Raw genomic sequence first — 72,089 nt, 5'->3', positions numbered from 1 at the left:
TCCGAAGTCTTCATCAACGGGAGAGTGGTTCGCATTGCCGTCTTGATATTCTGCAAATGCACCGAGCTCTCTGGGAACGTCGTTCGGCATTTCATTGACGCATACTTCCACATTTCCTTCATGTCCCTGAGTCCTTCGAGATCTGACTTCCTAAATTTACGAAAAGTCAATATTATCCATATAATTAGGATCGTACATGTGGTCGAGTATATCATCATAAGTGGCTTGATTTAAAAACGGATAGGATAATTTTACCAAATTTCTATTACGATGTGTATTTTCCCTAAAGTGTTGATACAAACAAAATTGACATTTTTCCGGAGCAATCATTTTTCTAGTGCCATTGTATATTTTTAATTTTTCAGACATATTATAAATGAGTTGGTTTAAATGAATACTGAATGGTTTAGGTTCAAATGGTTCATAATAGTTTTTATGATTCCTAAACAATTTAGTTTTATTTTCGTAATTGCGTACACTGGGCAAATGTCTGTTATACAAAATGTCAACTTCTGTAGTTTGAAATTTATATTTTTTATAGTGAACGACGTTAAATTGATACGATGGCCCGTATTTTTTTCTCATGCTTGATATGAACACTTCTTTTAGATACGATTTACGAACATATTGCAAATAATTTTGTACTACATACTTGTATAAAATTGCGTCCATCACGTAATCCTCCATAGGAACCGACGCCGTCAATTTGTTGGGGTTCCCGGCCGTCTGTAGAAAAATATCGCACGATACTTTCCCAGTCCGACGACGTGAGGCGTATCGCCCAAACGCGTCTTCGAAGGCGTCGTCGTCCATGTTGGCGATAGAGGACGGATCGTTGCAACCATAAACACCGACAAGCCGAGTTTGACTGTCGGCAGACGTGGACGCAATGGACATGGTCGCCATGGGCTGTGACGATGACTGGGAGCTTTGATGGGTATTGTCGCAACATATTTTGTAACTCTTTAGTAACTTCATCAACTCCGTTAGGTCCACGGGGGACAATAACGTCGCTGATGTATCGATCATTTCCTCGAAAATCGATGTCACAAATTCTATCGACAATTCTTCTAAGCATGTGCTCATAAATTGGCGAGCCACGAGCAACAAGGCCTTGATTCTGTCTCTCATTGGAGTATCCTCCATATTGCATTCCTCCAGTAGCTCGTCGCGGGCTAGATTCGTAGTCGTCCATTTCTTTGGTTTCATCAGTGTGGAAAAATGTTCCGGGTGCCATATTGATATCAAAACTATCCAACTGAAATGTGAAATTGCGATCCCACCTTCAGTTTGAAATCCGTCAACAGCTGTGTGACGTGAACCAGATTGTCCACACTCAACTTCTCTATCTCCATAGCAGCCCGAATTTGTAGCAGCGGAATATTGGCAAACGCTGTCGACGTCGTCTTGGCCTTCTTCATCGGTGCCGCAGTTTTTTCCGCCTTCCTCTTCTTGCATGTAGATTCCATAGCCACTTCCGAACATACGGTGTTGTCTCCGTCAAACATACTTACAGTCAGCCTGGGTAGGTCTGTATAGTATGTCAACGTTGTACTGACAATGCACTGAACATTACGCTCTTTTATATGCTTATACACTAATAATATTGTATGCAACTAATAAAAAACTCTGTAATATTAAATAAAATTCTTAGAAAAAATGCATATAATATGCATAAGCTATATGCATTTTTATCACAATATCGTATTTTTAATTACTGGGAACGAAATCGCGTTTTTTTTATTTGACGGACAATATTGCAATTATCAATGGCATAATATTTATTTTAATTAATTGAACACACACAATAACGGCTCCACGTGGAGCAAAAACATTACATGGCCGCCCGTTTATGACGTCATCGCGCGAGGAAAAGAACTGGGTGCTTGCTCAAATATACTTGTATAAGATTGTCAAGGTTGTTGCTGATTGGTTGTAAGTTGTTGGTATAACGAGTCATCATCGCATCGTTGCCTGATAGTTGTCATAAGCTCGATGTGGTTTTTCCTCGTCGTAATGTTGAACTCTTATTGTGTAGAACCTACCGTTTGGAATTGCGTTTAACACTGTTGAGTGTGCTTTTTGGTTGTTAGTGGTCCTGAAAAGGACCGTTTTATGTCGTACTCCGTTACAAGATTTAAGATTAAGCTTTTATTGAAAACCCAAATCATATTATATTTATATTTTATACCTTAGTAAGTGTCGTATATTGTAGACAGTCGTCCAAATTATTACTTAATATGTATAAAGAAAAATAGTTTTAAATAAAATACGGGAGAGGCCGGTGAAGCAAAATGTACTGAGGCGACAAGAAAAATTTGGTATATAAGACCGCCGTACGCACGGGCAGGGGGAGTCCCGCTGTCGCTGAGTGAGTCGGCGAGAGTGTAGGTACGACGATCGCACGTGTGAAGCGGCGATTATAGTACGGGCTAAATTAATAGAATTTTTGATTGTTTATTTTATGTTTTTGAAGTTTAATAAAAAAGTGTCTCCGACCAGGACAGCCCGAGTTGGATATCATTTAAGTCTTCCTTGCGTTCCTACCTTTATATAGGAAACAGCGCCGAGATATACGTACCACGGGTATAGGTAATCTTCGAGTCGTTTCCACTATAAAGCCCCCCATACACGATCAGTTTTGAATGACAATCAATGTGATTGACATTCATGACTGACCATGAATGGGTATGACTGATAATGACTGACAGTCAAATTTTATGACTGATGAAATTCAAACATGTTTGAATTTTTTTCATCAGTCAAGATGATTGACATTCATGATTGGCCGTGTATGTCTATGAATGTAAAATTTATCAGTCGACCAAGTAAAATTGTGTGAGTCAGTCGTGTGTTCTTATTTGTGTTTCATATTGTCTTTTCGTAATTTTATATATTCGTCCATAAATGGCGAATAAGGTAAATAATGAAGAATTTTGGCGCGAATTTATACATTTATACCGCAGTTTACCTGCTACTTGGAAAATAAAAAGTGATTTGTACAAAAATAGAATTTTGAAACAAGAATGTTATGTACAGTTAACTAATAAATTAAAAGAAATCGATCCATTGGCTGATATAAATACTACAAAAAAAAAATCAACACATTGAGATCAAATTATCGTCGTGAGTTGAAAAAAGTTATGGCGAGTCAAAAGTCCGGTGCAGGTACTGACGATATATACTTGCCATCGGTTTGGTATTTTGACGAGTTGGAGTTTTTACGAGATCACGAAATGCAAATATCTGGAACATCGACAATGGATGAAGAAAGTAATGATCCTCAAGACGTAACATTGGAAAATTCGGTATGTAATGGAATATTATTATTATATTATCAAAAATAGATATTTATTGTTATAGAATATTTGTTAAATTAAGTTATTTTTAAACACGTTCGTGACTTATTAAAATACACATGCTAATCATATAAATAACAATACAAAAATAAATATTACCCATTCAAGTGTTATCGTGGCATATAAATAATTGTTACAAATGAAAATACAGTACGTAATAACTAATAATATTATAAGTATTTTATTCTTTATTTATTTTAAATTTAGTTTATATTTTACTTTATGATAATCATTCCAAACAATATAACATGATATTATAATATTATAAATACTGTTGAATTATTTATTGAATTGGTTACACTTAGTGATTTTTATATTTAGTTTTTATACGCAGTTTAAAATAATGATACTAATAAACAAAATAAAGAAAAATAATAAAAAAATAATTAAATATTAATATCTATTAAATCGTCTTGCCAATGGACTGCCCCGGCGTTGTTGAAATAATCACAAAATTTATCTCGTATTTCTTTGGCTGTTACTGATGAATTTCTACCTTGATAAGGCTGTAGCTGACCTAATTGCTCATCTTGATTTCTCCAACTTCCTGGTTCCACGTATCCAGTCAAAATATTTTCAAAATCAACACTATCATGTAAAAATGTTTCCATTTTATGTTGACGTAAAAAGTTGTGAAGATGGCAGCAGGCACGAACGATTATTGTGGTTTTTTCAGGACATAAATTTATTGTTTTTAAAAGTATTCGAAATCGTGATGCTAGAATTCCAAAAGTATTTTCAATAATTCTACGAGCCCTCGACAATCTGTAATTGAAAATACGTTTTTCTTTGCTTAAATTTCTATGTGGATAGGGTTTCATCAGATTATTTGAAAGCGGAAATGCATCATCCGCTACAAAAACATATGGAAATTTGTCACTTATTCCTGGTAGGTAATCTGGTTCCGGAATCTTTAATTTATTTTCCTTAAAATTTTTATAAAAAAAAGTATAATACACCTGCGTCTGAAACTCGTCCATTGGAACCAATATCCACCATAATGAATTCATAGTTGGCATTTGCAATTGCCATTAAAACAATACTGAACGTTTTTTTGTAATTGAAATAATACGAACCAGATTCTTGAGGTCTTATTATCTCTATGTGTTTGCCATCGATCGCCCCCAAACAATGATTAAAATTCCATTTTGATTCAAAGTTGTTAGAAATAATTTTCCATTCTTCTTCTGATGCAGGTATCTGAAATCGATAAAAAGTATCAATTAATTATTTATGTTATTTTATTTATAGGAATATAATATGTTCGAAACAAGCTCCCTTGAAACTCTTCAAACAACTTCACACGAACCACAAAAAAAGAAGAAAAAAATGGAAAATTCTGAAGAAAAGAGAAAAAATGATTTACTAGAATTAGCATGCAGCCGCCTACAACAATCTACATCCGATAACGACATTGTAGCAAAATCGTGGGCAATTGAACTAGGAAAACTTGAACCAGACCAACAACTTTTTGCTCAAAAAGCAATTAACGATATCCTGTTCGAAGGTCGCTTAAAAACTCTTCATAGAAACTCAGTAAAAATTAACCATTCTTGTGTATGCTCACGCTCTTCAACACCATCTACATTTATTCAACCTGCGCCTGTTTATATATCTTCAAATTCAAATTCATCACTGTCTGGTCATACATGGGAGACCCCACACGTTTCAAACACGACAGCTTACAACAGTTTCAGTGAACTTCTTAACGACACTCAATATACAAATTAAGATGTATTACTTTTATTATTTTTTAACTATTTAAACAAATTGTAAACATTTTTTTAATAAATTAAAAATAAATAAATTTACTTACCTTTATATTATTTTTTAGTACAGTTATTATAGCCTCACATGTTTCTATGATAATTTTTCCAATTGTTTGGGGAGCGATTGCGGTAATGAACTTAAGTTCTTCAAAATTAACGCCGGTAGCCAGGTATCGTAGCGTACATGATAAACGCTGGGCCGGAGAAATTGGTTCTCTCATACAAGTATACTGTTTTTCTATCATTGGTGTAATCATATTTAATAACTCCGAAAATGTCGTGTAGTCCATGCGAAGATAATTTCTATAGTCAGATGGAGAAGATAGTCGAAGTTCGTCTAGAAGATTATGATGGGAAAATGAGTTCCTTTTTTTGAGCCATTCTTTCATCCAAAATCTTTTTTTTCTTTTCGTTTTTTTCGTTTTATCACACGCTAGGTAAATAGCAATTCCAATAATACCTTCTTCATTCATTTTTTATTCATGCAAATTTTAATTTTCAATTTAAAATGAATTTTTTTCAAGGAAAACAACTACACGATACACCAGACTTTCAATACTGACAATTGTGTTGACTTATAAAATAAAATAACCGAATGACTGAAGACTGTCAGTTTTGATTGACCGTATATAGTTGTTATCAATCGTCAGTCAATGATCATACTTGACTGTCAATCACATTGATTGTCATTCAAAACTGACCGTGTATGGGGGGCTAAAAGGAGCGAAGAATCGACAAGCGCACACCATCGTACCTCGTTAGTTAACAGTGCCATTCTAATTTATTTTAGAGAGTGTCATTAACTAGTGAATACGAGGGTAAAACTTACCTAGTTGGTTATACCGCGTATACTGAAATACCGGTATACCACATAAGTTAGGTATAGGTTAGTAGGTATACCTTTATATTATACCTGTTTAGTGTGTGTTTGTGAGTCGTGTCGATTATATGCGTGGTTTTACTGTGATTTATTTATTATTAAATATTATTTAATAATTATCATTATGAGTTTGTTAACTATGAGTTATTTATGGAATACATATGGAGCGATCAGAAATACGTATACATAACTACACAGTATAAAAAAAATGACAAAGAAGAAATTCTGCATTATAAAGGTAATACAATTTACATTTAAATACGTGTTGATATCATACTTCACCAACATAAAATAACGGTAGATGGAATATTTACGGTAGATAGCATACTACACCATCAAACGTTCGGTAGATAGCATATTGGACGAGTACCTATATATTATATTACATACCTTATAACGATTTTACTAGGTATTATATTTAAACACTATAATTATTTATAATAAACCATTATCAACAGACACACTGTCTTCTGACTGTCATCATGGTAATAACTTATATATTATATTATATACAAACATAATAATATAATAGGTACAGACACACTGTATTCTGACTGTCATCATGGTAAGAACTTATATATTATAATATATACAAACATAATAATATAATAGGTAGGTACTAGGTATTGTAAGTAGCCAGGTAGGTATCTACTGTAGTTGTCCTTATTAATTATATATTGAACATATTATGTAATAAACTCAAACCCTGGTGGAACTGGCACTGGCACATTATTATAGTATTGAATCTTATATTATAAGTGATCAGTGTAGAATATTGCAACGTTGCCGTACTACAGGATCTCGCAAAAGGCGTTATTACCTATAATAGTGTGGGAACATTTAATTATTTTATTCTCATAAAGTTAATAGTGGCGCATTCTGCGTTGAACACGCCCGTACTAGATACACACTAATTTCTTATTTTTCTTACTTTCCGAGATCCAGGCAGTTTTTGATGGACTTCGCATTATATGAATTTTAGAGTCTATATTTAATGAAAACGTTACGATATCCGGCAAATTGGATATCATAACGAAAAATGATCTCGTAACGCTGCTCCATTTCCATGCGGTGGATCTTGCTCCGTACTAAATGTAAACGCACACACACACACCACACCACACCACACCACACATTCATTTTTAATATAAATATATATGAATGTATAGCAGCGAACAGAATCAATAGAGACGTACAAGGATGCCTTAGCTAGTGTAATTTCGAAAGGAAATATTGAAGATAACGTTTCAAACTCAATAACATTGACGGAAGGAAATTACACGTATATGATTCGGTGTCCAGTAGCGCCAAAATGCGATGACTACTACGTCATCCAACATTATAAAACAAGTGCTATTAAGGACATTCCGTCACTTGAAAGGTAAAAACCATAATAAAAAAAACCAATGATTAAATGATGAACTATAGTTAAACAACAGCGAGACAATCATTTATTGATCACCAGATTATTTTTTTAATTTGACCGTTACCTATTATTATACAACACAAATAAATTATTAAATTCTAATTAAAATAATGAGATCGAGGATTTTATCAATGATATTTAGCTATAACATGATTAAATAATAAAACATATTACGAATATTATTAAATAAAGTTTTTTTATAATAGATGGAAACATTCTGAAGCTAGCGTGAAGTTGTATACTTGCAATACCTATCCTGCTGATAATGAAATATCGAATAAAATAAACGAACTTATTTGTTCAATTTTGAATCGATGTTCATCAGACCAAAACGAAAGATTGTAAGAAACAGCAAAAAATAAAATGCAAATATATTATAATGTGAAAACTATTTATTGATAATATAAATTATAACATTTAATAAAATTATTAAAATTGATAAAATTAATTAATCTTATTTTTATACTATAATATTGAAATCAATTCTTAGAGTAATTATAACAATTATAATGGTATAAAGTTCAATACAAATTTTATTTTAAATCATATAGGTAATATCATATCTGGTAGTGAATTATTGTGGAATTGAAGTATTTCGGTATTCGGGGAAAAAAGCCCCGGAAAAAAAGCCCCAGAAAAAAAATACGGTAAAAAAAGCTATTATGAGCTATTTATAGACAACTGAAATTTTCAATTTTCTTAAAAAAAATATTTTTGAAGTGTCGATAAAATTTTTTTGGCCCTATCAAAATACTTGAAAATATAATACAAAGTTTCTCATAAGTTATTCTTATAGTGATTAAAAAATTATAAGAATACATAGGCACAATTTTTTTTTTTATTAGCATTTGATGTTCAAATATTGACAAAAATTCGTCAAAACCATGAATATTTGCAAATTATTTTGGAGTTGAAAATTCATTAAATTGTTTGTTATTATATGTAAGATTAAAAAATTAAATACTAAGTTTTCCTTCAAATAGCTATAGAGAAAACTTGAAGCGTCATTAGAGAAAAAAGGTTATTAGCGTTTGAGTTTTAAATTTTTACGAAATCGTGTAACGCTAACGATATTTTATCCTCAAACGAGTCAAAGGAATTTAAATATTTGTTATAATTCAAAAAGCATAAGTCGTAGATACTTGAAAATTTCACCAGTTATTTAGATTGGTAATTGAAAATTTTAAAATTTGTACAATGATTGTACCACAGATGACAGATTATAATACATACATATATAATAATCTTACAGTAAAATAATAAAATGTATATACCCATATTATACGAGATGAATATTGTGGTTACGAAATGTTTTCATAGATATTAGAGAATATCTATGAATGTTTTACAACAGACGGAATTTGAGGGGATATTTTCATTTTTGTATTACTAGCGCTGTTATAGTGGATACTTATGAAACTAGATGACATTATTATTAGTTCCAAAAGTATCCCGCCGCACTCCACCTGTTGTATTACATTTCGACCCCCCACACCCTCCAACCATACCATGACCAGTCCTACATAATAGCTAAGATAATGTTATCAGCTTAGTTCATAAGGCCGTGGTCTGAACATTATAATCTATACAGTGGTACCCATATGTAATTTAAAATTTTCGAAAATCACGTTATATTATACATTTATACGTGATATTTCACTGACAGTCGCTATGCTCAAATTATTATTTTCATAAATATTTTAAATAAGTAATAACCTTTATGGCTTATGGTTATATAAGTATATTACAGTGTATACTGTATTATAGGTGTATAATGTATATAGTATAATGACGTGTAATGTGTATAGTGTACCTATATTGTGATTATCAAAACATTTAATTAATTCATAATTGTAAATTGTAATGGTATATTCATAGACTTATAATATTATATTATAAGTCTATGGGTATATTTAAACTTATAGACATTACTACATTAGACATCGATGAATGGAATAAATATAATTATTCAATATATCTGTGCTTCTAGATTTACTTAATTTTGTGCTTACAGCTTGAATCTTTTTATGCTATCTTGGTTTTTTGGTATTGAATGTTGGATAAAAATGTGCGGCTTACATATTATATTGCCATGTAAATTATTACGATGCGCTGTGAATAATAGTTAAAATAATTGGTGCATAAGCATAACTAGGGGGGGGCTGGAGGGGCTTAGCCCCCCCCCCCCAAAATAAATTATTTAATTGATTCCTAAAATATTAATAAACCTTTAAAAATTCAGCTGTATTTCCCCCTTTTTTTTTTGGAAAGTTTTTGTAGTTAATAGTTATTTTATATTGCCTACCTTTCTATAAATTGTGGCTAATATATCAGAGTCCTATAATACTCTTATTTTATCTTTTCTCTTTGATACACGTTTTTATCGTTTGTATTATGTACGCACTAGTTAATTGGCGATTAAATGTGATAGTCTGTTACGGGTACACACAGATTTCTATATATAGAACTATTTATTAGTATTATAGATATCTGTGCGGGTACTGCGGGTACGCTGTGTTATTTTTCCAGTTCCCCGTTACAGATCCATTCCCCGCCGGTCTAAAAATCGATAAATCGATAATTCGCCAATAGCATAAGTATTAAGTACTCAGTTGTAGGTAATACACTAATACGTTCATCATCATTTCCACGTGTTTATTGTCTAGTGTTTTATTGCTAATTTAATTTTAACTTTTTAATTGTTTACACTGGTTTGTCGTGAATTTTAATTTCGATTTTATCATGGAAAGCTCAAATAAAAAGTGTTTTGACATATTCAATGTTCATAAAAAAGGCAATCAAATACAAATGAAGTTGTTCAACCCAGCATTGAACGAAATATTGAAATCACTCAGAATATCTCAAAAGACTCGCACAACGTACACGATATTCACATTTCAGATGTTGGAGTGAGATCGTCTCGTATAAGTGTCACCATATCTAATAATTTTCTAGGAGAATCCAATAACGATCTTTCTGATCTTGGAACTTTGGAAACAGGCCCTATTAGACCAATATTGGCAGTATGTTTATTTATTACTTAATAATTTATTAATCTGTTAAGCTTTGCTGACTGCTAATCATATTGATTTTTAATTTAGGTTATTTTGCTTAGCTTGCCGTACCTTTGCTATAGATTCTGGCCATACTGAAGATACGTTTAAAACTGTTGGTAACTGCATGGCACATAAACTTAATTTGGTCATTGTTGATATGTGTAGTCATTTAAAAGTAAGAATTAAATAAATTGTTTATAATTAATAGTTTATAACTTAATAGTATTGGTGTTTTAAGTATTAAAAACTCATTATTTTAGGATGCCAGAAACTTGTTTAATGGTTTGGAGGCTTTATATGTGCATTTCTCACATCCATCAAAAGACTTCAAACTAACCGAAATGCAACAGAAACTTGGTTTAAAAATCAACAAACTAACACAGCTTAGTGAAACCAGCTACATGACATGGGTATGTCGATATAAAAGTTGCAAAGCTCTTATTCAAAATTATCAAGCTATTCTAAAATCTTTGGATGAGGAAATAAATGAACAAAAATCTAAAGACGTTGCTCATGCAATTGGTAGGTTATAAAATTAAATAAAGAATACCTCAATATTTTTCATTTCAGTTTTTAAAATGTTTACATTAATTTTTAGGTGTACGTGCAACAATTTTAGATGTTAAGTTTATTATTTATTTGTTCATCTTACATGAAGTCTTACTATCAATAAATATTTTAAGTGTTCAACTACAGGCAAAGGGGACAACTCTAGGCAAATCTGGTAATTTGGTAAAAGGAGTAATTCGTACCCTCGAAAATAATCGGTCAGATGAACATTTTTCTGAACTATGGTCTGAAATTAAAATATTCTGTTTAGAAAATGATATTTCAATTGATAACTCACATCAAGGTAATACTAATCTTGCCATTCATACTACTTATATATTATATATATACTTAATATACTTCCATTAGGCTCATAGGTCCAAAGAGGCGTAAAAAAGAACCAATTCGTTTAAAAGAGTATGCTGTTACAGTAACGACTGCATCAGACTCTGAGGATTGTTCCAACAAAAATGATTCTGAGGCAGAAAATTATTGGAAATTAAACGCATTTTTTTGTTATTATGGACACAATCATTTCAAACATGAAACGTAGATTTTCTACAGGAAGTCTACAAATTGCTACATCAGCTGATTGTTTGATGCAATTTGATTTTAATGGTAGTTTGCATCTGATTGATCATTATAAAGTAATTAAATATATAATTTTTTTTAATAAAAATATTTCTAGACTTAAGAAATTAATTAAGTGTTGCATAGTCCTAACTAATTATTTCTTTATATTGTTATTTAGTAACTGATACAATTAATATACTATTTTAAATTTTAATGCGTTTTTCAGGATTTATTTGAAATAATAAAAGTGACTTCAAAAATGAAATGGCTGTGTTTAAAAATTCATTCTTCAATAATGAAAAAACAGATAGTTTTAATGTCATTCAAGAAAATTTATCTAAAAAGGTATTTCCAAATTTGTATAGAATGGTTCAAGTTGCCAATAAATTGCCAATTTCTTCTGCAACACCAGAGCGTGCATTTTCTGCCATGAGGCGAATTAATACATACTTAAGATCTACAATGGAGCAAGATAGATTTAGTAATTTATCGATATTGAATATTGAAAAAGATATAGAAATTGATCCTGATATAATTTTGGAACAATTCACAGCCATCAATAAAAGAAAAATGAATCTTATATAATATTATGTCAATAACAATTTTACGATGCATATAAATAAAATATATAATTAAAAATAAATGTTGATATTAATAGTGTTTAAATCTTAAGATGATGGATGGGGGGGGCATAGCCCCCACGGGTTACTTTTGGTATAATATTGAGGTGGGGCTATAGCCCCCCCTAAGATTTTGTGCTAGTTCCGCCACTGAATTGGTGCCATATTTTTCTTCGGAACCACGTGAACGACGCATGATAGAGCGATGTGATGACACCATGATTTTAGATCTTAAATCATGGATTACACTGATAACGCGAGAGGATCCGACTTTTTTATATTCTTATTCGTTATAGGTGAATATTAAGTGTAATATTAATGCCTGCATATTGCAGTATGGAAGGCACATAATTATAATTATTTTCAATTTTTTAGTGAGTTTTAATTTTTGTTAAAATCAAACGTTACCTATACCATTGATTTTATAATATACAGATGAGCCATACTATAGGAGTTATTGGAAACATGTTTTTAGTTTAATTAAAATCCGAGAGGTATCGTTATTATATTTGTAAACAATTATATTATATTACTTATTAAGAAATCTATTTATATAGACAATAGACACCTTGAAACTCGTTCAGGTTATACCGGCATGTCACTATTTAAGAATTGGCCGGTTTCGCGTTTTATCAGTTTATTACAACCTGTAATATTGTATAAACAGGATTAATAACGCCAATAAAGGGTATATAAAACAAAAAAAGTATGTTATTCTTCAAAAAAAATACACATAATCAGTTTACAATATAATTTGTTGTAATTTGATATTTTTATCGAATTACAATACTGAATACAATAATCAAATTAAATTTACTATACATAATTATAATAATAATATTAATAGGTAATTACTAAAAATTAATTTAAATTTATAATTAAACAAATAACAATTGTAATTCGTAGGTATACTAGTATACAAAATATTGATGGACTGCTGTAAATAATATTGTCATTTATTAAAATTATAATATTTGTCATATCTTGTCAATACAAAAAAAAAAAACTATCAGTTGCTATAATCAATAAAACAAAAATTCCATCAACATTACTTTAAAATATATCTATGAAAATAAGATCAAATTTTTTACCAACATTAATTTTTATAAGTTTACAAATTATGTACACAATTTAAAATTATAATATTAAAAATCTAAAAACATGTATTGTATTATTACAATGTTTATTATAAAATAATAAAATAACAATTGAGTTTAACTTTGACAATTAATAAATATAAAATTTAACTTTTTTAAACATGACTTAAAATTTTTAATTTTTCAATCTTTGCTAATTTAGATTGGTTGCATATAGTTGAGTTTTTTTAAATATTTACAAATTAAAAATGTATAATATATAATTATGATCAACACAATTAATATAATATTAATCCATGTATTTACAATATCACAATTTTGAATTTTGTGTTAAATGTTGTCTAATTTTTTTTCTATGCTGTAGATTATCAATATTTTTTTCAAAAATATTTAATATTCTATCAATTATATTATTGAAGTATTTTGTTGGAGCTTTAAGTCTAGTATCCAAAGAAAAATAGTTTTTGTTTAGTATTAATAGTTGATTTTTTTCATCTAATAATTTTTCAGTTATTAATTCACATTCACAATATTTATAATTAAATTTTTTAATACATTTAAATGCTAAATAGCCAGCAAAATATGTAATGGAACAATCTTCTAAACTCACTGTCGATTTTGAATATTCTTCACTTGAAGAATTTGAACTGGTTGTTGAATTTATAGAAATAGAAAGAGATTCTTCAGTATCTGAAGGATTTTCATTTATTTTTGACTGGTCTGTATTTAATAAAATCAACTCATGGTTGTTTGGTTCTTCTTCGCCATCATCTATATCTTCGCAGTTTGCTCCTTTAGAAGTACACAATGAAAAAATGCAAGTGCTTCTAATAGATGTTCTTATTGTTCTTGCAGTCGGATTTTTATTGTAACCACCTTTTTGTCGTATTACACTAAATACATTTTCCAATGCGTCTTGATTTAGCCTATTAGTTAATACAAAAGTTACTCCATTATCCGATTTTTCTTCTTCAAAAAAATATGAAATTCCATTAATTGTCTGTGTAAGACCTTTAAAACATGGAGGTGTCGTTTGCTTTCCGTTTTTTATTTTTTGTATATTTTTAAAATATGTTGATGCTTCAATTAAAAATGGTTTTACAATACTTGAGTCAGATAATGCACAGTTGTATGGATTTTTACTAAATAATGTTCTACTATTTAAACAGTCAAATAATTTATTAACAAATTCTATAAAATCTGCTGTATTGATAGCTGTTTTACTTACTAATTGGTTTGTTCCAATACACGTTCGTATAGTGGATGCCATTGTGTGACTTAGTAATTGAACAGCTAATTTTACTCGCATTTTTTGGAATGAACTTGGATTGATATGAGCATCCGTTATTTTTAAAAGAGCTCTACTTTTTGTATTTTTTTTATCTATTTGATACGTTTCCGCTATATCGCTGAATGAAATGATATCATCTCCCTTTTTAAAACAAGAACCAATTAAGTTGTTTCGAATACTCTTGAATAGGCGTGGAACGTCAAAAATTGAAAAAATTTTATGTTCTTCAACGAAAAAAAATGGTTAATTTTCATTAATTCCTAATGATTTCAATGCACTTTGGTTGTTTGTGCCTTGATCACAGACCAACATTTTTGGACATAAACCTATTTTTAATAATTCACTTATGACATCAACTATTAAATTCTTTAGCAATTTATGATTTACCCCTGAGTGCGCTAAAAAATATGCTACTGGAAATTTCCATGAAGTATATATTCCTCGAGCCATGAATACCATTACCGAATTAGCAGTTTTTTTTGATCGACCGTAATGTCCAAAATCTTTGAATCCTTCGATAAAATCGTAGTCTTTTGAATACTCCAAAAATTCTTTTATATATATTTCGTCAAAACTTATACTACATATTTTATCAATAGTTGATTTATTTTCAATTTTTTTTGTATGTGACTTAAAAATGACGTTAAAACCCAGGTAAAAATTTTGACTCGCCTATCCAACGACGAATTGTAGATGGACCGGGTAAATTAATATTTTGAAGTCTTAAAAATTTGTAGGCTGCAGGTGATTTATAAAATAAAGTCAGAGCTAAATTTTTTTCTTCTGATGTCCAAGGAGTTCGCTTTTTTTTAAGTTGCATTGTAACTATTGCTCGAGAATTTTTGGAAGTGAATTTGTGTGAATACATAAGACTTCGTAATGGTTGCGTGTTTTAAAACGAGTTACACACCCTTTTAATTTACTTTTTGAACCGTTTTGTTGCGTAATTTATTCTTCTGTTCATTTATATTTTATTTAATTTAATTTTCCTTGGGGTATCATCATTTGTGTACATAATTTTTTTTGAATATGAGCTAGGCATATCTATTATGTCATTAATTCTAGTTCGTTTTGGAGTGTCATATATAGAAGACGGACTAGGAAAAATAAGTTCAGTAACATCACTTCTAGTTCTGTTGTATATTTTAGTTGGAGTTAGTGTTTTCAATTGTAAATTTATTTCATCTATATCTATTACCTATAAAAAAAAAAAAAATAATAAATAAAAAAAAGTTGTGTTTGTATACGAAAAACGATTCTGAACGAAGATGAATTGTCAGGCCTAGGATATAATATGTAAAATAATAATTATATTATAATATTTTAAATAGGGCAATGAAAAGGTGGTTTCTGTTTTAATGACCTGAATACACCAAAATTTAATTTATTTCTTTTATAATTATTGTAAGCCAACCTTTGATAAATCTTGTATTAAATTTTCAAGTATTTTGACTCAGCCAAAAAATTGTTATCGATATTTATAAAAAAAAAACTAAACAAAATCGAATATTTGAAATGCCTATAAATAGCATTAAGATGAGAAAAATATTTTGAAAATTAAATCAAGTAAAGAAAATGCCAATCTAAATAACTGGTAAAATTTTCAAGTATTTACGATTTATACTTTTTGAATAATAACAAATATATGAAATCGTTTAAGGATAAATCGTTATCTTTACGCAATTACGTAAAAAATTAAAATTCAAACGCTCATAACATTTTTCATTTTTTCCTAAAATGTTTCGAGTTTTCTCTATAGCTATTTGAAGAAAAACTCATGAAACTTAGTGTTGAATTTTTAATCTTAGATATATATACAAACATTTTTATGATTTTACAATTACAAAATTACATGCAAATTTTCGCAATTTTAACATATTTCGTAAAAATTGAGCTATAAACGCTTATAAAAAAAATTGTGACTATCGATTTTTCTTAACTACAATAAGACATTTCATAAAGAACCTTGTAATTAAGTTTTTTGGGTAGCAGAAATTCAGTTTTCTATAAATAGCTCAAAAAAGTCAAAATATTTTGAAAATTTAATCGAATACAGAAACGGTGGTATAAACATTTGGTAAAAATTTTAAATATTTATAGTGATTCGTTTTTGAGTTACAACCATATAAAAAGATTGATTTGATCAAAAACTGGTTAGCGTAAAATTTCCGTTTTTCCATCACTTTTTTTTTATTTCTATTTTTTTAAAAACTACTGGAAAATTTTTAACTTTGGAGCTCTATAATGCACCAATGATATTCACTTCTCCATCGGAAGGAAACCACCCCGTGTAGTTTGAAATGAAGCATTGTTTCGACAAATTATGTTGTTCACATAAAAAAAAATCACACACATCATTGTAAAATCAATACATTCATCACTTCGTTCAGAATCTAAAAGGATTTATCAAGTATGAAAAAAATTGTTATTATTACTGGACATTTAAATTGTATTATAAATTATTAAAAATGTATAAATCAAACTTCTAAAAATATGGTTTTTGAATGTTCTAAACAAAACTATCATTCATAAATACTAAATACCTATACATTATTAATTAAAATAATGAAAGACTAAATTTATTTATGCATAATTTTATTTGAAAGAAGAAGACTTACTACAGGTCGCATCGAACTCCGATTTTTATTTTATTAAAAATAATAGTAAAAAAATCCATAAAAAATTGCTTATAATTGTATTATTTTTGAAAACAGATTATAAAGTTTGAGATTAAAATATTGAAAAACGGAGATCAATGCTGCCTGTAGAATATTACACTCTATTAATTAAAAAAAATATATATATCAAATTGGTTGATTCTACAGAATAGGATCCCTATTCCCGTAGAGCGTATTTTTGTGTACAAAATCGCATTGGCGCCGGGTGCCTTAAAAACAAATTATTAGAATAATAAAAATCTCTTACCAGATGATGTAGATGGCTGCGCTTGTCAGAATTATGTTTATAAGGGATTGCTGTTGGTTTCAAATTTTTATTTGAATTATTCATAAATGAATCTGGAGAAAAAATGCTCTTGACATATGTATCTATTATATAGTTGTGTCTTGTCCAAAGACAATAAATTTACATTTCTATAAAATATTATTATGATATAATTAAAATATTAAACTTTAACAATAAATATGTATAGATATTTATTATTTGCAATTTTCTTACCTGAATTAATTATCCATGTTGATGTCTTTCATCTTTTGGAATCCGAAACATTGATAAATTAGTAAATTTGTTGTTGTTTTAAAACAGTTAAAATATTGACATTTATTGCCAAGCATTTTGTATATAAAAATAATATACTTTAAAAGTGTCAAAGTAAAATAATTTAATCGTAGGTACCTACACTATTCAATATATATTAATCACTTATAAATCACTTATAATAATTACACTGTATGTTAGAAAATTGTGTAAATATTTATAAGATTATAATTTATAACACATTAAAACGCTAATGCAATAATTTTAAACACTCGTAGTTCCGTACACGTACACGCAATGACAGTTGAACAGGGACTAAAATTTGGCTAGGATAACCGATAAAATGTATAAACCATATACCTACCTAATTTGTATATTGTATAGCTATATTACATCATCTCATTTAGGTTTGTTTGGGTGTTCAAAGTCCAATGTCCTTAGCCTACAAGTGTCCTTAACCATAGCTATGTTCCAAAAACGAGGGTGCATTGTTATAAACATAACAGAGTATATCACAAATACTGAAATACGCAGCATGTACACACGATGATAATATACCCATGTTGCAGGTGTGCTAGACGTTAGTTGTTTAGAATAAGTTAAGATATATTCAGATAAAATTATAAAATACTCAATTTAAACTATTTTTTTTTTATGGCTGGTATAGGTAGAAATGTATTGGTATATATGAATGTATACATCATGGCATCATGCACATACTGATTTCATAGGTACTTTATTTAAAAATATATAATGCTATTACAAATGGTAATATGGTATACAAATAATTTAATTTTTAAAATGGTTATAAGTTATAACTTATAGGTAAGAGAGCCCATAAGAAATTTTCAAAGGGGTGACAAATTTTTAATATCATAACTTATTTCTTTAGTTTCTGAAATTTACTTAAGTATTTAAAACTAATATGTAATTCAAAGAAATAGATTTTCATTGTTTTTATATTTTTCAGTGAGACGTATTGTCATTATTGTCCCCATTGCCAATTATTTTGCTCTCATCGAGGATAACAATATCAATATTATGCAATGTGTATTTGACAATACAATTTTATTATTTGATCCATCTACTTTTTATAAGCAACTAATTACATATAATTTTAAATTAAAAATATGTTTTGCATAAATTATATTTTGGCATCGAAGAAAATAGAAATAAACAATTTAAAGCTCAAAATTGTAAATTGTACTGCGCCCATGAATTAGTAAATCAGGCGCTGCAGTAGGTTGTGTAGAAACTATTAATCATTAATTATTGTATGACAATTTATGTATAACAATAATATTAGAGAATAAATCACTATTTATTTTTCAATAACAACATAGGCTTCATAATAATATTGACATTTTAATTTTGTTCTTTATTTTATTTATTTATTTCTAGTTACAAGACAAATACATGATATAACAAATACAGATATTAACTAGGCATTACTCTACACTGAGGTGAAACCTCGTGTCGTAGAGTAAGAGTACATTTTTTTTTTTTTGTAGTAGCCGTGATAATAATGAAAGATGGTGAGAGAGACCTATATAAAACAATATAATAATAATAATAATAATAGTAATTAATACATACTAAAAAAAAAATTAAATGCTAGATATTTAAAGATTAGTAAAACAATTTTTTAATTTAAATTTAAAATATGAATAATTTGAAATAGTTAATAACTCTTTAGGAATTTCATTTAAAGACCGTAATCCAACTTGTAAGAATGACATCGAAGCTTTTTTAGTAACAACGAAAGGTATTTCAAGATTTGTTTTTCTGAATTTGTATGTTAGATTTTTAATATTAAATAAATTATTTTTGAAGATGAAGCAAATTGCTTGCGTTTTTATAAATTGTCAATATCAAGTACTCTTAACATTTTATATAATTCAGATGAAGGAAAGGTTTTCTGTTTATTTAGAATGATTTTAATTAGGTTCTTTTGTCTTATTGATAAGTTGCATTTTATTGGGTATTATTAATAACGTATTTTTTCAGTACAAAAATATTTTGCTTTATAAAATGTCAATAAGTTTCCATCTTTTTAATGATACTGAATTTTAATTCTACAATAGTTAAGTAAAGAAAAATACAAATTGTATTTCCAAACAGCGACAATAATAGACGTGTTTAAAGTAAAAATTGTATGTCCTGCGTTTTATTAAACAATATTGCTTATTTGATCACACTGCTTGAAAGCGGACCACTACTCTCTCCTTAACAATGTAGGATGGAGCTAACCCCCCGTGACAGCGACTGTCAGCCCTCTTTGACCCGCCTATCATACCTATGACGGGGCCTAACACCGCGTGACAGCAGCCGCCGACAGCGCTCTGCAGTGGTCGCCAGCAATTAGCTGTTACCGGTTTTTTCTACGGTATGGCTTATCTGTATATTATAAAATCAATGGCTATGCCTAGTTGTTTTTATTGTATTTTGTTAATATAATGTAATCGAATAACCTAGTGATTAGTTTAATTTATCAACGAAACTGTTTGCATTCGAAGCCCAATAAAATGAGTTTCTCTCGTTTTGTCAAGGTATGTTTACTTTTTTAATTTTTATTAGTTTAATAGTGGTTTCTGGTTGTGAGTTGAATATTAATTGTAGCCTGCACGTGTGATTTATTTAATTTTTTTCATTGAAATTGTTTTGTCAGAATAGAATATATTTTGACCAATGAATTTCCAACTCCAACCGATGTGAGTATGGACAACTTTACTATAGACAAGACATTTCAATGCAATAATTGAAATAGCACAATGTATAGGTAAGTATTATTAGCACTGTTATACTCTTTTTGGTGAGAACTTTATTGGTATACATTGCGAGTTACAATTGTTGATACATTTGTCTTGGACTAACTAATTACTTTAATTTACTAATTAACATAATTCACCTAGATTATCAGGTTCTATAACTCTGATGAAGCAGATTTAAAAAAATGGACTTATTTATTGGTGCATGTCTGCATACGTTATGCTGGCTAACATATCTGCCTGCTTCAACCAGCAACTTATTCACAACCAACTAGTCAACGTATAATAAGAACAGGTAGGTACTATAACATTTTGTATTTTTTATAGGTAGAATTTTTTTTTTTTTAATGATCTATGATGAATGTAGGATGTAAAAAAAACTAAAACAAATTTTTTTTTTATTAAATTAATCAAAAGATATCATCTCATTCGGAATTTCTTCATTTTTATCTTCCACCTCCATTTGATTATTATCTTTTTTCTACAACAGAATTGAATAATATTTTGTATTTACTATAGTTTTATGAATAGTGTGTATGTGATGATAGGCATATAGTCATATCAGGCATTTTATTAAATTACATTTTTATATAATTTAACTATCATCACTAATGGTTTTTTTTTTTTTATATATAATATATAAATTAGTTAGTAATAATTAATAGAAAATATCGTTACATTTTTTAATTTCTTAAAATTATTTAACTAAATGTCTAGACTGGTAGTGAAATTGAATAAAAAGTGAACTTGTTTGACTATTTGTCATTTAGTAAAATGCCTAGTTTGAGTATTACATATATTTAATAAACTTATTCTTCAGTGTATACACATATTTTTTAGTGGTACACTATTGTGGTGTTTGAGGATGATAGTTAAACTATTTATTTTTATTTTTTATGAACATCAGTGATATTCAGAATTTTTTTGGGAGAGAGGATGGTTGTTTAGTTACATTACAAGAAAAATCCTTAATAAATACACATTTAATGTTTGGTTGCAAATATTTTAGATTCTGAATGTAGTGATGAATGTATTTTGATATTGTGTGGTTATGATAACCAAAAATGAGCCATTTTAGTTATTTCAATCATGGGCGCCCATAGGTAACATTTTAGAGGAGGGGGGGTCAAAATAAAAAAAATTCTCATATGTAAGTTAATTAAGATAATAATAATTCAATATGTTATAAATTTAAATAAACTTCCACTCTTTGAGCATTATTATGACTCTCTGATTATAATTAATAGGGCCCTAATATAAATATTATTATATTTAAATATTCGATATGTGCATAGTGATATTTAAGTATTAAAAAAAAACTTACTAATGCATTTCTGCGGGAGTTGAGGTCCTCTCGTAAGTCCTTGGTTGTAGTTTTCTAAAATTTAAAAAATTGTATTATTAAAATAATCATATTCAAATTGCACCTAGTCAGGAAACTGTTTTATTAAATTCAATAATTACCTGCTTTACCTCACGCCACCAGCACCTGCCCCTGTGGCCAATGTTGCATATATTACATTCTGTTTTAAACAACAAAATACATGTTTATTATTGCTTAATTAATTAAAATTTAATATCCAATATAGGTATACTAACTTTTATTTTTATGAATTTTGGCCAGCAGTCGGCATTGGCCAAAGTAACATTGTTTACATGTTGAACATTCTTAAAAAAATAAATTAAATAAATTAGGTATGTGAAATTAATCACATAGCATTCTCAATAGGTATACAATATACATACTCGGTTTTTTTACTTTTTTTTCTTTTTTTTATGGTTGATTGTCATCTAAAAAAAAAAAAATAAAAATTAATCAGTTAGAAGTTAAATAATTTACTTTTTCATGCTTACTACTTTTTATGGGGGCAGCTTGATGATCCCCATAATAATAATGATGATTTATAGTGGTCATCTATATAATACATAAATAACTATATTAAATATATAATATCAGAGTTGATATTGTTAATAAATTATAAATCATTTAAGGTCAAACAATTTTGAATGATGTTTTTTTGTTTAGCATATGAATAGACTAATAGAGTTAAGATCATAAAAATAAAATAATTAGGTTTTATTGACAGGGTTAGGCATAGATAATCAAATAATTAGGTATCTACATAAGATAATAAATATATTTTTAATCTAATCATCTTGATGAAATAATACATACATTCAAATAAAAGTCCAGAGGTGTTCCCATTAATTTTTTTGAGAGTATACTAAATCATAAAATATCAAAATATAAACATTTAATACAATAAAAATATTTTGCTATGTGTTATAGGAGTAGAGCCGGTAAAGAGCTTGTCAATAAAAATTTTAATCAGATTTTTTATGTATCCTCTTTATATTATACATTTATACCTCATCAATCTTTACAAATCTTAAAAATATTTTTTATTTTTAAAAAGTAAAGAGTATGACTCTTTCAGTCATAAATAATTGACGTACATTTGAGACAATTACTTAATTAATTATATTGTTTTTTCCTTTGTATATGATTTGAGTATATGATGTAGTATATTGTAGTAGGTATACTTATAATTTTGTAAAAATATCTTGAGAGTTAAAATAGCAAATCGATTGAGACTTGAAAGCAATCATACTCAGTATCCCCACAATATTTTAAAAAAACCTTGAGAGTATACTGCGTATATGTAGTATACCCTATGGCAACACCCCTGAATTTTTATTATTAAATTCTTTTAATTTCATTGAAATTACATCAATAATTTTTAAGTTATTCATAATAAAAATTAATGATAAATTAAATGTGCATTGGGGCATTGATATTTTATATATTGTAGTTTCATTATTTCATTGCTGTACAATTGTATTTCAGTACTTAAAAAAAATGGCTGTATAGAAAGAAACATTGATGGGTACTTATTTATTAAAATAAACACAGGCAATTTATTGCCTGTATTCGCTGTATAATTTTACCCGTTTTCTACCGATGCTGTTCAGTGAGGGTCTAAGTCATAGATACATTGTTAAATCTAATCTTTTGGCCTTTTGAAATTTCAACCGTCATATTAAGTAATTGGCGACACGCGCGACGAAATATCAAAATACATTTCTTTTGGCCTTTTGAAATTTCAACCGTCATATTAAGTAATTGGCGACACGCGCAACAAAATATCAAAATACATTTTTTTCTATACCTTCCTTTCTACCTATAGCTATTGGCAACAACTCTTCGATTATATATTTTATTTTAAATTCTGTAAATTCTGATTTAGTGTGTTTTTAGCAATCGATGTGAAAGGGACTTGTTTTCATACACATTTATATATCTAATAAATACATTGTTTTTCTGGTGAGTAACTACTAACTACTTAAGTTTATAATTTTAATACCTAGTAGGTACATACTACATAGGTGCAGTGGTATGTTTACGGGAGATGATCCGAAAGATATATCATGTTTTAGATCCATACTTTGATTTTGAATGAAATTTATTTAATATTATTATTTGTATCAGTGGCGCCGAAGTTTTTAAAATGTGGTCGGCCAATTTTAAAACTTCGTGGCCTCAATATCCATTAGTGTAAAAAAAGTATTCAAATTTAGGGTAAGGGGTGTGAAATATACATTTATCCATAATAAAAGTTATATGATGTTAATATAAAGTGGCCACATTTTTCAAAAAAGAGTTACATAGATTCCGGTGTAATAGGATAATCGTACCCCCGGAAAATGTTACCGGGGGGGGGGGGGTAAAGTTATCCTAGTATAATCATACCCCCGGTAAAATTTTCCCAGTATAATCGTACCCCGGTAACATTTTCCTAGGATAATCGTACCCCTCTAGGGAAGTAATATTTTCCTAGGAAAATGTTACCGGGGGGGTACGATAATCCTGGGATTTTTGTACCCCCGGTAACATTTCCCTAGAATAATCATACCCTTCTAATTTTTCTAGGATTATGTTACTGGGAGCAGCGGCGGATTGGCTAAAAATTTCGGCCCGGGAAATTACCGTATGACCGGCCCACCATCCAAAAATAATAATTTTATATAACAACTATTTTTTTTTTTTGGTCATGGTCTTATTTTTTCATAATAAATATTATATTTTTATTTAATATAATATCACTGACTTACCTTTACTTTTTGCATCAGTGTTCATGCATCATGCAACGTGCACGTATAAAACAATACTAATAATTAAATATTAAAACAAATTTTATAAAAATTTAAATTAGATGGTTAACAGTTGTGACAAAAATTAAAAGCGTGCAAATAATTATTAAAGCAATTCAATTAGTAAGATAATTCTTTTTTTAATAAATCACTATTTTGTTTTACATCATCAATAATCTCATCTATATCTAAGCTATTTAAACAATTTTTCTCCACAGCCATAAGCATAAAAGCATCAAGCTTTGATTCATTTAATGTGCTTCTAAGCCTTGTTTTTACATTTTTAAGAACCGAAAAAGACCTTTCACATGCAACCTAAAATGAAACAAAAGTTTAATATTTTATAATGCTTATAGTGGCTTAATTTAACTCATAAATAAATTATAAGTTAATACTTACTTGAGTTGATGGAAGGGTAAGAAGATACTTGTAAGCCAAAGTTAATTTGCTATATGCATCACAATAAAGTTTATACTTTGGAAGTACATTGAAGCAACATACAGCACAATTTTTACATGATGATAATGTAGTACAAACTATGTCTTTAATTTCATCATGATCATTATCATCATCAATATTGTCTTTGTCACTATTAGGCTGCATTGTTGTTTGATACGACTCAGATACTGATTTTTTTAAAAACTTCCAATTAACAGCAAAACTTAATAGTTCTGACTTCAGATTTTCAGGTGTAATATCTTGATCAAATATTTTTAGTTTTAAGGCAAGATTGACAAAAACTTCGTTTGATAGTTTAGAATTAATATGCTGAAAGTTTTGAGGTGAAAGCCAAGATAAATCAGTGTAAATCTGAGAGTTTGATGTAAATCTTTTTTCCATACTACTAACTACCCCATCCATTACAACATTGTACACTTCTACTTTGAATTTTAAATATGAATCGCTAATAGGGTCATCTTCAACTGATTCAAAATGTTTTTTTTTTTCTTATTCTTAATTGTGGTAAACTAGTTTCTATTAATAAATCATAATTTTTGTTTTCAGTATCTTCCAAAGTCTCTAATTTTGTATTTGTATTTTCAATAAATTTTGAAACAACAGTTTTCAATTCTTGGTCATCTCTTGATATTAATTTTAACTGTTCTAAAGCTCCATTCACCATTTGCTGGGATTTGTATATATCCATGCCACTAGTTTGCAAATATTTGGACAAAGGAGTTGTAATTTTGAAAATTCTTAGGTATAAAAATGCAGTAAGTAAAGTAGAATACTGTAGAAGTGGTTCTTTTAATCCTTGGCTTTAGATCTTATGTCTGGTGAATATTTAGTTGTATCTTCAATATCACACAAAGATACTAAAACCTCAACATACAAAGCATTTTGATCATTATCCCAAGAACCAAATATTTTTCTAAGTGCTTCCTCCTTTGCCCACCATCTTGTTTCACCGATCATTTTAAGCCTTTTATGTCTTACGTTAGAGCTCAAATTCTTGTCCCAAACTGCCATACGCTGATAAGAATCCCTAAAAAAGACTGCTAATCTGTTTAATAGGCAAAATAATGATGCAGCAGAAAGTGGTGACTTTGTCACATCAGGAAGAACTAAATTTAGTATGTGACTATAACACCACACATGAATTTGTCCCGGCGATACACCAGATAGCCACGCAGAAAATCCATTATACTGTCCTTGCATTGATGCAGATCCATCAGTAGCATTGGCAATACAATTTTCTACTTTCAGACCATTTTCTAACAAAACTTTTTTTAAAAGTTCAAACATGCCTAATCCAGAGCTATCTGTACAGTTAACCATAGCTAACAGTTTCTCATGTATTCCATCTGAATTAACATAGCGTACAACAATTGCACACTGATCTTTTACCGATATGTCTTGTGTAGTATCAAGTTCAGTAGCAAACATTTCTGCTTCTATAACTTCTTCACTTATAGACTTTTTTATTAGTTTACTAATGGAATCAATAACTAAATTTATAGTTCTTTTAGAAATAAGTGTTAATAGTCCTCCACGTCTTAGATTACCAGACTGATGAGACATTTTACTTTTTTTTATAACATAGTCTAAATGATCTCTCAACACAATATCAAATTTTTTAAGTAATAAAAGTATTTCTAAAAAATTTCCATGGTCTAACGATGGGTCATCTAAAGTATATGCAGCTTCATGTATGCTTCCTCTATAGCTTAGCCCCCTTTTCCTAATAAGTTTCACAATATCAATGGCACGTTCAAGCACTTGACGTTTCTTTTTAACCATTTCATTTCTTGATTTTTTTTAGTCTCTAAACAAAAGATGATCAATACTGCATTCTGTATAATTCATGAAATAAGCTTCAGTAGAATGATTATGAACAAGACTCTGTTCATGCTCTTTAATACGTTGGTGTACATGAGACCAAGTACACATACCAATTGTAAAGGAATTAATTTCAGTCCCAAAAGCAATACACACAGAACAAAATAAAGCTTTACCGTTGTAGGTAAGCCAAAATCGTTGAATCTTATTATCTTTATAAAATACTTTTTTGGAATTAAATGGTGTGTTTATATTAGATTGTTTAGGATGATAGTTAAAAAAACTTACAATACAATCAGGACTGGGTTTTTGAAACATTTCTGTTTCAGTTTTCTCAATAAAAGATTGTTCCTAGAAATTAAAATAAAATATATATATATTATTGTATAAAATTGATTTAAGTTAAATTAACATTGAAAATATAAATTAATAAATTAAGTATAAAATTATGCATGGCTAGATAAGAAGAATTAAAAAAAACTTACAATACAGTCAGGACTGGGTTTTTGAAACATTTCTGTTACAGTTTTCTCAATAAAAGATTGTTCCTAGAAATTAAAATAAAATATACATATATTATTGTATAAAATTGATTTAAGTTAAATTAACATTGAAAATATGAATTAATAAATTAAGTATAAAATTATGCATGGCTAGATAAGAATAATTAAAAAAAACTTACAATACAGTCAGGATTGGGTTTTTGAAACATTTCTGTTTTATTTTTCTCAATAACAGATTGTTCCTAGAATTTAAGATAAAATATATACATATATTATTGTATAAAATTGATTTAAGTTAAATTAACATTAAAAATATGAATTAATAAATTAAGTATAAAATGATGCATGACTAGATAAGAATAACTTACTAATAGGTAAAATTCTTAATATTTTAAATTGCTTACCTCCATTGCTTTAGTCTTTATGTTTTGATTAGACATTATAGAGCGAATATTTTGGCATGACTTAGCTGAATCCGCAAGTAATTTTTGTTTTTTTTCCCTTAACTTTTGGGCTCCACCTTTTCTTTTATTATCCGACATTTTATTCAGGTAGCTTATAAATTTTTAGACAAATAACTAATAAGACATTAGAAATCTAGAAAAGCGTTCTAGAGTTCACAGTTTCACATTTCACAAGTCACAAATCACAGTTAATATTATAATATAAAAATAAACAACAACAATTAAATAAGTGATAAATAAATAATAATAATAAATTTGTAATCACAAATCATAATGCATACTGCTTAATATGAAGATTAGTATATTATGGTCTATTATTAGAATATTATAGTCTTCATGCTGCTTAATATACAGCAGATAGTAGATACCATAAGGTCTATGAATGTTGAATGTAATCAACAAAACAGCTGTATCATTTACCACGAAATGTTACGTGATAATAACATTTTTATCGCTATACCTTAGTTCATTTACCATGCAGGCATGCAGCTATTATTCATAGAATAAATGATTGTAGAATTGTTTATATCACGTTTACTCTAGGTTTTTATAACAATCTTATCTTATAATTAAATACAATATACTTAAATTATTTTCATAAAATTTTTAATCCAAAATATACATCGGCCCAGAGTTATAATATGACAACCGGCCCACCGGGAACTTTCCCGGTATCCCGGTGGGCCAATCCGCCGCTGACTGGGAGGTACGATTATACTAGGATAATTATACCCAGCTCTCCGGTAAGATACTTCGGTGATAAATTTTTATTGTATGTGAGATTGCAATAATATAAATTTAATAGGGACTAGAGGTAAATGGAAAAGTTTTTTGTATCAGCATTCAACAGATATCTAAGGTTCGTGTTGATCCAAGTAAGTATGATTAAATATTTCCTGTGAGAAATAGATACAAAATTCTAATAGAATTAACATGGATTTTGAATAAATACATATTATTAATTATTAACAAAACCTTTATTGCAATTCAAATTATTATGCCTTGTACTTATACTTAGACAGAAGTAAACAAAAAAAAATATATATCTTTAAAATACTTGTTGTTATTCGACGTTAATTACAACATCGTAGTGTACATTGTTCAAATTTCGTATGTATAAACATTTTTCTGTCTTACTGACTTGTTTTTTTATCGTTATGTCTTTGTTGAATAACTGCCATTCACCTGTGGCAGTCATATAAACATAGATCGACGTTTTTAATAAAATTGCGGCACCAAATATTTCTACGTCAGTACCCCACACACCTGAAATAAAAGACAGACGATTTCGTTCATAATAGTTGTACTAATAAAATAAGTATTTTTTTTTACAAAACTAAAACTATTTAAATAGGTTAATTTGACGTGGTTTTGTTTGAAAAAAAAATATTGATTTACAAAATGGTTGTACATTTAAATTACCATCATTTTCTATTGTTTTTTGTTCCAAATATTTCTTCATATTTTCCTTTCCTCCTATATATCTTTCAACTTAACTTGTTTTGACAATCTGAAAATAGTATTTAAATATATGTCTTTTATAATATGATAATAAATACAAGTATTAATTTTTTTTTACCTCACAAACATGTTGTCTTAAAGCAAAATGATAATCTTAGTCACCCGTTATCAAAAAAGATAAAGATCTATATAAACAGTTTCCATCTCCGACAATGTTTTTAATTTCAGACGGGACTGTCAAGGCTTTTTTATGACCTATACTTTCGTGTGTAACTTGTTGACTAAAATTTAATTTTAATGTTCTGCATTTTGTTTGCTGCTATGTTTTACCAACGGGATAAAACATCCTGGTTGGACCGGTAGGAATTTTATTTTTTCGTGACATTGTATTTTTTTCGCTTGTCATCAATTTTTCTGCATAAGTATCTCCATTTAATTGTTTACCGTCAGATTCAAAATATTTTTTCATATTACTTATTAACACTTTGGTTTTTAGTACTTTAACATCATTTTTTAATTGACATATCTTATTGTTGATAATTTCGTGGATAGTGAATGGACCCAACCATGGCATTGAGGCCTATCCTCCTTTCCTATCATCACGTCGAAGATTTTTTATTAATACTTTGTCCCCTACTTTAAATGTATTCTCAGCTAATGGATGTCTTTTTGCATATGATTTACGTTGAGCTGATTGTGCATCTAGGATATTTTCTTCCACTTTATCTTGAAGTGTATCTAAAAGTTAAGATATTTTATTTTTTTAAATATAACTAAATATTTTAAATTATAGTTTTATTTTTATATGTTATTTTTATAAAATATTTAATAGAAAGAAAAGACCAAATAAATTTTGGGCACTGGTCAAGTTGGCCCTGCCCAGAAGGCAATTCCCCAGACACTCAATTTAAGTTGACACCCGCCACTTACATTTTTTGTATTTTCGATAACCAATAATCTTTATATAAAAATGTACGATTAATAATACATTATACATTTATTAATTATTATACGTTTATGATTATACAAAACAATTCAAGCGATCAAAATAAAAATGTATAAAAAAAATATGGTAATATAATATTAATAAATAATAATAAAAATGTATGCAGGTGGCAAAACTGATATGTCTGATATTCAACATTTCTTTTAATCGCTCGCTACAGCCCTAAGAACCAGCCTAAGTATCATTAAACCTTATGACAGTATAATATTATTAGTATTAATTGTTAAATTGAATTATTATTTTGCATGTACAATTGTCTATGATTTGACATTAAATTTTTTTAATTAGACACCATATAATGTACCTACACTACTTGTCTACTTCCTATATTAGCTGACTTCACCTGACAAATAATAAACAAATTTAAATTTCCACGTGAACATGACAATATTAATTGTTGTACACGACTAAAGCAAATCCTAATTATTTAAAAAGGACCATCGAAGGAATAAATACAATTTTTTTATTGTTATATAATGAAATATTACCAACCTGAAACATTTAAAAATACTAACATCACTATTATACTATTTTTAGTACCTTAGCCCGATATTTTGGAGGAAAAGCACAAATTTTATTTATAAACAATTTTAGAATAATAAAACATGTTTGTATTAGTAATTAAATTTATTTTTGATTACAAAAAAAAAAAATTTAATTTGGTTTATTAGTCAAAATAATAAATAAATGGTTTAGGACTAAAATAATCTTGCATTAAAATAATGCAGAAATCACTCATTTCATGGACTAAATATCCAGACAGTGAAATTTCGACCAGATCGAGCATTTTGACCAAAATATAATATAAACATCCATTTCATGAAATGTATAATATAAAGTATTAACACAATAGTACCTCGTACTTGCATTACATACAAACTTACAAGCAGTATAGTTTATTATAATATAATATATGATTTATTGCTAAATAACGAAAAATGTTTTTTATAATTACTACACAAGTCACAAAGTATACAATGAATGTCCATATACCTAATGTATTTTCGTCAAAGTCCATGAAATAAATGATTTCATTATGTAGATGAGACATATAGATTTACACTAGTTATAAACTTGTTATAACTTGTATAGTATATTTATAATCTACAGTCTACACCTTAAAATATTAGTTTTAAAGTACCTATTAAAGTGTTTACCTCTCATTGATAGCATCCATTTCAACGTTTCTTCAAATTGTACTTCATCAAAATCTCCCATAAAAACATTATCATACACGCTATCTTCTTCTAAGTTATGTTCTATATCTACTGGAAGTACAGCCTCTCTTTGATATAAAACATAAAATGGTGAATATTTTGTAGAAGTATGAGGCACAGTTCGATAAGCAAATAGAACTCCTTGCAATACATCTGGCCACTTGAGTACATTTTCTAGATGAATCTAAATACAAAACAAAATTATTTTTTAAATTAATTATTTTTGGTTTAAATTAACCAAAATATTTTTAGGTACCAACTTTAAGTAACGAATTTTTTATTGTTCTGTTAAATCGTTCAACGAGTCCATTTGCTTGAGGATGATAGGGTGATGTGACTCTATGTGAGGTTCCCGTCATACGAAATAGTTCCTCACATAGCTGATTACAGAATCCCCTACCTTGATCGCTTATTTCAACCTTAGGACAACCATGTCGACATATAATTTCATCGTATATGAATCGAGCAACTGTAACAGCTTTTTTATCTATAAGGGGTCGTGCCTCACACCATTTGCTGAAATAGTCTATCGCTACAGCAACATATCGAAAACCATTAACTTCCGGTAAAGTTATGAGATCGATTCCTATTTGTTTGAACACCTAAATTTATAAAAAAAAAAAAAAATGGTTATTAACATTTTGAATAACTAATATTAAAATATATATGTGTCATCAAAATCATGAATGTTAAATCTCAATCATATTAATATAGCATAAAAAATATTTTGTATGATGAACTGCATTAGTCTAATTAAATTTTTTATTCTGAAAATATCAATAATTTTGAATTAATAAAAAGTAATAGTTACTTTTTTAGGTATAGGAACGGAATGAAACTCAGGCACTATTTTTAATGTCGCTGGGTTAACCCGTTGACAAACATCACACTCTTTGGTAAATGATTTTACGTCTGAAGTAATAGATGGCCAATAGCAACGTTGGTTAAGCATATTAATAGTCGCATCCCTACCACGGTGACTTGACAGTGCAACAGCTTCTATCGACTCTTCAGAACCCTCGTGAATCATTTTCAGAATACTTTTTCTTTGTTCTTCGTCAAATATAACACGGACAGAATTTTTTTTATGATATAAAACATCATCGGACAAATAAAACGATTTGGTTTGTCTTCGAAAGTTAGATTTATCATTTTTACTATGGATATAGACAGGATATCTTTGAAATTTCAAGTAAGCCAAAACTGATCTCAAATTAATTGGCTCAGGACATTTGGTTTCTCTAACTACAGTTTTTTCAGGTATTTCGGGGTTAGCTACAGCCGAGGTGTTCATATTTTTGGTTTCCCATGGTCGAAACATCATAAAATACAATAGCTATAATATTATAATAAAATAAATAGTTAATTAGGAGAACCAAATAATTTTAAATTTAAAACAATGATTATATTAACTTTAGTATTATATTATCGGGAGGTATGATTTTCCTAGAATTATCTTACGGGGGGTATGATTTTCCTAGGATTATCTTACCGGGGGTATGATTTTCCTAGGATTATCTTACCGGGGGGTATGATTTTAAGTTAACAGGGAAAACAGTTAATAGGGACTGATTTAGTTATTTAAGCTTTTCGCTACATCTTACCATTTAGTACTAATTAGAAATTTTTTGTATTTATATATAAATCTATATATTAATATTGCAGCTATTTGAGAAATAATTTATTTTACTAACATACTAAAATAAAATATTGAATAAAATCTTTCCGAAAATATTTCATTATAACATTTTATTGTGTGGATAAAATATGATAATATAAGTAAAAGTTATAATTAAGTCACCATGAATAATGTTTTTGAATTATAACGAAATAATCAATATCACTAATTTTCGTTTAAATATCTAATTATGCTTAATATTCAACTCAAAATTTCTATTAAAAAGCTATATTATATATTATACAGAATAAAAAAAATATATTTAGTATTCTAGAACAAAAATACAAGTAAAAAGTATTTTTTAAGTATTTAGAATACATTGACAAAAAATTATTTGAAATACCAAAAAAGGATTTAAATACAAGTATTCGAATACTTAACAAGACTGTATATATCTTAGTGTTTGGACGTTTGGTGTAGATGATTATTTATTTATTATAATTTATAGTTAAATAATAATAACAAACTGAAAAAATGAATCTCTAAAATAAATATAATATAATATATGTAATATAATAATAATATTACCTATTAAATTTAAAAATGTTTATCTTATGATTTATAACAATACATATTATATAGTCCAGCCATTTAAGCTTCAAAAAAGGTGTTTTTAGGAATTAAATCGGAAAGTTTTGAAACTTTGCAGAAAATTTGGTTGTGGGTTTCTGATTAACCAAAAAAAAGTTGCAATCCCTCCAAGGTCCGGAAGTGTCCGCCATCTTGGATTTTATGTGCAATTTTTCAGTGTTTTTAAATTATTTTTAAAAATATTCATTTTATCACAAAAATACCTCTACATAAAAATATTGCTGACATAATTTACAACAAATATGTATATTTATATATTCTTGTAGCTTAAATAGGTGAAATGTTAAATCCATCTACGCGTTATGATATTTGATGTTGCGCGCGTTAATAGTTTATATTATAGGTACTGCACTGTGCGGCGTAGCTATTATAGCTACGTGTCTGATTAAATTGTAAACTAAAAAACGTAACAACGCCAATACAAATGAAATTAATAAACAAACAAACATGACAGTAATATAATTGTCATTAGTAATAGCGGAAAATATATAACAGTTTATTTTAAATTGGTCGGTAATCGGATACTTAATAAAAATTGGTATTCATATAGATGTCTAGTAAATAGAATAAATCGATTGAAAATAATGCCATCGTCGCAAGATTTAAGAAATTTTGGAAAATAAATGTCAAAATATTTGAACCAGCTAACGAAGATGGTCTTAAAAATAATATTCTTATAACAGCAATTTAAATAATATTGGTGTAGAAGAGTAGTATAAATATGGGGCGTCTGGCTCCATTTTTCAGCGGAGATGAAAAAAGTTTGAGGGGGTATGGTCCCCTTGCAGTGTAAGAAATTCCCGCTGTAAAATGGAGCCAGACGCCCCATGGTTTTTCTAACCATTTCTTAGTATAAATATGGGGCGTCTGGCTCCATTTTTCAGCGGAGATGAAAAAAGTTTGAGGAGGTATTGTCCCCTTGCAGTGTAAGAAATTCCCGCTGTAAAATGGAGTCAGACGCCCCACGTTGTTTCAGGCAAACCATGAGGCGTTTGGCTCCATTTTTATAGGGACACAAAAAATGTTTAAAGCGGAATGTCCTTCTTTCAGTATAAAAAATCTCCCTATTACTTTTACTGAAAATAAAACATGATTAGTTATTAGTTAAACGAATCATTTTCGTTTAAATTTCTGAAATAAATAAAATCATTTTTTTTATTATCATTTTGTTTATTTATTTTAAATTAATTAATAGTATTTAACATCAAGTATTTTAAATAAATCAGTTTTTTAATATTATTCACACTAGTTTTCTTACTTCTCTAGTAAAAGGTACATATTCAACAATGCGATCATGAATTAATAAACAATAAGCAGTTACACCTGTAAGAGATTCCGATGCTTCAATTTCCAATTGTACATCTACTGATGATGCTGTAGCCGAATCGTTCTGTTTTGAAGTATCGATAACTACAATTGGTGCGTTCGATAGAAAAGTAGAGGGACTTAATAAGGGGTTTCGTATATTTTTTTCATAGTACGATTCTTGAAACGATGTATACATATCATATAATAAGGTGAAATTATTTTTCGTAAAATCTAAATTCAAATTATCATATGGATAAGCTATTGAGTTAAGAAATACTTTAACGTTTGTCATATTACAGTGATCAAATATACTACAATCTTTTTCTAACGAATTTTTACGTCCTTTTTGTAATCCAATTATGATAAATCGTGGTTTTTCTAATTTTGATGCTGTCTTCAAGTTCCACACTACTTTTTTTGTGGTTCCGAGTTCAGGATATTCAAAAGTTTCAAAAGATCTGAACGGGATAAACAAACTTTTTTCTTTTTCAATAAGTTTTAATAATTTTAACCTTTCTTCATCATCAACAGTAATATGTGGAACCTTCCAAACTATTTTATTCAAATCAACTTTTCCAGAATTTGTACTTGCACTGGTTATTACCTTTAGAGCGTTTAAATCGTTATGACATCGAGTTAATATTAGTTCTAATCTAGAATTAACTAATATCTTTTTAAAGTCTTCAAATAGACCTAACCAATATTTCAACGGAATGCATGCACTAAATTCTCCATTATTATTTGCTGGGTTTGAACTATTTTTAAAAATCCAACCAGCATTTTCATAACAATTATAATTATCAGGTGTACCTGATAGATAACCTTTTAACGAACTGGTAATACCAAGTACGCGTGTTCTATCTACTTCTATTCCATTGATTTCAAGTCGTATTTGATCAAAGAGATAGGAAAACCCGTTATTAGTAAGTTTTACTTTTCCAGCATCTGATACTTGACCTTCTAAATATATAAAGCTTTCATTCAGATATGGATAAACATCTGTTTGTTGAATTGATATACGTATTTCATCGCTATTATTAAATGAAGTTGTATACGGTGTATATGAATGATATTCGATTTTCGTAATTTTAGAATCGGTTTCAAACGGCGAACTTATATCTAAAATATCACTTTCAGGCATTCTGCTTTAATTTATAACCTAAAGCCTTTAAAATTGTTTTATTTTTCGTTGTTATTTTTTTTACTTTATTCGATGTTACCGGTACCGCTTTAGTCTTTTGACTAACAAGATTTATTTTATGTAATGGGCTTATATTAAATTTTAATCCCATATTAAGATCCGTAACGTTTAATATGTAGATTGATTATTAATTTCTCACCTAAATTGTTTATCGGATTATGATCTTGATCAACTAATTGTATAGTTATTGAATCGATATTTGTTTTATTTAATTTGTAATATATTAGGTTATTTGGTGTTTGAATCAGCTTAGACCCTATGATCTCACTAGGGGAAAACTCATAAATTGAATGACTTGACATGTGGTTGTTGAATGAACCTTGAGCTATATTACACATTACTTTTATTGAGTTAACACTGATTAAATTTGTCACTTTCTGTGATCGATGACCCTCAATGTGCATATTGTGTGGTTCATAACTTTTTTTTTCAAACCCCAATAAAGGTCCTATACTGTTCTTTACGTTAAAACGTATTATACCATTACTGAACATGGTTGTTCTAAAATCTATTTGATCAATCCCGATATCAAAAGTCATTTTCTCTGTCGATTTTATTCTAAAGTATTCGTTATCATTATTAAAGTCATCTATTTGGACCAAAATTTGATTTTTAATATCCTTAATATCGTAACACCCCTTTTTCAGTGTGATATAACAGATTGGAAATTTATTATTATTTAGTAAACGATCGGGGTTTTCTAAATATATTTCGAAGTTGTTATTAGTTTCGTTTATGTTTGCAAATGTATTATATGTTTGCAAATTTAACAAAGCAATTTCCGAGTCATCGTATACATCAATTGGTGGACAATAATGTACAGATAATGTGGTTGTATTACCAGATAAACTTAAAGTAACTGATTCTTGCATTGTAAAAAATTAAGACATAAATGTCCACAATTAAATGAATTAAAATCTTGATAATTTGTGTAGTTATATTTAATTTTGTTTCCTTTAAAATAGTTTTGTAGTTCAATCGGTGGAGGTAAATCACCGAAGCTATCAAAATATTCAACCTTATCTTTAATTTTATAAAACGCTACCCAATGACTTCCATTACCGGAAGATACGTCTAAGTTTAATATACCGCATTCGATTGCGAGAGGTTTTTTAGGTAAGTTATCACGTGAAAATACTCCGCGGAAATGACTGATATTAAACTTTGTAACGTATTTTATAATATCTCTAGAAGTTAGTGGTCTGTTAGGTAGCGTATTCATCAGTTTTTTTTCCTTGATCCATTATTATTTAAATATAATCCATTACCTTTCTTTCTTTTTGAATTTTGTATTGCATTATACACACTGGCACTTCCAGACATTAAACTACCAAGTGCTGATAATCCTGCAAAAATAGGTATTAAGGGAATTGCACCACCTGTCTGACCTGGTGTTAAAATCAACCTTTTACCAACATTTTTTTTTTTAACGTCTTTTTTTTTTTCGCTAACATTATACCATTTATTTTTATTTTTGTAGTACGTTTCCGTTTACGTTTACAACCCATTCCTATTTTTCTTTTAGCTTTCATTGCGTTTATTACGGTGTACGCAACGATTTTCTATTTCTAGGTGTATCTTTTGCTTTAAATCTTTCCCAAGCTCGAAGTTCTAACACTTTATGTCTATCTTCTAAATGTTTTCTAGTTGCATGCAAAATATCGTGATCGTAACATGCAGTATCCAACGGGTTTATTCCTTTATCAACACAATCTAGTCACTTTTTTTAATTTTGCACCATGTCAACAATACTAATAGTTTGAAATACGAGCTTCAAACGGATGACTATTTATAAGTGAGTTTACAAATCCTTTACCAGTCTTACCTGATTTACACTTATGAGTTGAACGTATCATTTATAACTGATTATAAAGTAAAAATGCATGAGTATTTATACGAAAAAATGAACTTGATTGAGCAGAAAGATAAATTAGATATTACAAATGTTGATGTTCAGATAGAAAAAAAACCATCAAAACATGGATCATTATTACCTGATACCATACGTGCTATATTAGTTGGTCCTAGTGGTTCAGGAAAAACAAATATAATGTATAATTTAATTACCCATGAAAACGGGTTAAGATTTGAAAATATTTATCTATACTCTAAAACCTCAAATCAAGAAAAATATGTTTTGTTAAAAAAAATAATAGATGATATAAAAGGTGCAATTTTTTCATTTTTACAAGTGCTGATAAAGTTATAAAACCAAACTTAACTAAAAAAAATTCCATTATAATTTTTGATGACGTTATATGTGGTCCGCAGTCAGTAATCAGAGAATACTTCTCAATTTGTAGACATTCAGGTGCTAGTTCAGTATTTTATTTAGCACAAACATATTCTAAAATACCAAAACAGTTAGTAAGAGATAACTCAAATTTTTTAATAATACTAAAACAAGACGATACAAATTTACGTCATATATTCAATGATCATTCGTCTACAGATATGGATTTCATTGAATTTCGGAAAATTTCCCATTTATGTTGGAATCATAGTGATTATGGGTTTATGGTTATTGATAAAACTCGGGAAATGAATGAAGGAAGATATAGATGTGGTTTTCATACTTTTATTAAAATAAAATAAATGTAAGTATAAATATAAATATAAAGTATAACTGAAATTATATACATTGTGTTGTCAATAGTCATACGATACAGTTATATTCACATTATTATTTGAAATGATTAAAGAAAAAGTTTTATTGGAAAATTTAATAACCTCAAAAAAAATATAAAACGAAAAATAATGGAAATGAAACGTGGTATCATAGATTCCGACAACTATTTTCGTGAAGCATTTAAACCAATAATAGAACCATTGACCAACCAAACAGAAAAGAATACACAACCGGCTGATGAAATAAAACCGGAAACTTCAGACGTTAGTGATGATGATAATGATAACGAATTAAATTCATCATTTTCAAATTTTTTCAATAAACGTCCTACATCAAAACGATATGATAAATCATATGGTATGTATTATGATAAAGCCAGTGATTCATATAAAATAGGAGGCTACTCTGTAACTTTTAGTCATGGTAACTTACAGTTATTTAATAAATACTATCCATGGACTGAAGGACTATGGTCTTTACTATGTGAGAAAGAACCAAAAAATACAACACTACAAGATATGGAATCTTATTACGACATTTTAAAAACTTCACGAGCTCATTTAAAAGCAGATGGGAAACCTAAAACCTCAAAGTTTCATAAATGGACGAATGTTGTAAAACCTCTATACGATAGAATGAAAAATGAGGAAAAGCAATTAAACGAAGAAATAGATAAAATTAATAACTCAAGAAATCCTCGATTAAGTTTAGCACAAATTACCGATCATTTATCTAGATCTAACGCTAAACGTAGTAATATTCATAATAATACAACTATACCAAATGATCCATTTGAATTTCGTCCAACAGCAAACAGTTCTATGACTACAGATCCAAAGAATGAAAAAATGTTTAATTTTACTGCAACCCCAAAGGTTAAGAGAGGTTCTGGTTTATATAAAGATGTAATACCTCAAACACAATTAGTTTATTATGACGATCCGAATGAACTAGTAACTAGATTAAATCTTCTAACATCATCACAAAATGTTGGTAATACTGGTGTCAATAATGAAATTATATCAATTTTAGAAGAATTACGCGAGAGAAATATTATAGTATAATGACAATCTTAACCAGTTTAGCTGAGGAGTTACATGGACCAGCGAGAAAAATATTTCCTAGACGAAGCGTAGTAACACGGTTTAAAGATGATCTCTGGCAAGCTGATTTAATAGACATGCAACCACATTCTAGACAAAATAATGGTTTTAAATTCATTTTAATTATTATAGATACATTTACCAAGTATGTGTGGGTAGAAGCACTAAAAAATAAAACAGCAAAGGAGTGTACAAAAGGTATAATAAAAATATTAAAAAAAAATCAACCAAAATTATTACAAACAGATAACGGAACAGAATTTTACAATAATGAATTTCAAAGTATAATGAATAAGTATCATATTAGACATTATTCAACATACAGCAGTATAAAGGCTGGTATGGTTGAACGCGTTATAAGAACAATAAAAAATAAAATTTACAAATATTTTACATCAACAGGTTCATGGAATTGGATAAATTCAATTTTTAAATTAGTATATAATTATAATAATACAAAACATTCAACAATAAAATGTTCACCACACGAAGCTCGGATCAACCCGGTTACAATTAAAAGAAAAACATTACAAATTAATACATCAAATAAACTTAAATTTAAAATTAATGACAAAGTAAGAATATCTAAGTATAAACATAATTTCAGTAAAGGTTATACACCAAATTGGTCAACAGAAGTGTTCACTATTTCTAAAATTTTAAATACAGATCCATTAACTTATCAACTAAAAGATAGTTCAAATAATATAATATTAGGCTGTTTTTATACACAAGAATTAAAAAAAACATTTTTTCCCGACACCTTTCTCATCGAACGTATTATAAAAAAAATAAAAACAAATTATATGTTAAATGGTTAGGTTTTAACAACAGTCATAATTCGTGGATTGATGTAAACGATACTTTAAAATAGTAAATAAACGAAATGTATCAATCAATATTTATTATTTTAATTGTATAAACCATTTTATTATTACAATGTTTGGATCTATTTCATTTTTATGTTAATTTATTTTTTAATTGATTACCGAATGTTATAATTAAATTAAATCCGTTAATTTTTTTACTACCATATCCCTACTAATCTGGCAATCGATGTAAAACTTTGTCTAAAATAAAATAGAGTTGACTCAGATTTTCAATATCGATTTCTAATTTGGAATTATAGGTTTGTTCATTCTGAAAAATTAAATGTTATACTGTTTAGCTAATTGTTTAAACATGCATTTTAGTAATAAAAATAAAAATAATGAATAAATAACGTTTTTTTGTTTTTTTTTAAATTGTATTTATCCTATATTTTATTTTATTAATATTATTATTTTTATTGAATACTATATCAAATTTACATATTTAAAAAAAATAAAATAAACTATTTTTTTAAACGATAGTGACCATATGCAATAGTATTAATACCATCACACATAATAATCCTTTTATCGTCATTCGCACTAAGAGCAATTTTATCTATAGATTTAGAATAAACAAAATGGTGTTTTGATTGTATAAAATTCATAGATTTACATAATTGTTGACTAGCTGAATTATTGATATATGCATTTAATATATTTAAATATTCGTCAAACTTCATGTGATTATTAATAACATATTTTTTAACACCCTTAGCTCTTTTTACTTCATCTTTATTTGTTTTATATGCATAGAGTTTAGGACGTAAAGTAATAAATTCTAATAAGATTTCAGATTTTAATTCGTCTTTAAAATAACCTGGTTGATTTTTTCTACGATCACTAAAACAATAGTGATTTTTCGGATAATTTGAAGTATCAAAGTAAGAAAATAATTTTCGTTTTATGTCATCGAAAAAGTTAGAAGTTCTTATTTCGTAAACTAACGAATCAGTATCTGAATACACAATGTTAATTTTATTTCTATACATATTTTTCATTACATTATAATGAAAATCATACATTATCGACTTTGAAATATCCAATATTGCAAATCCTACATAAATAGGCTTATCAAATTTAATTTTTTCCTTATTCATATGAATAGCCATTAAATTTTTTGTGTATATAGTTCGATCTTTAAATGTTGTTTTCGACATTAATCGATGTGCTTTTTTTTCGTTAGATACTAGAAACATTGACATACGTTTTCTTTGTCTTTTAGAACTTATATTATTTTATTATTTTACTTAATATAAACTGATAATTGTTTTTTATACATAAATAGTTGAAAATACATTTCGTTAATTTTACATCACTAACTGCATCGTGTATATAAGTTATATCATGGTTTTGATTACAAATTGAATCATGAGTTTCCTTCAACGATAAAAATCTACCATTTTTAATTATATAACCTAATTTATGGTTTAATATAACTTCATTACTTTTAAAATTAATTAATTTTAAATAAAATACTCTATTATTATCAGTATCGTATGCAGTCATATTCAACATTATATTTGTATTAAAACCTAATCTTTGTAAAATATTTTTATCTGAATCACCATTCCATAGTAAAATAATTGCATTTTGGTTATTAAAATCAAGATAGTTTTTTAAAAAGCTTGTAGTTAGGTTCGACGTTTTTGATTTCATAGCTAAATGTAATTCGTTTAATATAACTTGAAGCTGATCTGGTTTCTTTTCAAAAATTTTTAGTAGCAAATCTCTAGTTTTTGTATATGAATAATTGTTCATTAATCTTATTCTTCCATCAGGTGATATTATTAAAGGTCGACCTCGTAGACGAATAATTTCAGATTTTACGTGAGTCTGTGATATAGCTGCAGAAATAAGTATTAAATCTGTACGTTGATAGTTGCTGAATTCGAAATCAATTATAATTATTTTATTTTTTGGTTTTTGCCTGTAATTAAACAACATCAATTAATAGTATCATAGTATTATTTTTATCTATGTTACTAAAATATATTTTAATAAAAATAAAATACTGATTTCATAATTTTTTATTTTATATAAAATTTAGATTATTGAATGTACTTTATATATTTTATTGATTTATTTTTTTTATTTATGCGTAATATGAATTTATTTGATATTAAATATTTCATTATTCATCTGATTTTTATTTCACTGAAATTTTGAAAAATATTAAAACATATTTTTTTATAATCAATAATATAAATATTTTATAGTCACATAACTTATTATTTTTAAAAAATATATAAAAAAATAAAAACAATCATATCTTTTATATTTATTCACTAAGACTAGCAGATTCACCATGCAGCTTAATTAATCTATAATGATATTAACAATATTCAAATAAAATAATAATTTTCAATTTTGATTTTATCATATATTTTTTAATCTGATCGTGTTTTACTATGCCCCTACTTTAATAAGTCATATTTATTAACTTTTATTATATAATATATATATATATATATATATATATATATATATTAAATATTGAATTTGAATTCAACCAATTTTATTTTTTTATATTTTATTCATTTTATTTATATTTCATATAATACGTATGTTTTCATTTTATTTTAAATATTTCATAATTAATTTTGATTTTTATTTCACTGAAATTTTGTAAATTATTAAAACATATTTATTTATAATCAATAATATAAATATTTTATAGACACATAACTTATTATTTTTAAAAAAATATATAAATAAATATGATCATATCTTTTATATTTGTTCACTAAGACTAACCGATTCACTAGCAGCTTAATTAATCTATAATGACACAAACAATATTCAAATAAAATAATAATTTTTAACTTTGATTTTATATCATATATTTTTTAATCTGATCGTGTTTTACAACTTTTATTATATATATTAAATATTGAATTTGAATTCAACCAATTTTATTTTTTTATATTTTATTCATTTTATTTATATTTTCATATTATACGTATGTATTAATTTATATTTTAAATATTTCATTATTCATCTGATTTTTTTATTTCACTGACATTTTGTAAATTATTAAAACATATTTATTTATAATTAATTATACTTGCATTTTATCTTACTTATTGTTTTGCTGCATAGTTTGATGAATACCTCGGTCCATGTTGTTGCGTTGAATAAGTAGGTTTTAGTTTATCAATTAAAAAATGAATTAAGAATCAAACTGTTTCTTCAAATTAATATTGTATTTAATTTAGATTAATTATTAATAAAACTTAACTAATATCAAAAACCTTGCTTGATGATAGTGTTGTAATAAAGTCAGCGACTTACACAAGTACTGAAAGACTGAGGATAATAGACTATAACCTACTCAAGAGCACTTTGTAAATGACTATAAGTCTAAAAATATTGAATGATTATGAACCAGATTTATAGTCTGATCTAGTGGTGTGATATGTGATCACGCCATATTTCACTTTGATCACAGATATTTTTTATAGATTAGGTAAAAATATGATCACGCTATATTAAACTTTGACTACAGTAATTTTTTTATAGAATAGGTAAAACTATGATCACGCCATATTACAACGCTACCACAGTTATTTTATAGATTAGGTAAAACTATGATCACACCATATGATACCACAACCTTACAAATCTGTATATAAGTGATCAGTAGACATTGATTATAGTTAGTGTTAAATCTCAACATTGTCTATAAATTTTATGTTTCGTCGTTTCATACCGTAATATATCCGTTTGCTACAAGTCGATAACAAACCAAGTAACACAATTTGATCAGGTAAATGTTTTTTAAACAATCTGTTATATTAAAAATTAAACTTATACTGATTATCATTTTTATTTAAGGTATATTTAATATATATAAAAAATAATATGTCGTACTATACTAATGTATCTGCAGGCGAAAGCTCTTCAAATGATGATGTAAGTACCTATACCTATTTGTTTATGTATGTGTGTACTGTGTATATGATATTAATATATTATTATTAAATAATAGAATGAAAGTAGTATGCTATCAACACTATCATCTTCTTTAAAACCGGTAAAAATGCAGAATAAAAAAAGAAAAAATGATACTGAACCAAAAGTTAAAATGACTAAGGCTGGAAAGGTAATAATTTGTATTGTATTATTTTTTTAAATATTACACACACACACACACACACACACACACACACACACACACACACACACACACACACACACACACACACACACACACACACACACACCACACATTTCATTTTTAATATAAATATATATGAATGTATAGCAGCGAACAGAATCAATAGAGACGTACAAGGATGCCTTAGCTAGTGTAATTTCGAAAGGAAATATTGAAGATAACGTTTCTAACTCAATAACATTGACGGAAGGAAATTACACGTATACGATTCGGTGTCCAGTAGCGCCAAAATGCGATGACTACTACGTCATTCAACATTATAAAACTAGTGTTATAAAGGACATTCCGTCACTTGAAAGGTAAAAACCATAATAAAAAAAACCAATGATTAAATGATGAACTATAGTTAAACAACAGCGATACAATCATTTATTGATCACCAGATTATTTTTTTAATTTGACCGTTACCTATTATTATTCAACACAAATAAATTATTAAATTCTAATTAAAATAATAAGATTGAGGATTTTATCGTTGATATTTAACTATAACATGATTAAATAATAAAACATATTACGAATATTATTAAATAATGATTTTTTATAATAGATGGAAACATTCTGAAGCTAGTGTAAAGTTGTACACTAACAACACCTTTCCTGCTGACAACGAAATATCTATAAAAATAAATGAACTAATTCGGACAATTTTAAATCGATGTTCATCGGATCCGAAACGGAAGATTGTGAAAAACAGTAAAAAATAAAAAAAAATGCAAATATATTATTTTGTAAAAATTTTTTATTGGTAGTACCTATAAATTATGATATTTAATAAAATTATTAAAATTGATAAAATTAATTAATCTTATTCTTTTACTATAATATTGAAATCAATTCTTAGAGTAATTATAACAATTATAATGGTATAAAGTTCAATACAAATTTTATTTTAAATCGACATTATATCATATAATATCATATCTGATAGTGAATTATTGTGGAATTGAAGTATTTCATATATAAAACAAGAATCATCGTTCTGTATACAACACATGCTAAAGTCAAAATTTTGAATATACTGATTAGTAAAATCATTTCGCTGACAAGATGATGGTAGAATATTGATGTCTGCTCTAATTAATGAATATACGGTATCAAAAGTTGACTGATATGAAACCAACTTTTTCTGCTTTTCTACAATATGTGAATCGATACATTGTTGTAATTGTTTTAAACGATGTAAATCAGTATATGATAAGGTAATAAAATGATCATTAACATGCAATTTAATAGTTAACTGATTTAAATTGACTGAATAATATATGTTATCAGTTATTTTCACACGTTTACAATTAGTATGTAGATTATTAGTTATTGAACTATAATTGCTATCACACATTAGTGTACACCACTGAAGTAAATCGAAGGTTAACAATTTTTTAGTAACATTACATTCTAGTATTACAATAACAGAAATCGTTTTATTAACCAAAAATCCAACCGTTACACTTTTCTTGTTAAAAGGTCTAATACTGAATATTGATTTTGCAACAACAATTGATGGATTCATATTGTATGACGACGTGATCTTTTTGATATAGACGATTTCTGATGATAATTTTTAAAAACGAATAGAAATAAATGTAATAACTGAAATAAACGTAAAACACAGATGTTATTTACACATATATGATCGTTACAACACATATTTATAAACTAAGTGTATTACTTGTACATGTATGGTTATATACTAAACTGATCACATTAAAAAAAATTGAAGTGAACGTGAAATCAAATCAAATAACGTGTGGAAGGGAGAATTACTTACCTGATCTGTCGAACCCGAAACTGCAATTTTTTTAAATCTAATATATTTAATTATAATTAGACGCGTTATCTTACTTGACAACAAGTTCACGAGGTATAAAATCAAATATTAACACATTTAAGTTGATTAATTCAATATTTATTTTGAAATACAAATAAATTATAAAAGTAATAAGAAACATCAAAGTAAACTAACAAGTAATATCATTTGATTTAGACTTACAATCACAAACATGGCTAGCTTTTACATATTCGTTTTTTACATTTTCTATAAATTCATTTCCTTTACATAGTAATACAAATATACATTTAGGATTCCATTTTGCGTGTTCGACCCATGGTATATCATCGTTTGACCATTTTTGTAAGACAAGTCCACAGAAAAAACATTCAACTATATCACCTACACCGGTATATTTTAAACCAGATTCAGCTAACGAATATTTATTTTGACATGAAGTAGATGGATATGAGTTATATGTTTTTAATCTTGACATAAATGTGGTATAATCTGAATGTACTGGATATGAATTATTTCTTACTAAATAAACTAAAGATGGAAAATCGTTGGAAAATTTCTGTAAATTCATGGTTACAATAAAGCTTAAGATAAATACTTTAAAAAAACAAATCAATAAGCTAATTTACCAAAGAAATAATAAAAAAATATAACAAGACTTAATTAAGATGTATATCAAGATAAATACTTAAAAAAACAAATCAATAAGCTAATTTACCAGAGAAATAATAAAAAAATATAACAAGACTTAATTAAGATGTATATCAAGATAAATACTTAAAAAAACAAATCAATAAGCTAATTTATCAGAGAAATAATAAAAAAATATAACACGACTTAATTGTTCAACCGCTAGTAACAAACTAAATGTTTTAAATTAAACACGAATAGAAATAAATATAATAACTGAAATAAACGTGAAACACAGATGCTATTTACACAGATATGATCGTTTCAACGCATATTTATAAACTAAGTATATTACTTGTGCATGTATAGTTATATACTAAACTGATTATATTAAAAAAAATTGAAATGCATGTGAAATCAAATCAAATAACGTGTGGAAGGGAGAATTACTTACCTAGGTTTTTTCAGAAAAACCATGGGGCGTCTGACTCCATTTTACAGCGGGAATTTCTTACACTGCAAGGGGACAATACCTCCTCAAACTTTTTTCATCTCCGCTGAAAAATGGAGCCAGACGCCCCATATTTATACTAAGAAATGGTTAGAAAAACCATGGGGCGTCTGGCTCCATTTTACAGCGGGAATTTCTTACACTGCAAGGGGACCATACCCCCTCAAACTTTTTTCATCTCCGCTGAAAAATGGAGCCAGACGCCCCATATTTATACTACTTAGAAGATCAAATTGTATTACCTTTACATAATTTATTATAGATATTAGGATAATTTATCAACAAAAAGGTTGAGAACAGCTGTATTATAGTATTTTACTTGTAAAGCTCGTGATATAGTAGTGAAAAGTCCAAATTTTTCAAATATCATCGTTGGGTTAGGAATTACATAGGATGTCTTACATGGGGTTGCGTTGGATATATAATGAAAGGAAGTGGTTCAAAAAAAAAATGTAAGTTCAATTTATACGCCGATAACTGCCGATAAAATGTTCAGTGCGGTCATGCATACATGATACATGCATATTGCATACTCTAGAACTGTGAGAGAACATATTACGTTAGTTTATTTGGACCTATGAAATATCATTCATTCAATTGCGACGAATTAAATTTTAGATGATACTCAAGATGAAAACGAAATTGTATATGATCAAAGCAGTCCTTTACCCAAATGCAAACTTAGAATGCATTGTAATATTTGTAATTAAATTATATGCATAATTATTATTATATATAACTTAAAAAAAAATCATTAAAAAAATGTAAATAATTTATGTTAAAAAATATTTGTTAATTGTGTACTAAATAAACATTTTAATCATTTTTTAAGATACATAATACGTTGTAGAACTAAACATTTTGAAAAATTAACCATACATTATTAAATACAAGTACTCTAAATAAAATATAGACTATAGTGTACCTTTGTCTTCAAACATAAAGCGTAATACCTATTTATCAATAGTATACAATATAAGTTATGAAATGTTACTATGTTAGTACATACAAAAAACGTAAAAATTTCGTTTTCTAGCTGATACGAGTGAGACGCGCAACATGTATAATATATTATAGACTATTAAAGCGCGCCACATCAAATATTACAACGCGCGGGTGGATTTCACCGTTTACCTATTTAAGCTACAAAAATATATAAATATACATATTTATTGTAAATTTTGTCAGCAATATTTTTATATGGAGGTATTTTTGTGATAAAATTAATTTTTTTAAAGATAATTTATAAAAACTGAAAAACATCACCTACAATCCAAGATGGCGGACACTTCCGGACCTCAGAGAGATTGCGAATTTTTTTTGGTTAATAAGGAACCCACAACTAACCTTTCTGCAAAATTTCAAAACTTTCCGATTTAATTCCAGTAAAAATCGTTAAATGACTGGACTAATAACAATAATAAAAAAAGGAGTTAAACATTTTGAAAATATTATCATATAATAAAAAGTTGGTAAGTGTACTTTTTGCTGTTTCAGTAGCTTAATACTAAAATTGTCGAAAAATAATATTTAAATCATTACAATTTAAGGTGCTAAGTGCATGTAGTTCTGTGTATGTATACAAAACCTATCATTCAATTTATAGATTTATATTTAATAAAATAATACTCACCAGACGATAACTCAGTAGGTAGGTACAATAAGATTTAAAACACTATCGTAACATACGATTTAAAACATTACAAATACAGTAAAAACTAAAGAATAAAAATGAACACAACATTGGTCAAAAAGTGATCGTAAAATATTGATAAATCTTAACAGCTATCACAATTCACAACTTAGTGTGGGTTTTTCCCTCGTCGTTCGTACACAAAACCCAAATACATGCGCGTTTCGATTAAAAATAAACATATATATATATATATATATATTATACATATATACATATATTTAAATATGTATATTATTATATATTTATATTTTATATGCGTCGGCCGTCGACGTATTGTACTGTTATCTGTAATGTGTTTAACGAATTACGAAACGAAAAAGTTATCATTTGCACTCGTTTTGTCAATCAAAACGAATGGTCAGAAGACTCTGAATTCTAAAGCACTTCAATAGAAATAAAATATTTTTAATTAAATTGCACTAGGTACAACTAAAAATTATTTTAATGCAAGATTTATACTCATAGATTAGCTGACCCTAATATTTTACAAATATTTAACCAACAAAATCCTTATGAATAGTCAATGCATATTTTATTATTATTATTACGATGTTGTAATTAACGTCGAATAACAACAAGTATTTTAAAAATATATATTTTTTTTGTTTACTTTTGTCTAAGTATAACTGTATAAGTATAAGGCATAATAATTAAAATTGCAATAAAAGTTTTGTTAATAATTAATAATATGTATTTATTCAAAATCCATGTTAATTCTATTAGAATTTTGTATCTATTTCTCACAGGAAATATTTAATCATACTTACTTGGATCAACACGAACCTTAGATATCTGTTGAATGCTGATACAAAAAACTTTTCCATTTACCTCTAGTCCCTATTAAATTTATATTATTGCAATCTCACACACAATAAAAATTTATCACCAAAGTATCTTACCGGTGAGCTGGGTATAATTATCCTAGTATAATCGTACCTCCCAGTTACATAATCCTAGAAAAATTAGAAGGGTACGATTATTCTAGGGAAATGTTACCGGGGGTACAAAAATCCCAGGATTATCGTACCCCCCGGTAACATTTTCCTAGGAAAATATTACTTCCCTAGAGGGGTACAATTATCCTAGGAAAATGTTACCGGGGGTACGATTATACTGGGATAACTTTACCCCCCCCCCCGGTAAGATTTTCCGGGGGTACGATTTTACTAGGACACCGGCGCCACTGATTTGTATATTGACCGGGCCACCTTCTTCTGTTTTAATAGTATTATAGACCATAGTAGTGGAGCTTGCTTAATTGTAAATATCACTTTGCGTTGATATTTAAAGCTTGATAATACTACACAAAACTTAAATCATAATTATAATTTGGTCTCCATATTGTGTTTTTTTTTTTTTTAAATTATTTTTTTCATCATAAATCTACTCATGTCTCATATTGATAAATTATTTATAATTTATAATTATAGTTTTTCACAAATTATCATAAGTTTATGCTTCAATAATTTTCAAATGCTAAACTAAATATTATTCTCAGTAATACAATTTGTGAATCGATGTTTTTAGAAACGTCACGAGTCGTGTATTTTTTGAAATTGAGATGTTAGTAAAAACGTATATACCTACCTACTATTATAGTCATATCATGTGTTTTTGAGTGAAAACCCGTCTTTATAGATGTAGTATTATTAGTAGGTGTATGATATATTTAAATAAGTACTTTTTCTTAAATTAATTTATTTTTCAAAAATATTTATATAATACAGTTTTTATCAATTATCCAATAGTTTTAAATAATTGACTCATGACGTTTTTGCAATCATCGATTCGTATATATATAATATATTATATTAGTACCTATGTCAAGAATTTCCTCATGTATAAGAATAATTTTTTTCGTTTATCAAGTTGTGTAGTGTGTATGTACATTGTACATTTTATGAATACAGCAATTAATTAAAATTGTAAAATTGTCCGTTTTAAAAAAAGTTTGACAAAAAGTCCGGATTCAGTTATTTATAGTCGGACAAAAAGTCTACGCACATTATTTAGTTTCTAATAAAAGTCGGAAAATACAAAATATTCTTTATAACTAATATTTATTTTTAAAATTTAAAAATGTCTGTACATATAGGTACGTATTATATTATTATATTTTTTTTTTATTTTCTTATTCTTATTATTTCGTATAGGTAACTAAAAAAAATAAAACGGAAATCTACTATAGTTAATTACCTATATATTATATTATATTAAATATCTCTTAGATCGTATATGATCTAAATTCTAAGATATATCTATCGCTATGACATGTGGCTGTATGTCTACATGTTATCTACCATACAATTATATTATGTACCTACAAGCAATAATCAATATCAATATTACCACGATTATTATTAAAAAAGAACAAACATTATATAGATCTAGATTCTAGATATTAAATACATGTATCTAGTTACCTATTAAAATTGATTAAAATGAATAATAATTATATAATTATAAATGAAAATTTAATAGAATTATTTGTATTTTCGGACTTTTTGTTTGTCCGACACTAAAAATGTGTTCGGACTTTTTTTCCATAGACTTTTTGACCGATTACCAATTACAAAGTACTCGTATATTATGATTTTCATGTTAAACAATAATAAATACCTATAATAGTTTAATATAAATAAAGCTCTTTAATTTTAGATTCTGAACGTTTTTTTTTTGTTTCCATAAAATATTTAGCATTTGGTTATTGAATATTACTGTAATAATTATTTATATTAAACATTTAAATCAGTCAATTTTGCTAAGTAATTGAATGGATAATATTATTGTCATATGAATGTGGTTTAAATTTGTGTATCAATAGGTTAGTGCAGCGGTTCCCAAACTTTTTAAGTTCACGCCACCCTAAAAATTAAAAAAAATAATTGCGCCTCCCATAAAAAATTAAATTACAAATTTATAGTATTTAAATATACAAACACTTTTATTTTTATGAAAATATAAGTTAACAGTAAATATTATTAACTTCAATTTAAAGTATTACAAAATACAATGCGTATTAATATTTAAACTTAATGCGAACAATGTGCTTGTTTTTTATTTAATAATTCTTCAAAATTAGGTAGCAATGTTGTGACAGCCACACGCATTTCTTTTTCAATATTAAGTTTTGATCGATATTTTGATTTCAATACAGCAACTGCAGAAAAGCCTGCTTCGCATAAATACGATGTCGCAAATGGTAGTAGTACCCGTAAAGCTTTGTTGGATATTTCAGAATATTCATCTTTAATGCTGCTCCAAAATTCTAAAAGTGAAAATGAAGAAAATTTCATTCGTAACGAAGAATCAGATGAAATATCGATTAATTGTTCTTCTTCAGTAGTTGTGAAATTTGATAATGGGTTTTCACTAAACGGATCTTTAATCCAATTGTATTGTACGATGTCTTCTGGAAAATATTTCTCGAAATGATTTTTAAGAGTCATCAGATGATCAGAAATTATGTTTAGTGAGCTCATTGGTAATTCAAGATCATTATCTTCAAGAAAACTTTTTAAAAATGAAAAACACTCGGCTTTACCGTTTTCTTCGGTTAGTTTCCTTTGCCATAACTCGATTTTTTTAATAAAAGCAACCACTTTATCATATAATTGCAGAATATGAGTTTCTTTACCTTGTAAAGATGTGTTGAGTATATTAAGTTTTTCAAAAATATCACATAAATACGCTAATTTAATTACAAAATAACTATCAATAAACTTGTTAAAATCATTATGACCTTCTTCACTCAAATAAGTGTAAAGTTCTTGTCTAAGTTCGAACACTCGTATTAGTACGTTTCCTTTTGATAGCCATCTAGAATTACAATAAAACAGTAACGCAGTATGCTCTGCTCCCATTTCTTCACATATTTTTTTAAAGAACCTTGCTTTAACAGGCCTTGTTTTTATGTAGTTTACTACTTTTATAACTGTTTGAAGTACGGTATTTAACGATGGACACATATTTTGTGATGCTAAAGATTCTCGATGAATAATACAATGAGTCCATATCATTTCTGGAGCTTTTTTTCTTATTAAAGCCTGAAGTCCACCATAATGACCAGCCATAGCTCGAGCCCCATCTGTACATACACCCAAACAGTTTTCCCAATTAATATTATTACAATTCATAAAGTCATTAGTGATATCAAATAAGGTTTGAGCCTTAGTGTCTCCGAAAATTGGTTTACAAAATAATAACTCTTCTATAATATTTGTTTTGTCCATAAAACGAATATAACATATCAAGTGTGCGTCTTTATTACTATCGGTAGCTTCATCAAGTTGAATTGCAAAATTTTTGTTTTTTAATTTACTAATAAGCTGTTCATTTATATTTTCAGAAATATCATGAATTCGCCGACTTATTGTATTATTAGACAAGGGAATATTTTTAAGTTGGTTTGCAGCAGATTCCCCGATCATAGTAGAAACCATATCAATTGCTGATGGTAAAATGAGTTCTTCAGCAATTGTATGAGGTTTTTTACTCTGAGCAACACGAAATGCTACCTTATAAGAAGCTAAAAGTGCTTTGGTTGGAACACTTGTCTGTTTAATAAAACTGGTTGATTGTTTTTCTAATTGTTCACGTTGCCTTACAAAATAATCACGTTTTTTATTAATTAACGATCCATGATTAGTTTCAAAATGACGCTTTAATTTATTTGGAATCATACTATCGGCAGCTAATACTTTTAAACAAATAACACATTTCGGACGTTCTTCGTTGTCTATTTTAATGTAAGTAAAACCAAAGTCTAAATAACTATCATCGTATTTTCTGAACTTACGTTTATTTTCTTCTTTATTGTTGTCTTCATTTAAACGCTTGGTTGTACTCTTAATATTAAGAAATTTTTCCATTTTTCCAGAAAAGATATAAAACACGAGTTGATAATGCGCAATTCGAAAATGACGAATACACCTTACGTACGGTTCATTCACGACGACTACTGCTATTGCCGTGCAAATATATTAATATTGGTCATTACAATTCTACACTATTAGGTAGGGTAGACGCAATAATATTCGGTTATCGATAATGCGATAATGCTGTAACGACATTTACGGAAATCACCGAATCAAGTATATTATTGTACGGATATAACGCGACTTTAAGTAATACCATTGATTTTATAAAGATAAAAGATAGATAAGCAATTCTATATAGTAATTTGGTTTATTATTTTTTTTTTCATCAGTATGAAATATTTGTTTGGAATAGTTATGACATTTCAACAAAATTTTTATTGATTTAAAAATATCAATACTTACCACGCGGCTCGCGCCTCCCCTGCCAAAAGCTTGCGCCTCCCAAGGGAGGCGCGCCTCACAGTTTGGGAACCGCTGGGTTAGTGTAAACTTGGTTAAGTCACAAATCTGAAATAGAGGGATTGATAGTTGTCTAACAACTTATATTATATCATAATATGTATTTATATCCATGTGTTTTCTATAAAAATAATTAAATTAAAAATATTTTTATACCGTTTAATGAAGTGATAAAATATATTTGAGAGTTAAGAACTTATATTAATTAAGTGAATTTATAACAATTACTCATAATACTAAAGTATTATACTAGTTTTTATTAAAAACATAAGAACGTGTTAAACAGTTTATGTTTTTTGTCTTACTAAGTCATGTTTGAAAAAAATATTAACACATTTTTTATCATAATCAAATAACAATAAATTACAAAATTACATAATTGAATTTATTATTCATTAACTAAATCAATATTCTAATTACTTTCCTTGGTAGTAAAATAACATTAATTTGTTTAAAGAACGATTTATTCATAAGAAATGTAAACAAAACATAATTAATTTTAAAGTTTATTTTTCTATGTTCTTTTTACATAGGTATTTTACTTATTAGACACTATAAGTAGGAGATATTATTTAATATTTTAATTGTACCTAATTTTTAAAATGTTAGATATATTTATTATTTATTAAGAGGACGCTACCCATGCATTTGTTGTCTCCGTCTTACACACACCCGATATAGCAAAATTTCGTTCACCAGTTTCAATAGTGTGCTGTTAGTTTTGATATTAGATTAAATTGACCTATTATCAAACTTTTAGGTAAGAACATTTGTAACGAAACGACACCTATCGATTCTAACACATCTAGTGGTAATAAAATAAAATAGTCAGCGATCGATATCATTGACCATAGCATTACTAGCGGTAACGAAGCGAACCAGTTGTCGACATTTGTTTAGCGTCCACAACTGGTTGACACGAGAGCGCGCGTTACCGCATGATGCTATAAACATAGCAACACCAGTGTTGATTTGTTGTATTAATAGTTGCAGTGGCGTTTACAGCACAAAAAATTGGATAGGTTTTTGGAATGTGTTTATAACTATTAAAAAAAATTTGTCCTATTACAAAGGTAATTAAAAGGATTTTAAAACAAGTACCTATACCTATACTTAATATCAACCAAAGTTTTTTAAAAAAATATAATAAGATAAATTAAATATTTAAAACATAATGAATTTCATAAAAAAATCTTGTAATAATAAAAGTATACTTATATGAAATATTATTAAATGTATTATTAAATCAATATTCAAATTAATAATAATACTAAAAAAAACATATTACTAACATCCAATCACCCAATTACTTTGTTTTGCCAGCTTAAAATATTTCCAGGTGAGTTTATATAATTGACAAAATATTCTCTCACTTCTTTGGCTTCTAACGAGGCATTTCCTATACCTTTTTTGATAGTGTAGTCTTCCATTTTGCAGTTAAATGTATCTTCTGCACTGAAACCATCTCTGTGGCGTAAAAAGTTATGGAGAACACAAGCGGCTTTTGTAATTTTGACTGCAAAATCTGGAGATGCTAAAATAGATGTATGAAATATTCTCCATTTATTACTTAAAATACCAAAAGTACATTCAATGTTTTGCCGCGCTCTTGATAGCCGATAATTGAATGTTCTTCTTTGATCATTTAAAGATTTTCCTGGGAAGGGCCTTAGTAAATGTTTATTTAATGCAAATGCCTCATCACCAACAATCACATATGGTTGAGGTATACCTTTTTCATCTCCAGGTAAGACGTTGTCAGGTGGAAAATTAACTTTATCAGCATAAAGATTTTTTCCAAAAACTGATTTTTTAAATACATTACAATCACTTTCCTTACCATAGGAACCAACATCAATAATCCGAAAACAATAATCAGCATCACATATAGCAAGAAGAATAAGGGAATAAAAGTGTTTATAGTTAAAGTACTGTGATCCACTATTTTTTGTACATTCCAATCGTACATGCTTTCCGTCGACTGCACCAACACAATTTGGGAATTGTGTTTTTTCATAAAAACTTTTAGAAATTTGCAGCCAGTCTTCTGTGGTTGGTACAGACATTTCTCTAGGTTGCAAAACTTTCCATAAAACATCACATGTTTCCCTTATAATATTAGAAATTGTTGAAACCCCCATTAAAAAATCAAAATGCAGTGCTGAAAAGTTGGTTCCTGTTGCCAAATATCTAAAAACGAATAAATGTTCTTCTAAAATATTAAACCATATTTGTATTTTATTGTGATTTGAAAGTATAAAAATATACAACACAGTCTATAAACATTTTTTAAGTGTATAAATATGTTTTTTATTTTATTAAGCTTGATTAAAAAAATATAATTTTAAATTGAATATCACCTTACTGCAAAGCACTAAAGTTAGTAGCTTTGATTAGAATATATTACAAACAAGTAAATAAATACAAATTTGAGTAAATTTTTAAAAAATACTGTTAGACTAATAGACTGTTGTGAATAAAATTATGTTCAGATATATATTGATACTATTTTTATATTACTTTAATATTGGTATTGGATAGCTGATATTCAATTTAAAATAAATTATAATTATTGTTTTATTTTTGCAGTTGCTTACCTACAAAAGAAATGGAAGTCACTTAGAGATAGCTATCGAAGGAAGTGTGTCACTAAATCTGGCCAGGCCAGAACAAATGAGAAGCCCTATGCCTACAGCAAAATGTTAGATTTTTTGCGTCCAACTATGACTAATCGAGAGTAAGTTTATTCATACAAACCAATTTTAATATGCCATAGTATACTGCCTTCATAGTGGAACAAGCAGTAGGTTCAGTAATTTAATTGTTGGGAAAATTAGATTTTTAATTTCTTCCATTGAAAATATACAAAGTTATTTTTGTACCTTTACATAAGTGTTTATAGAGTTAGTTTTGAAAAAATAATGACAAGACTATTTAGTGATGAGAGATTAATTTAAGCTTGAACTAGACACGGATATTTAAAAAAAAAACTGATTGCTATATTCATTATTTTTACTTTAGAGGGGGCCAACCCTGCGTGTAACTTTGTTAACCAATGTTGTGATGATATGAAGAAATCTGAATTGTACGGCATCCCTCCACTTATTTTTAGCCACTTTGACCATTACCATTCATATATAACAGATTAAAATTAAAAAGTGTATAATATATTGCAAATAATATTCTTAATATTGTCCTATTTATGAATTTCTTAAAAAATTAATATACTACCTATTATTTATAGAACTGAAAGTAATGTTAAAGACATAGACAATGAAAACAGCATACAAACAGACAATGAGGATGATAAAAGTGTTAACAGTGATGAAGAGTATGGCATGGTAGTCGGGGAAGATATCTCTGTTTCGGATATTTTTGATGACAAGAAACAAATTAAAAAGAAACAAGATTGCAAACGCCGTAAAAAAGAAAAAACCAAAGATCCGGATCAACAATTTGAAACTAAGATTCCTTCAATTTTAAATAATCGTAAAAGTGAACCAGACAATGCTAATAAATCTCTTCTTTTATCCCTCTTACCAGAATTTAAAACAGTAGATCAAAACCATAAGTCACAGTTATACATTGATATATTAAACAAAATACAAAATTTTAAAAGAACCCATTCTCAAGTTTCTAACAATCCATATTATCTTCCACAAATGATCAGTAATTATCACAAACAGTTTCAAACACAACCATCACATGGTGAACCATATACAGGTCTTTCCTATTCCTACCCACAAAATTTAAACCCTAGTTCCATTATTGAGTACCCATCAGCAAGTAATTCCGTTTCTATTCCACCACTCGTTTATAGTGTACCTCACTTTAATTCCACTCCAACACCTCAACATGATATTAACTAATTTTTTTAAATAGGATTTAAAAAAAGTATTTGATATTTTACAAGTGTTAATAAAAATTAAATTTTGAAATAAGTTATATCTAATGTTTTTTTGTTTTTACCTCAATGTGACTGTCAGTCTCTCTTCAGGTGAAATAGGAACACGTAAACAAGTGAGTTGCTTAGTTAAATCTTGTTGAACCAAAGAAAGCTTAAAAATATAATTATTAGTCTGGACATAGATGATTAAAAAGTTAATTAGGAAATCTTTTAACTAAACTTCATTTAACTCTATTAAAATTGATCATTAACCATTCCCAGGTTTGATTTTAAGAGCATTATATTTATTAATTTTACCATTTTTTAGTGAATGTTTGATGATTAATGTTTAATTATAATATTGAATATGAAATATTAATTTGAAAGTTAATATAAAAAAAAAACTTGACTATAATCTAGATTGGTATTGTGTTTTTCAAATACCTAGATACATAACCACATGTATATTTAGTACTTTTTCAGTGCTTTAAGTTCCGAGCCCTATGATTAACTAGATACCTATATAATATAGTATGTAATATATATTATGAGAATAAACAATTTATTTAATGTTTAAATTAAGATAAATTAGAAACTATTAGCAGTATTAGGTATAATTTTTAAAAATATTAAAAGTTTAAATAGAAAACATTCTAAATTCTATCTACATATTGCATAATGCATTTAAATAATTAAAACAAATATTAATTTACTTACTAGTACATCAAATGATGTTATGATCATTCTATAATATTTATAGAACTCTTCAGGATAACTTTGCAGAGTCATGAAGTTCACCTGAAATTGTCCTTCACTTGGCCTTTTTAAGTTCAATGGATGAACCCAGTACCTGCGTGGTTGTAATGTTTTTTTTTTTGTTCTTCTCTGGCGTCTCTTATATAATAGGTATATACAATAAGCTCGCAGCTTCTACGTCGTCTATTTGATACATATTTGATACAAGATAATTATTTTATATGAAGGTATCTACTAATTTAACACTGTATTTAATAGTGAACCTGTGAATATTTTATTAGATGTGCATTTGAGCAATGAATTATTGTGTTTGAATTGAATGTTTGATAATAAAGCTTGGTTTACACGTCGCGAGTCAAGATTCGACATGTTTCGACCAGTGTGAACGCCTTGACTTATAAGCTATATAGTCAAGCGAGGATGCCTCTTGGCGAGCGGGAGAGTGTATTTGGACAATTTATAGATTTTTTTATTAAAATTTGATTTGTTATTAAAATCAGATTTCTTTAAAAAAAATTGAATTTATATAAACAATAGAAAGGTGCGTAATATAGTGGCTGATCAATAATAAAAACGCGACAGTGTGAAAACGGCGAGCGTACGCGTTTGCGTTTCGGAAACGCATACGTGCGCGATTAATCGCCTAGTGTGTAAGCCACTTTTCCTATTGATCATTGTTTTACGGACTACGCACATCGTAGTATTTACTGTGCAATCGATGATCCTATAATATTTCTTTATCGTGTATGTATGACGATCTTCCATGTATGTTTGTTTATAAACCGTATTAATGTCGTTATCATAAATATCACCATTGTAATACTATTTATTTTATATTCTAGGATTTTATTTTGTTAATATTTGTTACAACTCAATATTTTCAAATGTATTCTATTATTTATATATTTAAATACACATAACATGTATATTATATGTAATAAAAGTTAACACTTCATTAACCAAAAGAACACGAGTTAAGTTTTGTTACAATTGGCGCCCAACTACGTGAGCTCGATTTACACGAAGAAAAATGATACATCATGGGTCCGAAAAAAAGGAATAATTATGAAGAAGATATATCGGAAAGATTGGAAGCTTTAGAAAAAGAATTAAAGAAAAATAAAAGAGAAATAGAAAAAACCAAAGAAGACAGCGAAGTAAAAGAAAAAACGTATAAAAAAGAAATTGAAAAAATCAAAGAAAACAGCGAAGTAAAAGAAAAAACATATAAAAAAAAAATAGAAAATATCAGAGATGATTATGAAGAAAAAGATAGGAAATTTAAAATAGAAATGGAAAAGATAAAAGAAAATTGCATCGAAAAAATAAGAGAAAATGAAATAAAACACAGAGAAGCGATTAGGGATATAGAAAGTAAAATTCCACTATTTAACCAAAATGTAGGAAGACACGAAGAAACCTATAGGAGTTCGAATGTTGAAATTTCAAAACCGACATTTTTTGGGAATGCACGGGATCAGCATTCTAAAGATTTTTTAAACAGAATAGATGAATATTTCAAAATTAAACAAACAAACGTTGACGAAAAACTTATCATTATAGGGGACTGTTTAAAAGCAGCGGCCTATCACTGGTTTTCGACTATAAGATTTAAACTGTATTTTTTATTTTAATAATTTGTATATAACTAATCTGTTTCACATCTACTTATTGTGCCAAAGTGGTATAGATTGTAGATTACATTTAAAAAAAAAAAAAAAAAAAAAAAAAAAAAAAAGATTTAAACTACAGAATTACGATGATTTTAAGAAACATTTTATAGAAGAATTTTGGTCTCGAGAAATACAGATTCAGATTTGGAGTCAATGTCTTAACAACACACAAATACCACAGAACATAAGCTACAGAGAACATTTTTCAAATTGGGCTACAAAGTTGCGTCATTTAGAAATACCGAAATTGTCAGAGGAAGAAATTGTGCGCAATATAGCCAATCATTATCCGGGTTACCTTAGAGCAATATTGATATCATTACCAGAACGAACGATTTTATCGGCAATGAAAATATTAGGCGAAGAAGAGCACCGACGAAAAAACAACGAAGATAGTAGAGGGAACGTTAACTACACAAATAACAACAATAATCATGGAAATAACCGGTGGAATAACCGCGGCAATAGCAATACACAACAAAATAACCGCGGAGATAATAGAACAACACAGCCAAGTCAGCATATTAATCAAATTAGTACGGAGAATACATCAAATACGATTACTGCAGGAGCTGAGATACACACAATCAACAGTTTACCAGCTAATAATCACAGCATAAGCCCATATTTGAAATTTGAAATAGAGGGAGAAAAAATACACTTATTGATAGACACAGGAGCAACCGTCAGTGTATTAACTAAAGAAGTAATAGACTTGATTATTAAAAGGAATAATAAAACACCTGTATTACCAGTAAATTAGTAACGCCGTAGGTAAAAAAATTTGCAACATAACAAGACAGATTTACTGTGAATGCACTATAGGAGAAGTTAGAATTTTAGCTAATTTCATACAAATCGAAAATTTGAATGAAAAAGGAATCATAGGAGCTGACATATTGGCGCAATATAACACGACAATTAATTTCAACAACAAAACAATACAGTGGAACATTAACAATGTTGAATATACTACTCCCTTTGCAAACAAAGCACCGAAGAAGATACCACAGGATGAGCAAGTGCGAAGCGTTGAGAGCACTGAAGAGGAGGAAAATTACGAAGCAACCAGCATAAGAGAACAAGTAGAATTTTCACATCTAACGAAAAAATACGAACACATATTCTCTACTAATCCAGGAAGAATAACCAATTACACATGTCAAATAAGAGTATCACCGGGAGAACCCATACATCAAAGGCCCTATCCTATACCCATATCGAAGGCCGAAAAAATAGAGAAGGAAATTAACCGTATGAGGACCTTAAGAATCATTGAAAGATCTACGTCACCATGGTCATCACCAATAGTGGGTATAGAAAAGAAAAATGGTGATATATGAGTATGCATAGATGCCCGGAAAATAAATCAACGGATAATTCCCGATAGGGAACGCTCAATGAATATTGAAGATATTTTAATACAATTTAAAGGTTCAAAATACTTAAGCTCAATAGATTTAACTGCTGGATATTGGCAATGCCTACTCGACAAAGAATGCCGAGAAGTATTTTTTAGTTAGAAATTCATAAAAGTTTTTCTTTTCATACCTAAGTTTAAAAATTTTAATAGAAGATTTTAAGTAAGTTTTTCTACCTATAACAGACAAAAAAAGTGTACTTAAATGGGACATTACTTTTTTATGAGCTTTAGAATTTATAAATTACTATATTTGATATTCAGCGGTAAATTATTGATTGATTTTTTGTAGGAGTTAAATATAGAGGGAGTCAAAATCACCGGCTAGTTTAGGAAATTATTACTCCCCCTAGTAAAAATCACCGGGAGTTAACTTCACCGGGCACACCGGTGCCTGATATAAATAATGATGTAAAATAATAAGATAATATAATATGACAAATATAAAAATTGTTAAGGTTACGTGACCCTGGATGCACGACGTTGGATGTGCGGGTGGTGGATGGTGAATAGTAGCTTCGTCTCCCGGCGTGACCAACGATGGTGATGTATATATAATTCCGATACGCGTATTTAAATACAAGATACAAGAATACAAGAGAAGTATACGGTGATTTACACACACCGGCGGAAAATGAATACACTATATTATATAACATGAACACTATGCTGGTTAAAAGGTGTATACGCGTGACACCGTTACTCGGCGAATAGTAATAAATTATTAAAAATGTAGTATAATTATATACAACGGTATATTGAACCGAACGCACTGACGACATAAACGGAAAAACGTAAAAAAACCTACAAATAAAGGTTATTGTGGTATAAAATACGATTAACAAAATCGATGTAGGTATATAATATTAATTGTGTGTGTTATGGGTTTTCATACTGCGGCGGCGGCGCGATCATATCTCATAGAGTAATTACTCTATGTCATATCCCAGGTAGCAAAATCGTAATGATATTATTAAGGGCATTGCCCGTGGTTTCCGCCAAAAGTGTACCTTTACCTTTTCCGCCAATTCACTTTTCCACCAAATTTAAAAAATTACATATAATATTTATGTTTCATATTTTTATCGAATATAATAATAATATTTATGTTTTATATTTATATTGAATATAATATTTATGTTTCATATTTGTACTGAATATAATAATGTCTTTAAAATTTAAAAAATAAAATAAAAAAATTACATATAATATTTATGTTTCATATTTGTACTGAATATAATAATTGTCTTTAAAATTTAAAAAATTACATATATTATAATAATTGTTTCATATTTTTATTGATTATAATAATTGTAATATTGTAAAATAAAATATTATAAATGTCATTTGAATTAAATTATGTCAACTACATCAAATATTACGGTTTACTTCTACTATTTTTTTTTTTTTTTTGTTTTGTTTTTTATATTTTTAAAACTTACTATAGTTGTATAATATTTCTTTTACGAAGTCATATCTGAAAATGTAAGAAAAAAATAAATATTAATATTAATATCAAATTAAAATAGTCACACTACCTGTCAATATATCCATTTTTATACTGAGTTATAAATTGTTCATTTCGATTTTATCTATCTCGAACTCGACGATCTTGTGCCACGTTTGGTAGATCAAGGGACGGCGCCTGGGTTTGCGAGGCCCAGGACAATATAATATAATGAGACCAAAAATTAAAACTATTGTAATCTTTACATTAAGAATAAATGTGAAAAAAATGAATACTACGTCTTTAAACAAACTTTAGTGGATTTAATAATAATAATGATATAAATAATAATAATACGAACATTTGAATATTATTTGTATACAACTTTATTGTATTCTAATATAGTTACTTATTACTTGTCCTATTGGATATTACAAAAAAAACATTTTTTCCTGGATTTTTTTGAAGCCAAAGTTTCTAAAAGATTTTGATAGTCAATGTTGTTAGATATTTCTTGTTCAATAGATAGAAGTGCAAGATCTGAAAGTTTCTCTTGGCTTAATTTATTTCACAGATACATTTTAATTAACTTAAGCTTCGAGAAACTTCTTTCGGCACAAGCTGATTACTGATGTTACTGGTATCGTTAACATGATTCTTAAAGCAATAGATATGTAAGGAAATGCACCATTTGTCTTTTTTAAAATACCAAGAGCTTTAAGTGGAGTTGTATTGTCATTAATCATCATACGAAAAATAAGAAGTTCAGAAAATAAGTCAAGTCTTTCCAAATCATTCAGATCACCATCGGATAACACTAAATATAAATCTTTACAATATTTTAGTAACTCATCTTCTTTCATAGTTTTTATTTTACTTATTTGATACAAAAATCCAAAATTATTCGAATATGATTCTAACTGGTCCAAAACGTTTATTAATAGATTCTATTGCACGATTAACAATAACTTGAAAATAATCAATGCGAAAACGATCTTCCTCATTTGAAATTGGTTCATCGTCATGCTCATAACTAAACATCTTCTTTTTCTTTCTTATACGACAACACTTAAAAATAATTGGGATGTCTATTTCTGAAGCCAGTTTATTTGCTTTATTTTTTGCAGAATTGAATCCTGTTGTTTTATATTGTTTCAAATGTTCTAAAAGACCGTATACCATTTTTATAGAAGTTCTGATTTCCATATTCTGGGATTGAAGATTCTTACTTACAATATTCACCTTTTCTAAAATATCATACCATATAACAAGGCTAAGTATAAATTCATAATTACTAATTTCGTTTAATAACGAATTAGCTTCACTTTTAGCCATTAAATCATTTGCCATTTCTTATACTTCTTCTAAAGCTTCTATTATACACGGAAATTGTAATCGTAATGCTTTCACGCTGTTTAGTCGACTTTCCCATCTTGTATCTGACCATTGTTTAACAGTAAATAATTTGCAGTGCTTTTGAATTATACTCCAACGATTTGTTGAAGCTGAAAATAAGGTGTAAACACGACGTACTGTACCAAAAAATGAAATTGCTCTTGTAGAATTTTTTGCCGCATCGCAGAGAACTTGATTTAAACTGTGAGCTGCACATAACGTTCAACATCATTTTTTAAAAACTTATGAAAACGAAACTTATTACCTGAAATCACTTTTAATGATTTATTTTTTTCACTTTGCATTTCACTATTTATTACGTTCATTTTTAAAAATCACCACGTGCATTCGTATAGAACGGTTATCGCTGAACTAATACGTGTTTGTCGTATGTAATGTTACTATACAGTAAAATTTAGACAATTTAGCAGATAGAGAACCGGATATACTCTTTTGATATGAGTCGTTATTATCCAGCCATCAATAAAAATATTATAAATGTTAGTTTTACAGATTTTCCATCGGACGCAATTGATAGACATGACAGAAACACGGGCCGCAACTTACATATGTACCTGAGAGGCTGAGAAATATCGGGCCGCAACTTACGTATGTTGTTATCGGAACCTTTTTTTTGGGACGCAACTTACATTTACCTGGCACATAGTGTAAAAAAGGCTCTGGTATTTATATATGAAATACGTGTCTGCACTCCTTGGTATTTTCCAACCATATTTGACCCGTTGTCTTATGCTTGACCTCTACAGTCTCCACTATTTATATTACATAATTATAATTGTTTAATGAGAACTTCAGATAAATTTAATCCAGTAGCATTAACATTTATGAAGTATAGAAAATATTCTTGGATGGTTGGATCAGATTCATTGCTTTCTTCTATATTTACTATGTGTATGAGAATTGTAAGTTGTTCTTGATGTCCTATATCTGGTATACTATCCATTATAACAGTGAAATATTTCGCTGCCTATATCAAACTTATTATTTTTTGTCTTATTTCATTTGCCATTATTTGAATGAGTTATAGCATGGCCTAAATAATGCACTCGAGTTTCTTCATCTTTAATTCGTCTTAAATGTTCCTCCATTATCGGATCAAATTTTGCCAGCATTTCAATAATACCAAAAAATTTTCCGTTCCCTTTAGCGTATAAGATATCTGTTGTACCCCTAAAAGCATCATTGTGTATGGCTAATGTTGTATTAGGCCTTAATGAATTTTTTATAAGAGATGTTAGTACGTAAGAAATAAGTTAAGAAAAGAACTATAGATAATAAGTAAAACGGCGAAATTCAATAAATTAAGCAATACTTAATTATTCACACAAATAGGTTAAAACAACAATTGTGCAATTCAGTGTCAGTAAACTTTATATTACAGTTAGCATAGTAAGCAAGATAAAATAATAAGAAATGTAAATAAATTTGTTTAATAATTAATCGGGTTAAAATAACAATTACATAATAGTCATAGTTTCATAGTGTCTATGAACTACCTATAAATTTAACGTAATAATAGAAAAATGCAAAACAATCGATAGTAATTCGATTGTAAGTTTAATATATAAGGGATATGGCTAAGACAGCTAAAGGGTAAGTAGTGGTAATCGTGTGACTCGATTACCACTAGACGTCATATGTGAATAAAGTTCTTCTTTTACGTAATTTTGGTTTTATTTTATTTTTGGTATACGTTTGAGCACTCGGCGTATACGACACTAAATAATGAATTATTGATAAGATTCTGTTCAATACATTTTTCTAATGATTTTTTTCTCTTTCTATAATAGTTATTTCTAGTTGGTTAATTGTTTTTCCTTTGGATATTCTAGTCTTCAATTCCATCCAGGCTTCGACAGATTTATAATGTGAAAAGATTTTTCATGAGTTTTAAGTTTTTCAGATAAGTGTCTCCAGTCATTGGTACCTTTAGAGCTTAATGAAGTCTCTTTTTCATAATTAGCATGGGTACTAAATAATTTACAACAGTAACACAATACGCAATCTTCCAACTTTGAAGAAATTAACCAAAATCTATTAATTTGTTCTCCGTTAATTAAATTACGGTACTATAATTTTGTTGAAAATTTCCTATTTGAACCATCATCTTGTACTGTAATTGGAAAGTTATGAATTATGATTTATTACACGTGAAGGACCCAATTTAACTATTTCATATTTTGTGTTATTATTCATTACGATTTGCCAATTCGCATGATCTTTCAATAAATGTAATTCATTTTTATTTAAGTGATCATCAGTTTATTAATATTAGCAGAAAAAGGTATTACATCTTCCAATCTATGATTTTCAAATGACAAATTATCAGCGGCATCAACTTTTTCCCCGCCAAAATTTAAGCATCCTACAATATTATCATTTGTTAATGTCTCATAAGTTTCAAAATTATTTTCCATGTTATTTTCAGATGTAACTTTTTTATTAACCATTGTGGTTTCTACTTTGTTAGAGGTAGGAAAAAATTTATCGAGACTTCCACGTATCTTTTTTACTAAATCTTCTTTTTACTTTTTCTTTTCTCGCTTTGCATATCCTGATTCAAACTTTCTAAATTTATTTCGATCTTGTCCCATTGTATTCTTTATATCACTGAAAATACAAAAAATGTCTGTGTCTATCCCATGTTTCACTGTTATCTGGATATTTATACGTGCAAGTTGGGTATAGGTCAAAATAAAATTAGATATTTTATCATATCTGTGAATGACTGTGATACTAATACAATTTTTTTAATTTATTATATAGCCTGATATATCTGCCATTTACCTGCCACTTACCTACGAGAAAAAAAAAAACAGTTTTTTTTAAGACCAATCTCTGCGATTTTACTGTAAGTAAAAGAAATAAACGGTTTTTCTCAAGACCAATCTCTGTGACTTGCCTATAAGTATATATAAAAGGTTTTTCTTAAAACCAACCGACTTTATATTTATACATATATTTCTTTTGTTTGTTTAATATTTTTTTAAGTTTTGTTTAGCATAGTAAAATGGCATTGAGAGATCATGACTATGTCATTCCAGCAAATCACGAAGAAGTCGGTGTTCCAAATCTCAACCTCTTCCTACAAGACCACAACTACGCCCAACGTCCTGCTGCCATTCAGATTCAAGAAGAACAAGAAGGAAATCAACGACAAGCAGAAGAAAAAGAAGAAGATCAACAACAGCAACAACAAGGAGATCAACCTCAGGCAGAAGGAGAAGATCAACCACAGGCAGAAGAACAAGAAGATCAGCCACAGGCAGAGGAACAAGAAGAAAATCAGCCACAAGAAGAAGGAGAAAAAGAACAACAACAAGCAAGAACATATAGGACAATCCCTGGCATTCGGCTCAACTCAAAATTTTATGTTGATAATTTTGGGTATAAATATTATAAAAAAAAGTTACTCATCAATAGAATCAAGGCACTGTTATAGAAATACACAATCATGTCATATACATTAGCATATAAACCATATATAAAACTTAAAAATTGTATTTACTTGCTTAAACCTATATTATGTATTTTAGGTTTAAGGTAAATAGTTACATAAGATACACACATAAAAAATGTATAAATAATAAAATTGTGATTTTATAAATCTTTTAAAAATTATAATGATGAAATAAAAATATATATATTATTTATGGCTTATGTTTGCCATTATACACAAACAAAAAAATAAAATAAAATATACATTAAAAAATAAAAAATATAACCATATGATATAACCATATGATATAAAAAAATTATGAACTGAAGAATACATTGTTGAATAATAGAGATGTGTAAGTTTACAACTTAACATTTGTTAGTAAAAAGCTTTTTTCAAAACAGAATAATCTCCTTATTGTCCTGGACAAATGCCTATATCAATTATTGTATCTTGCTGACTAAAGCTGAAAAAAATAATAAAAAATAATATTAATAAAATTATTCTGAAAATTGTATCAATGTAAAATAGTTACTATAATCAATATTATTCAAATTTTATTAGCAAACATCCTTGTATTATAGTGGTGTGCTTATAGAGTATACTTATACTATTTATAATTGTCTATGTGTTATAGAGAAAAGTAAAATCAATAATTATATTATAAATATATAAACTATTTTAATATTATGAATTATTAATTCTATCAACATTTAACAATACTATAAAATTGAACAGTCAATAATTACAAATTCTCAAGTAGGTAATCAATCCATACCTGATTGTAACTTTGTAAGATAAATAATTATCTTTTCCATATTTCTTTTAAGTTGCTTTAGATGTGAAATAAAAAAAAAACTTTAAATAAATAATACACCTATTAAAGAAATTGTAACACTATACCAAACTTACATGAATTGAGTAATGTAATTGTTGTAGATAGCATGATTTTAACTTGTTTTTTGCGATGATTTTAATTCTTTGTCTATACATTGCACCTAGAAATAATAACAATGTTATATAAAATAAAATCTACAGAATACACAAATGATGACTAATAACTATGAACGACTTACAAAAACCACATCTAAGGAGAACTGTTTAGATTTGAAATTTGTATACTGTACACTGTAGTGAAATTATTATTCAATTAAACAAAACAAAAAATGTAAAATACTTTAAATACTTAAAAATTAAATCAAAAATATCAAAATTGATAATAATCATTTTTTCTTTATCATGAAATTAAAAACAATAAAAAATAAATTAATAACCTCAAATATTGGTTAAGATTTGAAATGGTAACCTTCTAAAACTATATACAACCGTGGTTATACTAATCTATAATCTATAATAATTGATAAAGCAAATTTTGTATTGTTTTTTGGTTTTTTTATGCTTTTTGAAAGCTATCTATTTAACTACTGGAAGATTTGTTACACTGACCACTTAAATGGAATCCTCATAAATTTCTCTACCGATAAAGTTTTGGGTTCACAATTTCTCGTTCTCTTATGTGTGATTAATATCGTCCTCAAATGGACGACCACAATAATTCTGAATAGAAAACATAATATTTACCCTTGTTATTTTGTAATTACTATACCTATTGTTCAGCGTTAAAGGTTTTGAGACTTGTCATAAATTAAGTTATTATGTATGCATAAAAAAATAAACATATAACTGCATAAAACTGTAAAATTGTCAAGTACAGAGGTTCAAATTTTAGTCACAATACCATTTGCAGCTTGCTTCTGTTAAAATACTAAGTCCTTCATCCACAGCGAACATTCTTATTTACTTATCGTTTGAAAGTTTAAAAATAAATCTAAGTTGTCGGATAACAAAAATCGTTTTCCTTCATTCAAAACAAATCACCTTATTACAAATACTGTATTTTAATATAATATAAATACACAAATAGGTAGGTAATCTAGACAATCTAGTATTTTTCGGACAGGTTTCAACTTAGGGGGACCATTGCTTCACCAACGTTTTGGTTTAGGCTCTTCTAAGACGCATTCCCGAAGTCGAGGGTCTTTGAACACCCCCCTAGGTGTATTTTTGAAAATGTTTAATTTTTGTACAATGTTTCTTAAACTCGGGAACTGGGTAGTTTGAAGGTCGGTGATCAAATTTGGCGTCTTGTGTCGAGACCGTAGAAGCCGTTTTTCCCTGTAATTTGGGGCTTCAAAAGTTCAAAATTTACATTTTTTTCGGTTTTTTTGGAATGGGCACTAAGATTTGGGCGCAACAAACCGTTTTTGTAATTGAATATTATAGAGGACTTTGCGCCGAATCGATGGGTTCCGAGATCGACGTTATGCGACTTGTGGTTCGGGAGTTATGATTTTTTGTATGTTTTTTGTACTTAGTAAATTACGTAGTAACGTGTTTTTTGGATTTTGAATTTTCGATCGATCACTATGAAACTCGAGATTCTGGTATTTTAGCGTACGACAATTCAAAAAGGGTCTATGGTCGAAGTACCTACGACCATTATTTCACCCGTAATCTGAGAAGCAAAAAGTTGAATAACACATAAAGTTATTTTTCGTATAACCATACGTTTCCTTACACTGAAAAAAATATTTGGTAATTTCAGCAAGAATCTTATAACTGCAATCAATTTTTTTGGTTGCCTCTGTGACAACAAAACATTATGTAGAAGTTACCATGCATGTAATGCTAACTATTTTGATAGTGGTAACTGTACAATTTTGCTGTAGCTATGGACTTAACTGTCAGAAATCAGTACACAATTGTGAGTTGTTCACAAATCCTTTTGTAATATTTACCAAACACTTTTGTTATTTTTTACACTATTTTTGGTTGTAAGTA

General features: G+C 28.0%; 10 protein-coding genes and 2 pseudogenes across 16 annotated transcripts; 6 read left to right on the top strand and 6 right to left on the bottom strand.

The window, feature by feature from the left end:
- LOC126553994 (uncharacterized) overlaps positions 1-1,539 on the bottom strand; it is a 1,718-nt pseudogene extending 179 nt beyond the window's left edge.
- Positions 1,540-3,143: 1,604 nt separating this feature from the next.
- LOC126553988 (uncharacterized) lies at positions 3,144-5,090 on the top strand. Its single transcript, XM_050209100.1, has 2 exons — positions 3,144-3,308; positions 4,611-5,090. Exons 1-2 carry the CDS (start codon positions 3,144-3,146, stop codon positions 5,088-5,090), a joined length of 645 nt encoding a protein of 214 aa, XP_050065057.1.
- Positions 5,091-10,614: 5,524 nt separating this feature from the next.
- On the top strand, positions 10,615-14,201 carry LOC126553987 (52 kDa repressor of the inhibitor of the protein kinase-like; annotated as a pseudogene).
- Positions 14,202-31,232: 17,031 nt separating this feature from the next.
- On the bottom strand, positions 31,233-32,320 carry LOC126553992 (uncharacterized). The gene is made up of 2 exons (XM_050209107.1): positions 31,948-32,320; positions 31,233-31,871 (listed from the first exon to the last, which is right to left on the bottom strand). The coding sequence occupies exons 1-2, from the start codon at positions 32,044-32,046 to the stop codon at positions 31,575-31,577; spliced, it is 396 nt and encodes a 131-aa protein (XP_050065064.1). The 5' UTR covers positions 32,047-32,320; the 3' UTR covers positions 31,233-31,574.
- A 6,323-nt stretch (positions 32,321-38,643) lies between these two features.
- Positions 38,644-43,162, top strand: LOC126553993 (uncharacterized). Of its 5 annotated transcripts, none has more exons than XM_050209111.1 (3): positions 38,644-39,844; positions 39,905-40,772; positions 42,848-43,162. In XM_050209111.1, exons 1-2 carry the CDS (start codon positions 39,223-39,225, stop codon positions 40,156-40,158), a joined length of 876 nt encoding a protein of 291 aa, XP_050065068.1. In that variant the 5' UTR covers positions 38,644-39,222; the 3' UTR covers positions 40,159-40,772; positions 42,848-43,162. The 5 variants fall into 5 exon arrangements, with proteins under 5 accessions (XP_050065068.1, XP_050065069.1, XP_050065067.1 ...); XM_050209112.1 differs by having other exon boundaries at positions 38,644-40,047; positions 40,127-40,772; XM_050209110.1 differs by having other exon boundaries at positions 38,644-40,479; positions 40,600-40,772.
- Positions 43,163-43,976: 814 nt separating this feature from the next.
- On the top strand, positions 43,977-46,048 carry LOC126553995 (uncharacterized). Of its 3 annotated transcripts, XM_050209115.1 has the most exons (6): positions 43,993-44,535; positions 44,589-44,835; positions 44,904-44,981; positions 45,058-45,171; positions 45,334-45,545; positions 45,797-46,048. In XM_050209115.1, exons 3-6 carry the CDS (start codon positions 44,931-44,933, stop codon positions 45,951-45,953), a joined length of 534 nt encoding a protein of 177 aa, XP_050065072.1. In that variant the 5' UTR covers positions 43,993-44,535; positions 44,589-44,835; positions 44,904-44,930; the 3' UTR covers positions 45,954-46,048. The 3 variants fall into 3 exon arrangements, with proteins under 3 accessions (XP_050065073.1, XP_050065072.1, XP_050065071.1); XM_050209116.1 differs by having other exon boundaries at positions 43,977-44,835; positions 45,337-45,545; XM_050209114.1 differs by having other exon boundaries at positions 43,993-44,835.
- Positions 46,049-46,683: 635 nt separating this feature from the next.
- On the bottom strand, positions 46,684-47,654 carry LOC126553996 (death-associated inhibitor of apoptosis 2-like). Its single transcript, XM_050209117.1, has 2 exons — positions 47,240-47,654; positions 46,684-46,839 (listed from the first exon to the last, which is right to left on the bottom strand). The coding sequence occupies exons 1-2, from the start codon at positions 47,604-47,606 to the stop codon at positions 46,811-46,813; spliced, it is 396 nt and encodes a 131-aa protein (XP_050065074.1). The 5' UTR covers positions 47,607-47,654; the 3' UTR covers positions 46,684-46,810.
- A 5,250-nt stretch (positions 47,655-52,904) lies between these two features.
- On the bottom strand, positions 52,905-54,743 carry LOC126553986 (zinc finger BED domain-containing protein 5-like). Its single transcript, XM_050209098.1, has 3 exons — positions 54,242-54,743; positions 53,615-54,082; positions 52,905-53,509 (listed from the first exon to the last, which is right to left on the bottom strand). Exons 1-3 carry the CDS (start codon positions 54,741-54,743, stop codon positions 52,905-52,907), a joined length of 1,575 nt encoding a protein of 524 aa, XP_050065055.1.
- A 1,766-nt stretch (positions 54,744-56,509) lies between these two features.
- LOC126553985 (putative nuclease HARBI1) lies at positions 56,510-57,277 on the bottom strand. Its single transcript, XM_050209097.1, has 2 exons — positions 57,052-57,277; positions 56,510-56,985 (listed from the first exon to the last, which is right to left on the bottom strand). Exons 1-2 carry the CDS (start codon positions 57,275-57,277, stop codon positions 56,510-56,512), a joined length of 702 nt encoding a protein of 233 aa, XP_050065054.1.
- Positions 57,278-57,736: 459 nt separating this feature from the next.
- LOC126553991 (uncharacterized) lies at positions 57,737-59,120 on the top strand. The gene is made up of 2 exons (XM_050209106.1): positions 57,737-57,948; positions 58,456-59,120. Exons 1-2 carry the CDS (start codon positions 57,911-57,913, stop codon positions 59,078-59,080), a joined length of 663 nt encoding a protein of 220 aa, XP_050065063.1. The 5' UTR covers positions 57,737-57,910; the 3' UTR covers positions 59,081-59,120.
- A 6,173-nt stretch (positions 59,121-65,293) lies between these two features.
- On the bottom strand, positions 65,294-65,743 carry LOC126553984 (uncharacterized). Its single transcript, XM_050209096.1, has one exon. The coding sequence runs from the start codon at positions 65,741-65,743 to the stop codon at positions 65,294-65,296; it is 450 nt and encodes a 149-aa protein (XP_050065053.1).
- A 3,076-nt stretch (positions 65,744-68,819) lies between these two features.
- On the top strand, positions 68,820-69,251 carry LOC126553997 (ataxin-8-like). The gene has a single exon (XM_050209118.1). The coding sequence runs from the start codon at positions 68,820-68,822 to the stop codon at positions 69,249-69,251; it is 432 nt and encodes a 143-aa protein (XP_050065075.1).
- The last annotated feature ends 2,838 nt before the right edge of the window (positions 69,252-72,089 follow it).

The sequence above is a fragment of the Aphis gossypii genome, unplaced genomic scaffold (assembly GCF_020184175.1).
Source record: "Aphis gossypii isolate Hap1 unplaced genomic scaffold, ASM2018417v2 Contig00395, whole genome shotgun sequence".
NCBI lineage: Eukaryota > Metazoa > Arthropoda > Insecta > Hemiptera > Aphididae > Aphis > Aphis gossypii.
This window is presented reverse-complemented; position numbering and strand designations above follow the sequence as displayed.

What these genes read in the sequence shown, in the direction of transcription:
- LOC126553988 (XM_050209100.1), top strand. Translation starts at nt 3,144, where the DNA reads ATGGCGAGTCAAAAGTCCGGTGCAGGTACTGACGATATATACTTGCCA. An exon ending in ACGTAACATTGGAAAATTCG is followed by an intron (nt 3,309 to 4,610) that starts GTATGTAATGGA and finishes TTTTATTTATAG; the next exon opens with GAATATAATATGTTCGAAAC.
- LOC126553992 (XM_050209107.1), bottom strand. Translation starts at nt 32,046, where the DNA reads ATGACGGGAACCTCACATAGAGTCACATCACCCTATCATCCTCAAGCA. An exon ending in TAAAAAATTCGTTACTTAAA is followed by an intron (nt 31,872 to 31,947) that starts GTTGGTACCTAA and finishes TTTTGTATTTAG; the next exon opens with ATTCATCTAGAAAATGTACT.
- LOC126553993 (XM_050209110.1), top strand. Translation starts at nt 39,223, where the DNA reads ATGGAAATGAAACGTGGTATCATAGATTCCGACAACTATTTTCGTGAA.
- LOC126553995 (XM_050209115.1), top strand. Translation starts at nt 44,931, where the DNA reads ATGTCGTACTATACTAATGTATCTGCAGGCGAAAGCTCTTCAAATGAT. An exon ending in AAAGCTCTTCAAATGATGAT is followed by an intron (nt 44,982 to 45,057) that starts GTAAGTACCTAT and finishes ATTAAATAATAG; the next exon opens with AATGAAAGTAGTATGCTATC. An exon ending in GACATTCCGTCACTTGAAAG is followed by an intron (nt 45,546 to 45,796) that starts GTAAAAACCATA and finishes TTTTTATAATAG; the next exon opens with ATGGAAACATTCTGAAGCTA.
- LOC126553996 (XM_050209117.1), bottom strand. Translation starts at nt 47,606, where the DNA reads ATGAATTTACAGAAATTTTCCAACGATTTTCCATCTTTAGTTTATTTA. An exon ending in AGCTAGCCATGTTTGTGATT is followed by an intron (nt 46,840 to 47,239) that starts GTAAGTCTAAAT and finishes CGTTTATTTCAG; the next exon opens with TTATTACATTTATTTCTATT.
- LOC126553986 (XM_050209098.1), bottom strand. Translation starts at nt 54,743, where the DNA reads ATGGAAAAATTTCTTAATATTAAGAGTACAACCAAGCGTTTAAATGAA. An exon ending in CTTGTCTAATAATACAATAA is followed by an intron (nt 54,083 to 54,241) that starts GTCGGCGAATTC and finishes CAAATATTATAG; the next exon opens with AAGAGTTATTATTTTGTAAA. An exon ending in CACTTATTTGAGTGAAGAAG is followed by an intron (nt 53,510 to 53,614) that starts GTCATAATGATT and finishes CATCTTTACAAG; the next exon opens with GTAAAGAAACTCATATTCTG.
- LOC126553985 (XM_050209097.1), bottom strand. Translation starts at nt 57,277, where the DNA reads ATGTCTGTACCAACCACAGAAGACTGGCTGCAAATTTCTAAAAGTTTT. An exon ending in TATTGATGTTGGTTCCTATG is followed by an intron (nt 56,986 to 57,051) that starts GTAAGGAAAGTG and finishes ATGCTGATAAAG; the next exon opens with TTAATTTTCCACCTGACAAC.
- LOC126553991 (XM_050209106.1), top strand. Translation starts at nt 57,911, where the DNA reads ATGTTAGATTTTTTGCGTCCAACTATGACTAATCGAGA. An exon ending in CCAACTATGACTAATCGAGA is followed by an intron (nt 57,949 to 58,455) that starts GTAAGTTTATTC and finishes TATTATTTATAG; the next exon opens with AACTGAAAGTAATGTTAAAG.
- LOC126553984 (XM_050209096.1), bottom strand. Translation starts at nt 65,743, where the DNA reads ATGGCAAATGATTTAATGGCTAAAAGTGAAGCTAATTCGTTATTAAAC.
- LOC126553997 (XM_050209118.1), top strand. Translation starts at nt 68,820, where the DNA reads ATGGCATTGAGAGATCATGACTATGTCATTCCAGCAAATCACGAAGAA.